The 70,551-nt window shown below is 47.9% G+C and overlaps 2 protein-coding genes across 3 annotated transcripts; one reads left to right on the top strand and one right to left on the bottom strand.

Moving 5' to 3' along the window:
• Positions 1-4,378: 4,378 nt before the first annotated feature.
• On the bottom strand, positions 4,379-24,978 carry ADAMTS8 (ADAM metallopeptidase with thrombospondin type 1 motif 8). The gene is made up of 9 exons (XM_019660810.1): positions 24,048-24,978; positions 15,552-15,791; positions 14,584-14,719; positions 13,760-13,927; positions 12,484-12,785; positions 10,255-10,438; positions 7,685-7,857; positions 7,382-7,557; positions 4,379-5,572 (listed from the first exon to the last, which is right to left on the bottom strand). Exons 1-9 carry the CDS (start codon positions 24,780-24,782, stop codon positions 5,002-5,004), a joined length of 2,685 nt encoding a protein of 894 aa, XP_019516355.1. The 5' UTR covers positions 24,783-24,978; the 3' UTR covers positions 4,379-5,001.
• Positions 24,979-41,553: 16,575 nt separating this feature from the next.
• Positions 41,554-69,154, top strand: ADAMTS15 (ADAM metallopeptidase with thrombospondin type 1 motif 15). Of its 2 annotated transcripts, none has more exons than XM_019660786.1 (8): positions 41,554-42,919; positions 54,323-54,455; positions 54,960-55,127; positions 55,353-55,636; positions 60,277-60,454; positions 63,323-63,504; positions 63,611-63,786; positions 65,645-69,154. In XM_019660786.1, the coding sequence occupies exons 1-8, from the start codon at positions 41,963-41,965 to the stop codon at positions 66,417-66,419; spliced, it is 2,853 nt and encodes a 950-aa protein (XP_019516331.1). In that variant the 5' UTR covers positions 41,554-41,962; the 3' UTR covers positions 66,420-69,154. The 2 variants fall into 2 exon arrangements, with proteins under 2 accessions (XP_019516331.1, XP_019516332.1); XM_019660787.1 differs by having other exon boundaries at positions 65,680-66,287.
• The last annotated feature ends 1,397 nt before the right edge of the window (positions 69,155-70,551 follow it).

Genomic DNA, 70,551 nt, shown 5'->3' with positions numbered 1-70,551 from the left:
AATGCTAGCAAGATTGAGATTGGGGTGCTGGAATATGGTCTGTAAGCAGCACAGGGAAAGAAGAAGTAGAGACAGAGGACAAATAAGGACAGAGAAATGTGTGTATATGGAGGTGGCTAAGGACCTGGGGTTCCCTAGAATATGCATAGTGGGAGCTAGTGAGAGATCTGAAAGGACAGGAAATTGTGGTCAGGGAGTAGGATATTTAGATTTATGACTTCAGAGGTGAAGAAGTTCTGAGTAATCAGCAAGCTCAGGATGTGGCCTTGGGAGGGCCCGCATTGACCCTTGTCATCACCAGGACCCTCTCTTTGATCCAACATTCACATGGCTTCTCTCTCTCCTTTTGGCGTCTGGTGCACTCCCATCCCAGCTACCCTTTTACCATTTTCTGGTCCAGCAAGAGGAATTCACAGCATCTTTTCTTACTTCCGGAGAAATGTATTCCACATGTGTCTGATTCATTTGGGTTTATAGAAACTCGAAATCTCCAGTGTCCAAAAACCCTTTCAACTATTTTTTTTTCTTCCCTTTCTTAGAAACAGGAAGTTGTGTTTGGCTGAGGACAGGTTCTTCAGTGCGCCTGGGATTTACAAGATGTTTTGAATGAGGAATGGTGAGGTCTGGTAAGGGCTTCTTTACTCTCTCTGTTCCTGGGCAATTGTGTGTCTGCCAGGGGCAGGATAGGCAACTCACAGGGATGGAAGAACTTTCTTGTCTCTTGTTGCTGAGTCCAAGCCCTGAGGGAAAGTATGTTCTCAAAGAGACAGGTGGCTTGAAGCCTCCTATATTTCTCTCTCCCTGCACTAGCATTTCTAGCATTACTATTCAGAATGTACTTGTCCGTTGGGTCTCATCCTTCTCTTCCCAATACTTGAGCCATGCCTGTGGGGTATGTTTCTGGGGGGTATGGATTGGCTGGCACTCAATTTTAAGCCAGGAGGGCCAACTTCCTCCCAAATGGAATATCAGAGAAGCTCCTCATCTGAACAGGTCTGAACCAAGCTGTAAAGGGGCTCACCTATTTTGTTAAGTCCAGCCAGGTTGTTGGAAAGTTTTAGCTTAGAAAGCAGACAGGTGCCTGGGAATGCCTGTCACAGTGCCAGTGAGTCAGCAGAAGCATGGGGGTCAGAGCCTAACCTCTCCACTCACTCAGCATTCCAACTTTCATCTCCTGTCAGTGCGTTGTTTTGTTTTGCGTAGAATTTTTTTTCAAATGTCAGATCAATACGACCACAATATGATGCTTTAGTGATTATGCCAGATTGAACTAGCAAAAATATCAGCTTAGGTGGATGACTTCTTTCTCTTTCACATCCCACATGCAGCATTCTTGAAGCTTCAGCCATGGGACCACAGGAAATGTGCTATGTTAGAAGAGGGCTTTCTCATAAAGACATACTGTCCTTCAGCCAAGGGCCGCCAAAGGTGAACAAACACCTGTTTATATTCCTCAAGGGAGGGGTACTCTCTTCCTCTGCCTTCCATCCTAGCACCCATGGGCAGTGCTTGCTCGGGACCTTCGGGTGGCTGATGGTCTAACCAATGGTGAAATTAGAGGTGGGGAATCCTGGTGGGAATATACTTCTCTTCACTTAGGGAATTCCTTCCTACCCTACACAGAGCAGAGCAAGGTTGGAGGACAGGTGTTCTAGACAGTCACTTAATCTTGCCTAAAATGCTGCCTTCACTATTTTCACCTATCTCGTTTTATTTTGGCCAAGTGTTCAGTAATTTAGTTTCAACTCCCCATAGAGGCAAAAGGAAGTGATAAGGCTGTGGCAGCAGAAATCTGGAAACTCAAGGATAATACTGCATCTGATTCTCTTCGGTAAATTCCAGATTCCTGTTCACTTTAATAGATAAACTATTCCTACTTTCCAAGCAGCAAAGGGGACATTGCTACTTCCTGGAAGGGCTGGTGATGTGAGGCAAAGCACAGGGAGCAGAGATGGCTGTGGGCTTCTGAGCCTCTCACGGGTGGAGGCTCGCACGCTGGGAGTCTGGGCTGTGTGGAAGCCTGGCACCTTGCAGCAACACCGCCTTCCCACTTTACAGACTCAAGAATGCAGACTCTCTCTTTATTTGCCCTGGACGAGTTGAAAATATCAAGACAAAGCAAAAGGCAACATATGCTTAAGAACTTTCCTATTGTTCTTGTCTCTTTTTTTTTGCAGAGCGGGGAGGCTTGTCTAAAGAGAAGAGGGCTCCAGAGGAAACAAGGAGCACTACCTGTTTGGATGCTAAAGGACGAACAGGCCTCATTAAGAGGGCCCATTTGGTTAAAAAAAGCCCAAACACTAAGGATCTAGAACCCAGTGGACACCATTAGAGAGCAAGATATGGAGATGGTGGGAAGACGGCCCCATTACCCCGGGAAAATGATCCTGGGGGAGAAAGGAGGTTTGCTAATGTGGTTCAGGGAACAGGCATGAGGCATACTTTTGTAAATTAACAAAACCCTTTGGTCGGCTACAGGAGAATAAAGGGTTTCCCTTATCTTGAGGACGAAAGGTTGGAAATGAACTTTGATGCTAATATACCACTTTTGAAATATTTCTGGCAGGTGCTTGCAGGATAGGATAATTGACCAAGTTACCTGCCGAGTCAGGGCCTCAGGGATTTCATTAGGAGGCACCAGTACCCATTTCCCTTAGGAGCACTAGCTGAAAAAAATGCAAATTCTCAGCAGAGGAAATGCAGTCTTCCTTTCTCTGGGCAAAAAGGGTGGTCGTGGTTGGCTGGGGAAAATAATGATGTGGTCTCTCTCTGCAGATCTGTTTCCTGAGTCCCTGAGCTGCAGCTGTTGAATTTCCAGACACAAACAAGTATGTATTCTGTGAGCCGTGCCGAGCCCACACAGCAAGGAAGAGCCAAGCTGGAATTCCATTCTGCTTCGCACATCAGCAGCTCTGCTGCCAGCTGAACTCCAGGGCAAAAGCTGTGCTGGTAATGATGCAGGCAGGAGCGATGGCACAGCTGGACTGGCGTGGGCAGTTAACAGGGGACACACTTGGCTTTGATAATTTCGGGGAGAATGAGAAATGAAAGGAGATGAAGAATTGCAGAAACATATATCAGCCTCAACAAAACTGGTGCACAGCAGTGAAAAATCTGGCTTTACTCGTTGTCCCCAACACGCCTGTGTATGTGTTTGTTTATGTTTAGGTAGGCCTGGCCTCCCACTCACTAAAGAGTCAGCACACAGGAAAGGCAGACGGGATAAGGGGTCCACTCTGTCAGCAGCCACCAGGCACCACACAAAGGTGACCAGCTAAGGGCATGGTAGGAGCTGAATTTCCGTTTACCTTCCTTGTGCCCATGGGCCTGAGTCCTCCCAGGGGGGCCCCTTTTCTCATTTACACGGGGCTCCATATAGCATCCTTTCTGTCCATGTCACCATGTATTTGAAGGGGTCTTGAGAGAAAGTTAAAGGAAAGGACAGAGGGGTCAAAGGTGACAAAAAAGAGAAGATGCAAATTTAGATATTTTCCCTTTTTTTCGCTAGAATGTCATTTCTTGATGTCGTCTTTTTCCTCATTCATTTATGACCAAGGTCTATGTTCCCTCTATACCAGGCTGTATGTAAGACTGAGCCAGAGACTTCCTCTGAGCCAGGAAGAGACGAGGAGCTATGGAGCGGGAGACAGGAGTTTGGAGGCTGTCAGGTAGGTGCCTGGGGGCCAGGAATGGTGAGGAATGCCATTCTGTGTAAAAGGACTGACTGGGACAGCTGCAGGTTGCTTGGGCCCGAAGAGCTGTGAGATGGGGATGGAATGTGGTATGGAGAGAAGGAGCTGAGGGCTCCGAATTCCTCAGATCCCAAGAGAATCTTGTTATCTCCAGCTGGTCAGTGGGTAAAAGCGAGGATGAGGATGCATCCAGAGGGGTAGGGGATATAGTCTTTTTCAAGAAAAATGAGCCCAGAGACATCGCATAACCACTCTTCCTCTGAGTTGGAGGTTTCCACTAGAGCAGTGGTTCTCAAAGTGTGGCCCCCAGGTCAGCAGCCTCCACGTCCCCTGGGAACTTGGAGATGCAGACTCTCGGGCCCTCCCTCGGACCCGCTGGATCAAAAACTATAGGGGTGGGGCCCAGCCGTCTGTGTTTTATGAAGCCCTCTCTAGATGATCCTAATGCCCACTAAAGTTTGAGAACCTCTCGTCTGCATAACCACTTCATTATGCAAGTGAAGAGTTGCCCAAATGAACTGGATTCAGCAAGCAACTGAGAACCCAGGAGGAAAGCCTGAAGGGACTCAGGCAAGGCGCGCCCACTTCTCTGTGTATTCAAGGTCAGCTGACCTAGTTTTAGCTTCTGTGGTTGGGCTCTGGGTCCCCTGCCCTTTCCAAAGAAATGCTGAACCAGACCAGACCACTACATTGGCACAAGATCACACTTTAGTTCAGAGACACATTTGCATAAATACTTGAAATGAATCCACCCCTGCAGGTGAAAGCCTGAGAACACGTGGCTGTCCACAGTCCTGCAGCCCTTTAGGCGATGGATTTTAATACTGAAGAGAGTCATGGTCACTTCTGAAGCCTGCTCAGGGGTGCAGATACAGAGCTTGCTTTGACGTTCACCATTGACCCCTGCCCCACACCTCTCTTGGGTGAATTTTTTCCCCTTTGAGGTAGATTATTTTTCGGGGAAACCAAATAGAAAACAATTTTTTTTTCATTTAACTTTGCTAGTCCTTTGCACACAGACTGACTGAGTTTCCTGTTTGGGTCAACAAGTGGACTTTTTACCTTTTAACCTGTGTCTTCTACTTGAACTCAAGCAAGGCCCCATCCACTAGAAAGTAGACATTAGGATCTGTTGTCCCATCCTCTCTTCTCCTCCCCTTATGAATTCATGCCATGCTGGAGGGGTTGTGGCAGTGAGAGTCCTGGATTGGCCTGCCACCTCTACACGTAGGGTTACCACAGTGGGGATACCAATCTGCACCCCAGCACTCTGAGTCCATGAGCACAAGACCGGCCGTCTTCCACTGGGTCACAGGGGGCAAGGCTGGCTTCCACAGGGCTTGGCATCCTCAGGTTTCAGAGCCTTGTTGCAGGTGGTAGAGGTCTGGCCGCTGGGATCCTGGCACTCCACAGTCCGCCGCTGCCAGCCAGCTCCGCAGCTGCTCGAACACTCAGACCAGTCCCCCAGGACCCATTGTGCGTTGAGCAAAGGCTGGATGACGTTGGTGGTGGCTCTTTCTTTGCCGTTCTGTATGCTGAAGTTCACGTCATTAGGAACAAAGAAGGTATATTTGACTTTGGGGGGAAAGATCTCACCAGGGACTGTCAGGAGCTGCACGATCAGAGGCTCAGGCAGGGGCCGGAAGCTCTGTAGCCGCTCCAGGGTGGCAATGGAACCACTGTACTTAAGGATGGTCCCCTTCACTAAGATGTCCTGCTCTATGGCAGAGATGGCCAGGTTCCCATTGAGCAGGTACTGCCCGTCAGCAGTCTTCAATGCCAGGTAGTTGCCATCATTCTGGACCCCTGGGTGGCTCCGTTGTTTCACATCAATGTTTGTAGCTCCAGCTGGGATGGTGACAATGTCATTGTAGCCATAACTAGGATAGGAACAGAAAGACACCCTTGGGACCAGTGGCTTCCCAGCCCAGAGCCTAAGGAAGGTAACCTGCTGGTGACTGGGGGGTGTCAGACAAAAACCACTAGCAAATTATTATGCAGTTGCCTTAAAGTTCTAAATAAATTAGCTGCCGAGGCTGACAGGCCTGTTTCATACATCAGGCTTTTCATGGGTGTTTGCTTTGCCTGGCAACTCTATTTCAAATATTGGGGCTGAGGAGTTTAGATGTGTGGGTCTTCACAATAGCAGAGGGAGGAAGGCAGCCCGGAGGGGTTTGAAAAGCTGCATCAAGGCTGCCAAGCCTGGCAGTTCTTGGCTCAAATGAGAGCTCAAACACATTTAGTTCTTTGCACTGGTATAAAATTTTGCTTGGCCACTTTCATACCCAGAGTTCAAACTGAGGTGGGAAAATCTGTTCTACACACGCCTTCTAAACTCTGATGCCTCACTCTACCTCTTAGATTCAATCAGTTCCTAGTATTTTGTTAATATGGCTCTAGGGCAGGAGCAAGGGCGATAAACCCTGCTTCTGAGAAGCCATCTTCTGGGCATGCCCAGACACCATGAGCTGTGCTTCTCGGGGGATGGGATGTTGTTTTGGAAAAATGTTTCATCTCTATTGTAGGTCCTAGGCTTTATGAGGGTAGAGAAATCTTAGTTCTTATTCTTGGCATCTAGGGTGAAAGCGTTTGGGTTTCACAGGCTGGGAAAAAAGTGAAGAGGACTGAGGAACACAGTCAGTCAGTCGGTTCTTCACTCCTGTCTTACACCCCTCTGGGGCCAGCTGCTTAGTCTAGGACAGCATGAAAGTGTCCACAGGCCCATTCGTCTAATGCCTAAGAGACCTTCAGCAAGGGGACCCAGTATCTGAACATCCCTTATGACAGGCTTTGTTTGCCCTATATTCTTTGAGTTTAAATTTGAAAAGACCTCCCTCCCCCAGTTGTCTGCTAGGGGCTGATTCTGTTCTCTGAGCCTGATGAGATGAGAGAGAGAGTTAGAGACAGAGGGGCCCAGTGTGGCTGCATAACACCTGCCCTTGACCTTCCTTTCTAGGAAGTGCCGGAAGGACAGGAAGAAGACTGTCTAGGAATGAAAAACCCTGGGTTCTTTTTCTGTCTGTCATTAACTATCATTGTGACCTTAGAGGAGTCATGTAATCTTTTTATGCCTTAGTTTCTTCATCTGTGCATGGGGAATAATAGTGTCAGCCTTGCCCACTTCAGAGTCTTATTTTAGGAATCGAACAAGGCCACAGAAGTGAAAGCACTCAAACAAATACTAGAGTTTTATGAATGTAGGGCATTAAGCGGTGAGAAAGCATCTAGAATTTTCAGACTTGTGAAGGCACTGAGGTGCCAAGGGCCCCCTTCCCATGTAACCCCTTCTCTGAAGATCCACCGTAGGGAAGAGAGGCTCCCCAGGTGTAGGGTGAGAGGTCCTTCCCAAAACAGGCCTGGAAGAGCTGCTTTCTGGCAAAGGTCTCATTTACTCAGTGTAGTTCTATTGCCGATTGACTCAGAGATGACTCCCCCCGGTCCATGTGGCCTCTGGCTGCCCTGAGCACAGTTCTTTCTATGGTATGGGCCAGACCCTGTGCCCTGTGCTCTGCATGTCCCATCTCATGACTCCTTACAATGACTCTGAGATTCAGAGGACTGACAACATTTTATCAAAAAACGAATGCTCAGTACTCCATGGGTATTAGGTAGCAGCTACAATTCAAACCTAGACCGACGTGGTTCTAAAGCCTGTTCTGCTCTTGGTACCAAACCACTGGGAGTCTCACCTGGAGGGGTTGAGGGAACCGGAGACCTTCCTGCATGAATTGCCTTTGCCCCCACACACCCCACATTTGTCCAGCTTCCTAGGTGAGTCCACCACGTGGTCACAGCCAGCCTTGACACACTGGCCACGGACACAAATGGCCAGAGTCTCCGGCCCACAGAGGGTGCCATCGATCACCTGAAGCAGGGGAAGGGAAAAGGAAGGGAAGGTAAGAGAGGGCATGGCAGGCACAGAGGCAGCCCAAGGGGGGTGGCAGGTGAGCTTCCTCCCTCTCTGTGGATCTGAGTTCCAGGACAATGCTTACCTTGGCCTCAAACACTTTGAACTCACTCCTCCCGCGGGCTCGGCAGAACAACTTGCAACGATCCCGTGGGGACACGCCTGCGTACTTGGGGACCCACTGCAGGAGGTTCCCATCCATGTCAGTGTAATTGTAGGCATTATACTTCTCACACTGCTGCTCCCGGAAGCTTTTCCCTAAAAAGAGTAAGAAACAGTATGGAGTTAACATGCATGCTGAAACAGGGAGGATCCTGCTGGAAAAATGCTTGGATTCAGGGCACCTTTCTTCCTCCTGGCTTTAACTCAACCCCAGGGCACAGGTCCCACGTCATCTGGGCCCAGCATTGCTAGACTCCCCTGACCTAGGTCCATGTGTGACCCTTACTCACAGGGGCAAGGAAAGGAACATCCAGCCTCAGTTGGGCTTTCTGGGATAAATATCCTTTCCATTTAAGGAAGATATGCATTCTGTTTTATAGACGAATAAACTTAGGTGGGAACAGGGGACAATTTAGCAAGCTTGGAAAGCACAGAATGACGCATGGAACTATAGGCCTCTGTTATTGTGTTGTAACTTGACTTCCTTGGTGACATTGGACACATGGCCATGGACTCCCAGATCTACAGCTCCAGCCCTAAATCTTGCCCCATACCTCACTTGCTGTGATTCTGGGTGTCTTTGGGGGACTCCATTTGCAGGTGCTATGATCACTTCCAGCTCAGCACAGCCCAACTCCATACAGTTCCTCCATTAACTGGCTTGATTTTCATGCAGTGATTCCATCGCGTTCCAGTCTGAGATTGAACATTTGAGCGTCTACATGCGCTATTTCTAACTTGTCATTTAGTCCTGCTGTATTCAGGACAATCTGTGATTTTAATGTCTCCATCCCACTCTCACCACCTCGGTCCCCCTCTCACAAGCTGAGGTATCCTGGCTTCATACAGGATCTAGTGCCCAGCTTCTACACAGAGCTGTCTCCTCTCCCATCCTACTGCATGCTGCTTCCAGAATAATCTATCTGAAATAAGACATGCTTGTTTGTTTTTTTCCACAATCCTGAAACTTAAGCTGCTCTTACTACAAAGGTTCTCCAGCTTAGCTGTACATCTGCATGGCCTGTGAAGACTTTTCGAAACACAGATGGCCATGTGTCACTCAAGACATTGATTCAGTACATTTGAGAAGTCTCGGCCGCTGTGTTTGAAAACACTTCCCAGGTGACTTGCCATTTTACCTTTCACGGACCTATGCGGTCTGGCCTTGAAATGCTGGTACATTCTGCTGGACTCCACCTGAATGAATCATAGCCCCTCTCAACCCCCACTCCTCCTCTCCTGGCATATCCTCCCACACCTCATCCCCATCTCAGTCCCCCAGGACTGAGCCCTCATTCCCTAGGAAGCTTCTGACTAGCCCAGGCTTTGCTCTGAATTCCTAGTAAGCCTGGGGTCTGTGCTTCACCGATCAAGTTTTACTTGCTTTGTAAGAGGAATTCGGATCTCTAACTAGACTGCGTGTTCCTTGAGGACAGAGACACGCTCTGTGCATTTTTATGTCAGTTATAACATTTATTGTAGCCATCCATGAGGCACTAAAAACACCTGTTAATTGAGATGGCTCAACCTCATGCATCTGAAATCACAGTATCACCTATTGTCCATGTCTACCAGGCAAACTGTCGCAGTTCTAGGATTGCTACACCTATATGCCAGGCAAATTCTCACAATTCTGGGGCAAAGTTTCTAGAGCCTTCTGCCACTGTCGATCCTTCCATCTTGCAAAACTGTAAAACCTGCAGATCCCATTAGACACCAAGCCAACGCCAGTGTGTCTTTGCATTTGGATAGATCTGTTTTAAAGCTCTGCTTATCTTTTGCCGCCTGCCAGTAATTCCTGGAGCTGCACAGAGGGGAGGTGAATGAGATGGTAGGGGAAAATCTCCTAACGACCCCCTCTCACCAGTTCGGCTGCTGCCCTTTCCTGCCTCTGAGGTAATACGTATGCTTTCTAGCTGGTACTCAGGGTCAGAATATGCCAAGGAAGGTAGAGGCAGTGTTGCTTCCTGGGAAGTTTCCATCAGGCAGTTACCATGGCCCCAAGGGAACGTGGGCAACTCTTCGAAGGAATGTGCACTAGAATCAGATTCAGAGATCCTCCCTCCACCCTGGGCTGAATGTTGGCTGGAAAGACATTGGAGGTTTGGCTCTGACACTGCTTTGGAAAATACTTCCATTCTACACACAGATGAGGGTTGAGATGCCTCCAGGAGGATTACTATCCTAGACACTAGCCCCCACTGCAAGCCCTCTCCCCTCCAAAATAAGTTTGTTTGGGAGTGACGTCCTCTGTCTCCACATCTTAGAAGACCAGGGCAATTCCTGTCCTTGACTTTGCCATGCTCTCCCAGCACAGTGAGAGCTGTCACGGGTCGCTAAGGGCTGCCCTAAAACTTGGTGACTTGCAGAGCACATTTATGTCTGGATCATAGGAAAACTCTGCATCCCGGGAGACCCACCCTACTCCTCTGGGGATCTGCAGCAGCAACAAAAGCAGTTTTTCTGGCAGGCGTGGCCCTAAATGGCGATTACCATCAGGGGGGCATTCCTCCGTGTGGCACGACTGGTACTTGGCTCTCCGACCCAAGCAGTATCTTCCTCCATTCTGAGGCTCAGGGTCTTTGCACTCACGGTATGAAAACTGTACTCCTCCTCCACAGGTCCGGGAACATTCTCCCCAGGGTCCCCAGGGAGACCAGCCTCCATCCACCACTGCCTGCAACACACAAAGCCACAGTCAGGAGCTGAAGTGTGACAGGGGACCACGGCTCTGACTCCTTTACCTAGTTTTGCCCATCCTGGTGCATGGAGTTCAGTAAACTGCCCGCATCATTTGTTTCATGACTGTGTGGCCGGCTGGGCTATGGGCTTCATGAACACAGGGGCTGTGCTGGACTTGCTCATGGCTCACTACCCAGTCAGCATCTAAAACAGCACCTTGCCCTCAGTAAGGTGCTCAACGTTAGTTGTCGAATGAAACTCTTTTATGGAAATAAGATTGGGTCGAATGCAGCAGTTCTCCATCGGGGCCAGTTTTGTCCTTTGGGGGCATTTGAAAGTGTTTGGAGACATTTTTGTTGTCGCAACTGGAGAGGGCATGTGCTGCTGGCCTCTAGTGGGTAGAGGAGGGGGTGCTGCTAAACATCCAATAATGAACATCCCACAATGAATAAGACAGCCCCCTACGACCAAGACTTATGCCCTTAATGTCACTAGTGCCGAGGTTGAGAAGTAGGTCTTGGTCTAAAAAGAATAACCACTGAGAGGCATTGCTGCTAATCTACCAGCTACCAGCTACCAGCTACCAGTTCAGTGGTCAGATGATGCCTGGGAAATAAAGAGAGCTGCTTTCATCTTTACAACAAACCTGTGAGAACAAAGCTTTGCCCATGGTGGGTTCATAGAGTTTTCAAAATGACAATAATTTTAAAAGTTACAAAATAATATTTGCTCATGTAAAAAAAAGACAACTATAGAAAAGTATAAAAAAAGAAAGCAGCACTTAAAAAAATACCACTACCCAGATAAAACCATTGACATGATTTTCATCAATATCCTTTCATGCTCTTGCTTTGGATATATAATCATAAAGATTAGTGATTTTATTTTACACAGATATGATTCTGTCATAAAATATACAGTATTTTATAATATAAAATATATAGTGTTTTATGATCTGTCCTTTCCCTTTAAAAATAGATGATAAATAGCATCCCACGAACACCCTATGTCAACCTCTTCCTGCACTGAGTTTGACTCCGGTGCCGGGGAGCACTGAACGGACCCTCTGCCCTCAGTGATGTGTGAAACACATGCTACAGGAGAGAGTGACACCGAGAAGAGAAGCTGTGTCTGAATGGGAGGATGGAGGCGGCTGAGGATAAAGCCGTGACTCCTGCCCCGGCTCAGGCTTAGAGCGAATGTGGAGCTTACCTGGCCTAAGCAGGCTCCTGAGACTCAGGGCAAAGGAAACACCACTGAGGACAGCCCTCTGAAGAGCGAGTGATCAGGCCACCCTGGTGATTCAGGGTTGGGCTGGGACCAGGCCGTGCAATTCAGCGGATTCCGTTTCGTAGGGACGGCTCAGTGACTCCCAGCAAGATGAAATGTGATCAGCCCCACAGTTTGGAAGCATTAAGAGCAGGGCAAAGAAGCAAATCATTTAAAACTCTCAGTGGCATTGCCTTAGTTTTTGTTGCAAATTTACCCTGTCCTGGGCCAAGTTTTCTCTGCCTGTCAGAGGTGGTTCTGATTCCTCCCCGTGCCTCCTCTTTGAGTATGGAATTCCCACAAGTACTCTCATTCCCTTGACCTCTAATTATGAATTCAGCTCAGACATGGGTAGGATATGAATACGTTTCCCTTCTTTGATTGAATGTTCCTCTTCTGAGTTACTCTATCTGTTTATAATAGAATTCAGAATGGTTTCCGTGTATTGAGTGCCCATGTCCTGGTCTCTGTGCTGGAGTGTTTCACAATTATCACCAACCTTCACAAGCTTTCAAGTCAGCTCCAAAGCAATTCTCAAGGGGGAGTTCCCCAAACACCCGGAGCACCGATGGCGTCATCCATCCAATATGAATACAGCCTCAAAGGGCTCTTCTTGCATTTGGATAAATATGCTTTGCTTTGTTTGTTACTTAGAAGGCATAGTCGCAGACTGGCCCAGAATCTCTTAGCTCATAGTACTCAAGTGTGGTTTCCTCCTTGAAAATAGCCCTCCTCCCAGCCTTCCCTCCCCACCAAGTGGCCGTCTCTAACCTTGGGCCTCTCTACTTCCTCCTCAGGCAGGCAGTTGCCATCCCAGCAGAGGTGCCCAGGCCCACAGGGCGTCCCATCAGCCCAGGGCAGGCTGCCATTCTTTGTGTGGCAAAGGGGCTCGGCACCATCCATGTGGCACCAGAGCTGGGAGCAGATGTCCTGTGCAGAGGTGTTGGGGCAGTGGCGGAAACCCAGCCCAAAGATCTGCTTGCACTGCTGGTCCAGCTTATAGAGGGCCCTGCGGCCCGGGAGGTCTGTTGGGAGGGGCAGGGCCGAGGTGGGGGCGTCGAGGAGACAGTCTCCTGAGAAATGGAAAAGCAGAGGAACAAGAATAAGGGGCCAGAGTTTACCTCTCTCAGCTCTCCACTGTTCCCACATTACCCTTAAATTCCTGTCGATGGGATATAAGGTCTAGATATCATGAGTCCCTTGATCTCAGTCTAAAACCTGTCAACACACATCATCTATATAGAGCTTTTCCAATTTTTGACTATCAGTTGCCAATTTTTTTTTCTTTTTTTTTTTTTAGGATTGAACTTGTTTCTTTTGTTATCCAGAAAATCTTATATGTAGTCAGTGTTTACCTAGGGAATGGCAATGAATTGTAATATTAATCTACATAACATTAATCTACACAGTATTAATTGGGAGTGTAAATGAGCTCTTAAAAATCATGGCATGCAAAATAAAGCCAAAGTACTGATGTTTGGATAATCTATTATTTTTGTATCATATGTGTCCCTGCCTCCTTCAATGAGAAGAATCAAGAATAAATTGTGTTTTCTCTGCCTTACTCTACAAATCAAGCTGTTTTAACCACCCCACCCCCCACTCTGTGCTCTCACACAACTAGTTCCTAGCCTCTATGCCATTTCTAAGCTATCATATGATGTACCACTAAAGCTGGAACACTCTCTTCTCTCTTCTGTCCTACAGTTGTCCATTCCTTCAAGCTCTGTTCAAACCCACCTCGTCCAGACAAACCTTCTCAGACTAATTCCACTTGCTTTGTGACAATCTAAATTAGTCCAGATCTCAGGCTGCTAAAAGATGGGGCAAGGAAGAGCATGCTTTGAGGAAGTGGTAAGAAGCCATGGCATGGGAGGTTGGGTGAGGGACACATCTCTGAAGTCTCTTCTGACCCTAAATAGCTAACGATGCGTTGTGATGGAGCTCAGCCAGAAACAGCGCAGGTGCCTACAGTGATCTAAGGAGACTGGCCAGGCAGATCTCAGCCTCCAGCAGCTGGCCAGGGAGAAGCAGGAGGGATGCCTACCATGCCCACCATCCAGGAGTTCTGTGAGGTACATGGCACTACAGGGAGACCAGGGTAGAGTCTTGTTTAGGTGGACGAAGAGGGGTGCCATCATGTGGTGCTTGCCCATGGGCCCAAAGATCCGTGCACAGGGCTTGGAGTCATCATGGGGCATGCTGAGGACGTGCCCTGGGGATAGAGAGAGACCCACAGTCAACCCTACTGGCCTCCATTGCTCTGCAGCCCTCCCTATCCTGATCGGAGGGCTCCCAATGTGGCCCAGCATGCCTTTCCTCTCTCTTGCGAGAGAGAGCGGCTCTCTGCTGATGGAAGACCAGTCACTAGCTTCTCACGGGAATCACCCTCCCTTTATTCCTTAAAGATTTTTGTTTCAGGCTGCACTCTGGGCTTTTCCCTTCCAGGACACTTTCTTAGAATACCGAGGATCACTGATATCCCTTTGTTTTCTGCCTCAGTCTGTCCTAAATTCATTCACCCTGATTATTCGCTTGCTTACACAGCGCTCTCTTTACAATTAATCTTCCCAGAATTCTTACCACTTACAGCATCATAACTTTGCCTGAGCATTTGTTGCATGTTTTGGCATTTTCCTGGTGATCTCTGACGATGGTCCAGGTCACTATTTTTAATTGTTTGGCCTTATGCTCAGGGTGGGAGTGGAGAAAGCACAACACATATTTGCATGTAATTACTCTGTCAGAATTATGAGGGGAAATTGGCTAAATGTGAGGGCAGTATATCCCTTAGAACCTACGTGTGCCTGGATTTGGAAGAGGCACTTCCCTCTGACACAACAGAGTAGGCTTGGGCATGGCAGCTCTTACCTAGCTCATGGGCCAGGGTGTAGGCTGCCTGGAGCCCCTCGTCCTCGATCACAGAGCAGCTCTTGTTGGGGTCACATATTGTGCCAATGTCCGCCACGCCCAGGGTGTCACACATCCCCTCCTTCCCACAGAAGTTCTGCATGGCAGAGAGAGAGAGTGTGAGAACAGACACAAAACAGAACATCTTCCTATTCCTGCTCCTTCTGAGTTGAAGAAAAAATTTCAAGCCAAAAGCCCTATTTCTTCACAAAGGCCACTTGTGTGTGGAAGCGTGTTTCTCTTTCTACGTTGGCATGTCCTAGGGCTGGCTGGGACTTGGGCAGCTTGTTTTGGGAAGCAGGACAGCACAGTGGTTAAGGATACTGACTCTACAGCAAGACTGCCTGGGCTTGACTACAGGTGCTGCCACCGTGTGCCACTCCATGCCTCAGTTCCCTCAGCTGTAAACGGGGCTGACAACAGTACTTGCCTTGAGAGGTTGTTTTGAGGACTGAGGAGTAAAAAGAGTCTGGTGCACACTATTACACTCCCTAGCCTTCTGGAAGCTGCTGGTTTCAATCACATCCGATACGTGGTAGCCTCCTGATTTGGAGAAATCTTGAGGGTTAATCCCCTGGTTACCTGCTGAGATGTTTAACAACCATTGCAGATGGACCACTTCTCTTAATTCCAGTTCCACATCTCTCACTGGGCAGCGTGAGCCCATTTCCTCTTGTTATGACCTCAGCAGACAGCTGGTCACAAACGTTTGGAAAAGAGCCCTTACAAGATTCCTCTCCTTCCCTTGCAAATACCTCACACTTGTCCTCATAACCTCCTCCTCCTCATTCCACACACGAGCCTCGTGGCATCCAGCTGGGGCCAGCAGGGAGACATTTCCCATGTTTGGGCAGGCCTAGCGGTCCTCTTTTTGATCCACTCAACCCGCCTCCCTTCCTCCCTGGGGTTTCTGGAGTCATCCGACAGACCTGTCTGGTGAGCAGAATGGCCGTGTCGAAGTGTTCTGGGTGCCGGTCGCTGGGCTGGTTGAAAGGCCGTTGCCAGTTGCAGAAGTTGCGCAGTGTAAGCCCACCATTGTCAGACACTTCTGGGCCCCATTTCTCATCTTCCACTATCAGCACTTTCACCACCATCAGGTTGATGGAGTTCCTAATGCTGGGGTGCTTGTAGATGCGGGCCGCCACGGACATCAGTGTCAGCATATGGTTCTGTTGGGAAGGAGGCAATAGCAAGAGGGAAGGGTTCAATCTCCTGGCCCATTGGCCATCATCCCTTGCTATACAGCCCACGTGCCATGCTCTGTGCTGAGGGTCTGATAAATGGCATCTTGCTGAAAACTCACACCCCCAAGGCCCTAGCACTTCCCTTCATTTTACGTAAAGGACAATCGAGTCTCAGGAGCTATCCCAAGATCACAAATCGGATGAATGAACAGCCAGCATCTGAACTCAGACCACCTGGCTCCAAAGCTTCTGCGTTTAACATCTTGAGCAGTCACACATGGCTATGTAAATAAAAATTAATTAAAATTCAATAAAATTAAAATCACAGCTGCTCGGTCACACTGATGACATTTCAAATACCATCAATAGCCATCTATGGTTTGTGGCTACTGTATTGGACTGAGCAGACAGAATGTTCCATTATCACAGCAAGTTCTATTAGACAGCACTGCTTATTCTGCCTTGACCTTGACACTAACCATCTCCTGCCAGCCAACCCATTCCCTCTCCACTCTCAGCCCAGAAGCAATTATCTAAGCGTTCAAGGTTACTAGAATTTCCTTCTTAGAATCCACCAGAGCATTTTCCTGATGTCTGCTGGTGTAACCACTACTCTTTAGGATGGAAATGTTAACCCTGAAAACTGCTCTCATAATAATGACTAACGATAGCTACTTTGTACCAGGTGCAGGGCCTACACCTTACATTTGTTACCTCATTATATGCTCAAAATGACCCTGTGAAGTAGGTATTGTAATCTCCACTTTACAAATGAAGAGGTGGAGTCACACAAGTTAGATAACTTCTCTAAGGCCACACAGCTCTTCAAGCTAGGATGTAACCCAGGTGTGTCTGTCTGTCTCTGAGGTCCACACTCTTCTCATTAAGTTTCTTAGTGCTTGGCCTTCTGGTTTTTGCCTGGACAGCCCTGAAGTGTTTACTCCATTCTGCCTAGGGCTTGAGAGAATCCAGGGGGCCTAATGAGACCCAGGCGCTTAGGATCACACCTGCTTTCAGTCCCACCCAGGCCAGCTATAGTTGTCCACGTCATTGTTTGGCCTCTGTCCTGTCCCCGGGCTGCCAGCTGCTCCCAGGGCTTCGGAGGAGGCCAGACTGGAGCTCATTCTCCTACCTCAGGGACCTCTAAAAGTGAGTTCTCTTGGATTATTTTGCAGAAGAGGAGACAAAGGGACAGAGGCACTTGTGCTGTCAGCCAGGAGTATGGCCAGCTGAGCTGTCACTCACTTGCCCTGCTCCCTATCCCCTAGGATACCATTTCCTGTAAGCCTCTTTCTTCTCTCCAGTGGTCTGGAAGGTGAGAATGGAAAGAGGGCAAAGGCGGGTAAAAGGCTAGAGAGGGACATTCCATCGGTTGAGGCCATGTGTGGGAGTTCTAGACGAAGCCCATTATTTGTGAATGGGATCTGCCTGTTCACCTCGCAGGCAATAAGCCAGGTATTTTGTAAGCCCTACAAACAGGGATTGGCAGGTTACAGAGCATGTCAAGCACTCTAGCTATGTTTAGGCTGATGTAAACATCTTATCAGCAAAGCTAAAACTTGGCACTTGCTCCTATAGTTGGATTCCTTAGGGAAAAAAAGCAATCACATCATTATGCAACTGGGGGTGAGGGCTGAGGAATGGTAGCTTGCTGAGGCCACTTCCTGTCCAGGTCTTCACGGCTCCCAGTAGGCAGAAAGTCTCCTGGTCTCTTGCTCTAGGAAGGGCCAGAGTCTGATGGGCCAGGGACCAACGCCTGAGATTTCTTCCGAGGCAACCTGCAACTCTCCTCACAAGGTTACTTCCCTTTGAGTCTCAATTTTATAATCTCAAAACTGGGGAGATGATATTTTATAAAGAAGGTGTGAAGACAAGAGATGCCAGCTGCTCAGCATTGGTCCCAAAAGGCTCAGCAGAAAGAATCAAAGACTTGAGGTTTAAGCAGGGCCTGTGTGTTCTCAAGCTGACCAGATCAGCCTGAGGCTTTCAGGCAAGGCAGCTGGGTGGGGACCATGCAATGGCCACATCCCCAGTGAAAACAAAAGGCACACGTGGGTAAACAGCTACACTAAGGATAGGGTGAGGCATCAGGGGACGAGGCTCCCCAACACTAAGGTTTTTAGGACGTCTCCTCCTTTGCCATTAAGGGAGCTCGTAGCATTTCCAAACACCGAATAACTATTGTGCTGAGCCTGCTTGAAAACCATTTTCCTTCAAGGCAGGGGGTTAGCTCTGAGGACATTTGAAGGTCCTCTGGCTGTTATCTCAGAAGATAATTTCTATTGCAAGAGGGCTGCAAGGATGATGTGGCCCAGTGTTTCAATTAAAATCCCAAATCCTGGTACCACTTACTTCTCCTTCTCTGTCCCATTGAGCTTTTGGAGAGAGGAAGGGCCGCCATCCGCACAGTGAGCTCCTCTGAGAAACAGTGGCAGGAATGCCTGACATTTGAGCGCATCTCATAGCTCCCCCAGGGTAAGGATCACTGGGCCCTGGGTGGGGGTGGGTGGCCCCGAGTCTGTGAGCCTCTGGTTCTCAGCCAGTCCCCTGGGCCAAAAGGGCAGGCCTGATTTACAGTCCCACAGGGAGTGGGCCCAGGAGCCATCAAGGAGAAGGTCAGATGGCTCGCTCCACCACCTGGTGTCTATTTATACCTCTCTGTGCACCACATGAGTGCAGCCTGCTTGCTGAGGCATGTGAGGGAGATCGTGCCACCCCTGTGGGGTGGGGGGCCCAGCAGACAACCCCCCATCACTACACAGGTAGGTCAGGCAGAGCCCATGGCCAGCCAGGCCAGCAGTGGTCAAAGAACCCTGTTCTTCAATGACTTGGGCATCTGACTCCCTTTACTCTCATCAGGGAAGACGGGGAGTCTTTTAGGAAGCTTCCTTCTCCATTGGCATCCCAGGACCCGGAGAAGAGATAAATGCCCCAGCCAGCTTGGCTGGGACACAACCCTTTTTGATTCTTTGAGCTACAAATGAGGAGATCCCATCCCAGAGCTCTACTGTGGTCAAAGCCACAAGAGTGAGAGTCTAGGGGAGGCTGGGCCTGGGCCAAGCACATTTCCAGCAGCTTCTTCTGCTCACAGCGCCACCCGTTGTGCTTTGCTCATTTGCTCTTCACACTGTGGGTTCTCCTGTGTTTCCTTGAAGCATGCTTGGGAGAGGCAAGGAGAGGAAGTGTGGAAACACGGCAACCCTCTGACCTCAGCAACTAGTGCCATCCTTTCCCTTTTCTCCTTCTCAGCATCTCACTAGGGCCTGAGATTATGCTGAGGAGGAGGACAGCAGAAGTAAAGGAGGAGGAAAGGAGCAATAGGAGCACAGAGGGTCTTGCACAGAAGTTCTTCATCTGTCCTTGTTCTCAAAGCAACAAGGGCAATGCCACCTCTCCAAAGCACGCCCTTACCAGATCCACAAGAAGTCCAGCGTAACTCTGAGCCCAGCCAGCTGAAAAGGAACGCCTCTCAGCTGTGCGGGACAGCAGAGCTATCACAGCAGTGTTTGGCTATGATGGCATGCAACCACACTGCCCTCTCACTCTGACAAATAACCTCACCAAAGGCAACTCTAGTATCAGCTATGCTTTGTTGAGCACATACTGTGTGTCATATTTTATTGTATCCTCAGCATATTGACAGGACACTGGTATAACTTTCTACTTTGCTGGTGAAGAAATCGAGGTACAGAGAAATTGGTAACTTGTTCAAAGATACTCAGTTATTTCTATTACCCTTGAAAGTCTATCCTTTTAATAACTACACTGACTGCCACCCAAGGAAAGCTACAGCATAGATGAAGCAAACCCAAAGCATGCAAGCAAGCAAGGTTGCCCTGACATTGTCTATGCATAGCTCCCCAGCCCCCTTTGGCAAATCAAAGATCTTTGATTATTAAGGCATTTTCTTTGGGAAATACTTCAAATTGTTGATCATTCTGACTGCAGCAGACAAAAGAGATGGAAAAGACTCATTCTTTTGCCAGTAAAAAACCATAATTCACACATACATAATACTTGTCTTTCACATCTGAAGACTTGGGTAGCTACAGAGTGAGTGGGGGCATATACAGAAGTAGGTATATGCCCCCACTCACTCTGTAGCTACCCACTTTTGTGAGAGATGATACTATATTAATTATGCCAGAACAGGCCTAAACCGGGATTGTCTGGGCAAAGTGGAATACATAGTCACTTTAGTGTTAGAGCTTGTGTGGGATATTTTTCCCAGATGATATGGGTCATGGGAAGATGAAATGGCTGTGACTTAGCCCTTCCCTGAAATCACTTGCTAGCAGCCTGACATTTTGGGAAACCTCTGTTCTGCTCTGGGGATGATGAGTGCCACTCCTAGGATGCTCTCTTTTGAGAAGAGAATTCAGAAGTTCAGCTTGTAGTTGATCCACTGGCAGGACAGATTTCCCAGACGGAGCGTGGGTGCTGCACAGTCCCCACTCACTCCTCTTCTGCTCCAGTTTCATCCAGGGAGCAATTAAGCAGCAGCCGGATGCAGACAGAGTTAATGGCCTCTTCCGAGGTGGTCCCTCATTTCAGAAAGCCCCCTTTGTCTGGCCTCCTTCACTCTGAAACCAGATAAGTAGGTGGGAGGCAGGGGCCATTCTGTCAAGGGATTAAGTGAACTCAAGTGTGCAGAGTTCTGGAAAACTTCATTGTCACTCCACGGTGAGATCAGCCTCAAACATGGTTGGTTCTTTCTCTCAGCCTTGACGCTGGGTTCTTCTCAGGATAGGCCTCCCACTTGGCTGGGCATCTTTGGACTGCTGGAGTCAAGGACCCATCCCCACAATACAGACAAGTGTCAGTGGGTAAGCAGAGCCACAGAGTCACAGACCCTTCTTGAGCTAAAGACAGTTTGGCACAATAAAAAGAGCACTGCACTTAGGTTCATGAGACTTTGGTTGCAGACCCAGCCCTGCCGCTCACTTACTAGCTATGTGACCTGGAGAAAGTCACACATGCTTCGAGAGCTGCCTTCTTTCTCTGCCTCCCTCATAAGTATTTCCGTTGAGGTGATGCATGGAAGCGAGTCTGCAAACTGAATGCATCCAGAGTGGCTTCTCTATGTAGTGCTAAACTTTCCAGAAGACTCATCATGAAGCAGCCTCACAGATTAACTAATGTAGGTGTCTCTCTTCACAAATGAGGAATTCCAAGCCCTCAAGGGGGTAAAGTCTCTCCTCACCCTCATCACATGCCCCCAGTTGCTAAGACACCCCAAAGTGCCTCCATCTTTGTGAATAAAGTCTTTATAAAGAACCGAATTCTGAGCCAGCTGAGTGGCTCAGCTGGTTAAGAGCTCGCTTGGGAGCGCCAACTCTGAGCAGCAGGGTTGCGGTTCGGATCCCACATTAAGGACCAGTGATGCTGAGCCCTCTACAGCTAAGATGGTGAACAACAGCTCAACCTGGAGCTGGGCTGCTGTGAGTCGCCGGTGACGGCATAGGCTGCAGCTGGGCTGCAGTGGGCTGCCGTGAGCTACGTTAGTGGCCGGCAGCCAGCGTGAGTGGCTGGCAGCTGGTGTGAGCTGCTGGGAGCCACTGGGAGTGGCCGTCCAATGACCAGCGACCGATTGCCTCACCCAGGAAGAGCACAATGATCATACCAACATGGGCCAGTGAAACGACGTCCTCCACAACTAGACTGAAGAACAAAAACAGAAATTTGTCTACGTGTTTGTTTCCCTTCCCCGATTCCCCAATAAAATCTTTAAAAAAAGAACCGGATTCTACTTTGGGGAGATGGTTCTGGGTAGGCAAGGTCTAGGGGAACCAGAACTTGACATTCACTCTTGACTGAACTCATGGGCCCATTTAGGAAGCCCAGGAGATTGAACCGAGAAGTTCAAGTTATCCTGTGGCATCTCCAAAGCTGGTGAGCAGTCAGAGCAGAGGGGACAGTGGGCATAGAAACAGTTGTGCCTCAGTCCCTGCCCCACCCCAGCATGGACAGCAGGAGTACAGGTGAGCCATGAGGTAATGCGATCACGGGGGAATTGGCAGGTCTGGTCCAGCTGAGAGAAGACTTTTCTTTCAGGTGTAAGACCTAGCAGTAGATGCCATAGGGAGAGGAACTCAGCCTTCACAGTTGCCTGATACCCACTCTGATGCACTTTCCTGACCCAAGTAGGCTGGCTGGGTGCAGAGGTGCTTGTCTGTGAATATATGTGGAGGGGGAGGGGATGGGACAAGCATGAATGAGGTCATCTTGCCAGGCATCATATGAGGGTGGAAGAGCTCCTGGGTGGCTCTGTGAAGAGAAAGCATACTTGTCTGGTGCAGCAAACGTGGAGCAAAACCCAGCCCAGCCTCCCGCTTCAGTGGTCTGGGCATCCTGAGGCCTGCTTCTACAATAGATGGCTCTGGTGTCTGGAGAGGCCAATACTCAGTATCTTAAGTGTCTACATGAAGAGCTCAGAGAGTGAGATGACAGGAAGGACATTTTGGCTCCAGAGACAAACAAGCAATTACTTTGTCTGCTGCTTCTCCATGTTCTTGTTGTTTGTACCTCCTGGCTCTCAGGCAGATGTCAGATCCTGGTCCAAATGGGGGGAAGGGGCTAAGAATCTCAGTTCTTGGTTTGTAATGAATGTACTTCAGCCTCTTTCCGATGGAGCCCCCTAGTAGCCAGGCATGGCGGTCCGAACTGGAGATAGGAGAACTCTCTCCTGCTACCCTGTTGAGGACTTGTTTGGGGAAAGCAGCCGGAGAAGGCAGGTGGTGCCTCCCCTTGCTCTCAGGGTAGGCATGGAAACAGACATTAAGTCAGCATAGACCCGGAGCCTGTGGGGCAGACCAGCCTGAGGATTCACAGCTTCCTTGCTATACTCTGGGAAAAGTGAACACCGAGACAGGGCACAGGGGAGCCTGCCCGAGGTTTAACCGGCCCCTGCAGTGGGCAGGGGAGCAGCCACATGGACCTCTCACCCCGCAGTGCTTCCCATAGGTTCATCTAGAATGCATTTCTCAGTGATTGCAGAGAGAGAAAGATGGGGTGAGAAACAGAAGTGTCAACTGCACCTCACCTGGACTATTCTGCACAGGTGATGCTGAAATGCTCAGTGCCCCCCAACAATCAGGCACAGGCTGAGCCTAGAATAGGGTCTCTGGCCAAGATTGCCACCACTGGAAAAGCATTAACTGAGCTGCAGCAGCGGCCAGGATCCCTGTTTCAGGGTACTATGACCTTGAGGAAGGTCAGTTCTTTTCTACCTGGCACATCACTGAGTGTGGTTCTCAGGAGAAGAGAAAGTGCAGCCCCTACACTTCACTTGGTCCTCGGGGGAGGTGCGGGGACCAGGATGAGGCAGACACCTCCTGCTGAATCTGCACCATCTTTGAATCTAGTTAGAAACCATCTGGCTACAGGGGCTATTCCCTGCATGCAGTTTTCTTACCTCAGCTTAGAGAGCTGTGTCTAGGCTTAGAGAAGCTGGGGTGGACCAAGTATAGTTCTGGCTCCACTAGGAACGGTAACTGAAAGAGTTCATATCCTCACATATCTCTCCTCCCCTTTTCACTGAAGCTTCAGTTTCCTGGGCTGAGCCCCCAGGCAGAAATCTTGTTGCCCTCCCTTCTACGCTGATGCTGGCAGTTCCAAGTTCTGCAAGGCAGAGGGCCAGGTTGGCAAGGTAGTCCACACCCCCTGATCAGAACCAGCTGGGCACACAGAAGTGGGGCAGCCCCTTTCCAGGTTCAAATCCCTCCAAACAATGTTTTTTATTTATGGCAACCTCAGTTCTGTACGCAAAGGGAATGAAATAGCCATATCTTTCCATGGGAGCTTCTCAGGTCTGGAGACAGTAGAGGGCTGAGAAATGGGGAGTGAGGTGGATGTTCTTTCAAAATGTTCAGTTTTCATCTCTTTTGGGAGAGGCAAGTGCCTGGTGGGGGGAGGGGATGCTTTAAAAACCCCACTTTCAGTTCAGTTTGCCAAGTGCTGCAGGAGATCAGGATGGGAGGGATGGGGGTGAGCAGCAGAGAGGGGGAAACGCCCCTACCTCCACTCTAAATTGGAAGGGACATGGGGGGAGGGGCAGTAGGTAGCCCAGGTGTCAGAGGTTAAGAAAACTGTTCCTGCACTTTCTCAGAAAGGAAATAACCTTGTTTGGGGTCGGTCTTGGGAGGGCCAAGAACGTGAGAAGGGTTTTCTCCGAGGGACAGGGAAGGGAAGACTTTGGAGACTGGGAGGTGACGGCGGGATTCTGGGCAAAGCGACTCCTACCTGCAGGTCGGCTCCATAGAAGGCGGCCATGGACGCGTCGGCCACCAGCAGAGTTTCCACGAAGCGAGCCTCAGACACAAACCGCTTGGTCCTACTCGTGGCCCCTAGGGGTAGTTCGCTGTCGCCTGCCTCCTCATCTTCGCCCTCCTCCTCGTCTGCCTCCTCCTCCTCTTCCTTCTCTCGTTCGTGGTTTCTCTCCTGCCTCTGGCCGTTGCCATCCTGCACCCCCAAAAATTCGGGTCCTCGAGGGAGGGGGTGGGCTCGAGCGCGCCGGGCCGCGGGTCCCCAGCGCTGCAGGCGGTGCGGCCGGTGCAGGGAGCCCCCCGCGCCCTGCGGCCGGATGGTGAACTCCTCGCCGTCCAGGAGGAAGGAGCCGCTCAGCCCGCCGCACAGGCTGACTGCGGCCAGCGACTCCGGCTCCCCGTTCACTGTGCCGGAGAAGAAGCAGTCGCGCAGCTCGCGCTCTCCCTCGCTCGCTCCTCCAGAGCCCCCTAGGCGCTCGATCTTGAACTCGGGCGCCAGGAAGCTGGCGTCGGGCGCCAAGCGCAGCACGAAGCGCTGGCCGAAGGCGGACAGGTGGAGCGCCAGCTTGCCAGCGCCGTCCGCCCACCGCGTGGGCACCACGAGCTCCGAGGCCGGGCCGCTGGCGCCGGGCCGGGCCGGGGCGCTGCGGGCGAGCGGCGGCAGCAGCAGCAGCACCAGGAGCGGCGGCCACCGGGGAGCGGCGCGGGGCATGGGGGCTCCGTCTGCGGTGCGCGAGAGGGTAGGAAGCCGGCCCGGCGCGGGCAGGTGCTGGCGGCGCAACGCTGCCCGGCCGCTCTCTCCAAGAAAAAGGAAATCAATCGGGTCGCTGGGCGACTCAGCCTGTGGGGGCCTGGCGGCGGCGCGGTCCCCTGGCGGCCCCTGCGGTCGCGCAGCCCGCTCCTCCGCGCCCGCCCGCCGAGCCGAGCTCGAGCAACTGGGCCCTATGCCGCGCGCGCCCGCCCTCCACCCCTGCCTCCTCCCCACCCCGGGAAGCACCGAGTGGGCTGCCGAGCCCTTCGTATTTATACTTCCTTCCCGGCTTTGACACAAGAGGTTTATTTTTGATCTCTCACTATTCCCGTTTCCCCTCCCTTGGGATCGGAGAGAGAAACCGAAAAGAGGGGGCGAGAGGGGAGAGAGGAAAAAAAAATTGGGGGATGAAATGTAAAACTAATCAGGAGTCAGCGAGACTCGCTCCCCTCCCCACCTCACCTTAGGTATCAACTCCAACTTTTCCCCCTTCCTTTTATGCGTGGTCTCACATTAACTCCTACAGTGCTGGACTGGCCCTTCAGGCAGAGTCCTTGGAGAGGCCCCAGTCGCTTCCTCCTTTAAAGTCAAGTGCCCAGGACACATCCTCCGAAGTGGCTCTTGCCCTGGCCCCAGCGACAGTATTCAGATCCCAACAGACTCACTCTGGGCATCTGATTGTGTAGAAGAGAGGTCTCCTCCGGAGAAGGTTCCAGAGCTTTTAATTGTGAAGCAAAAGAGAGAGATGAGAAAGGTCAGACTAAAATCATGCACCCCACTAAAAACACATTTTCATCACAAGTTGGGGATGGGGGAAAAATACCACCTGGTTAACGCAACCAAGGACTCTGTTACTGCTCCTTTCGTGGGGGCTGGCGGGGGGGGGCTGGCGGGGCACAGCCCAACACAAGGGTAAATTACTAACAGTGAAGTTGGCAGCAAAGTGAGATCGCCCAGAAGGCAGGCAAGCCTTTCCTTAGGAGGGCGGCAGATTACTAGGACCTGCAACATCTGGCCCTGAAAACTCGATTGGAACACTGCCCAGTTGCCCCCCGGGAGACTTCATGAAAGGTGGCAAGCCTTCTTTTACTACAACTGTCCACAACTGTGGGTACAAATGTATATGAGAGTTTATTCATTCTATCCCACATTGCCACCTCTCCCTGGGATGAAGAGACTGAACCACAAAGAGAGGAATGGTATGGTCTACAGTACCCCCTTGAGACCACAAAACACAGAACCCCATTCTTTTTTTTGTTTTTTAAAGAAATTTTATTGGGAAACAGTTTGTTTTTCCAGGACCCACCAGCTCCAAGTCAAGTAGTTGTCTTCAATCTAGTTGTGGAGGGCGCAGCTCCTTGGCCCATGTGGGAATCAAACCGGCAACCTTGGTGTTATAAGCCTGAGCTCTAACCGAACCTGAGCTAAACGGCTGCCCCAGAACCCCATTCTTAATGGCACAGGTCTGGATTGGATTCAGGGTCCTGTTCATTAAGTGTAGGCTCCAGAGTCGCTCCTCCTTGCCCGTGCTTTGGGTTGGAATGGGAGGTTCAGTGGGATCAGCACCTTTTCATCCTCCGCCAGATCAATCCTGCCCTCCTTCCCCCCGTGCCTCACCAACTACCCAGTTCTCTGCTTGTGTTGTGGGGCACTGACAGTTGAGGTTGTCCCTGTTTCTTCTTAGCCCATCAAACTCCTTTCAGCAGCTATGGAAGTTCAGCATGCACGCGAGACTGTCAGGGCTTGTTACCTCGAAGGAGGAGGCTCTCACACCCACAAAAGTACTTTTGGGACTACAGAAGCCCTGCTCGACTTTCTCCAAGTGTCCCCTCTCTCTGCTTTCTCAGTAACATGGAAGGATGGCTTTGAATTAGACATTAAGAGTGGATGAGCTTCCCAACTTAGCATGCTGCACGATCGTCTTTCCTGAGTAATTTACAAGATAGGAATAACTGGAATCAGATGTTTGAGCAAACAGTTCTAGAGGCAGAAGAACGGAGAGAATGGCCTCTTCAATCCTTTTCCAAAAATGACAATTAACACTTCACCCCAGCACAATAGTATAATAGCCCCCTATTTGCCATTTCCCAGAGTAAAACTCCTGATTTTCAATAGCAATTAGGCCTTGCAGGTTTTCCTTCTTTCTCCTTTGCAAGCATCCGAGAGGCGTAGGATGGAAGGGTTGTGGCCAGTTCCCCTTCCTCTCCTCCTGAATGTGTTTTAATGGCTGCAAGTGAGAGACTTAAGTAAACCAAGGAAAGTCTTGAATGTCTTTGAAGGCCTCTGGTCTCAGTTGGGAAGGCTCTGGAGGTTTGTTGTTGTTTTTTAAAAAAATAGAATGAAGTGCCCATGAATGAAGACAGCCCTTTGGAAGTTCCTGTGGAGAGAGAAGGACTTTATCTTGCCCCATTTCAACAACAACAACCACCACCAACAACTGTTGGCGGGCTCCCTGCTGGGTTGCATGGCTGCCCCCTGCCTCCTCCCATCCAGCAGGATTCGTACTTCCCAGCCAGGATGGTGCCTGCCACTTGCAGTGTGACCGCAAGGTGTCAGGCTTGCCTTAGCTACGCTTCATTCAGCGTGTGTCCTTGTTGCTGGGACTGAGGAACGTTTGTGTGGTGAAAGCCCTTAGAACAGCCGATGAAAAGAGGACAGCAAAACAGACACCAACAAACCAGTGCAGATCCCAGGGGGTTAGCTGCCAATTCTGGATTTCCTACATTACCACATTCTTCCCCAAAATATATAATTACAGTAGGCATTGGCAAACTGCGACCCGGGGGCTAAATCTTGCACACTGCTTGTTTTTGTATAGTCTACAAACTAAGAATTTTTTTTAAAAAACATTTTTTTCAATGATTGAAAAGAATTGTACAATTTCATGATGCTTCAAAATGGTACGAAATTCAAATTTCAGTGTCCATGAATACAGTAGCGTTTTATTGGAATGCAGCCGCAGCCACTCATTTACACATTGGCTGTTCTTGTGCTAGAGGGGCAGGGGTAAGTGAGCCTAAAATATGTTTACTATTTGGCCCTTTGCTGGAAGTTCGCTGACTCCTGAATTACAATAAAGCAGTATTAATTTGGAATCCTCAGATTGGGAATGTGGGATTAGTTAGACTCAGTACATGTAATTTTTATGGAAAAAGAAGCTCAAAATAATTTCTTGCTCTGAATATGAAGGGGCAATTATATACAAAATGAAAATTGAAATATCTATGTCTTTAATTCTGTATCTAGCAATTATTCATTATTTAATTCGTCCTTAAATAATGAAAGGGCTTTCATGTTTATGGTACCTCATACTATATAGGTCTATGGTGAATTTTGAGTTTTTAATATACTATTAGTAACTAGTATTTCTTACTATTTAAATAGAGTTTTATAGAGTGTATATCATAAATTTATAGTGTCTACTAAGCTCTGATATTATCTAGAATCTCCTTCCCATTGGAGGAGACATTAGCAGCCATCTAATCCACTTCTACTTGCATTTTGCAAAGAAACAGAAATACAGAGGTTGTGGTGACTTGCCCAAAGACACATAATTGGTGGCAAATTTTTTCCTAAAATACCTGCCTGAAGATAGAGAAACGATATTGCTTTTAAATTTCATTTGCAATTCATACCTTCTTGTTAAAATTGAGCGCTTACTCTGGGCTAGGCATTGTCCTAATGGCTCATTTTAATTTAATTTTCATTTAACCTTTAGTAATAATAGCTGCTTTCTTTTGAGAGCTTGCTGTGGGCTAGGCACTGTGCTGAACAGCTCACAAACATTATTTCACTTTTTCATCATGAGAGTCCTCTGAAAAAGGCATCCTACAGATAAAGAAAGAAGTTTAGAAGGGCTATGTAACTTGCTTAGGGTTATTTACTTAATAAGTTGTGGAAGCAGTGTTGTTAACTAAGATCACACTCATGAGCTACCAATTAAATATAATATTTTTCTGGTGATGACGCCCTATGCTGAATTAGTTTTTCCTTGTTTAGAACCAGGGATTAAATCATGGTATTTCACAGCTGGAAGGGACTGTAGGACTTCATCTTTAAAGATCTCAAAGACAGCTTTTCTCAAAAGCTTGTTATAGCATTTAAATATAAACAGAGTTCTATCTTTGTAAGCAAAATAATACTATTTTGCCACAATTCATGTTCATTTTCTATAACGTTTGCTATTGTGTAATCTCTATGACCCTGCGTTGTCTATAACTGACAGAATTTCTTGATCCTTATCCACCATGCTAATGAGCACACATCTCAGACAGGCCACATTTGATTTTTGACATCACTTTTGTGCTGACACTCACCTTGTATCCCTTTGGCATGCAGGTTTTTGTGATTACCACTTGTATGTATACAAGCATTCCTATTTATTTTTACCTGTTTAATTCTTTCTTAATCCTAAATATTCTATCTTTTGGAACCTTTGGAACTTCACCCAGTATATAGAAAGCCACTAATTAATTAATATTAATTAGTATTCTTGAGGCTACTTTAAGTTCAGCTTCCTAACTCTTGTAAAGTGCTACTCTATTTTCCTACTTTCATCTGGCTGTTCTGCTGTTAACAGGCACTGTGAATGGGCATTCTCCCAATCCTGTTATCTAGGTCACTGAGAACTAGATCTGTACAAACTGTAGTGCGATATTGACATTAACTTGTTTGCTGAACAGACTTTAATTGGTTTTAATATACCAAGAAGCAAACAAACAAACCTTTTTGTACCTACCATTAGTATTTTTAAGTGACTAATTGCCACGTATTAGGCTCATTGTGGAGCACCCAAAATAAAGGTTGCCCGATATTCCATGTGGAATGCATCTGTGACTGCAATCTCTGATCACTAATGTAACTGGCCTCTAAGAGTTACTACTTGCATATTTTGAACCTTAAAAGCCAAAACAATGGCTATAATGATAGCAATCATGCTTGCTTCACCACATTATGGCCAGCAGATGGCACTGTTGGAACTCTTTTACAATTTCAGAGCAACATTTTCCAAAAGTTAGAAACCTCTTCTCACGTCATGCAAGTCTGAGACAGCAGTCCTTCAAAATTGCACAAATGAAAAAGCTGGATGTTCGTGAGATTTCTTACAACCAGTCACTGGAGAAGGTTGAAGGAGGTGGTGTGTGGTTGTCATGCTTAAAATAACATGTGCTTCTCTCCTTCCTACCATTCTTTCTTCATCTTCCTTTCTGATCTTCATCAGACCAGTGTCCCTCTTAACTCAATTCATCACACAGTCTTAGAGAGCTGGCCAATCTGAGATGTCTCTAAGGCTTGGGACCATCTTAATTGTGAGGATGATTTGGTTTCTGTACACCTGGTTTATTTAATGCAAACAATACATTTTCCCCAAAATCTTCATTATTGATTCTAACCACCAGATGGGAGTCTCACCACATTTACCATTTATAGCTGAGTGAAGAAAGTCTCAAATCTCTCTAAACAATGGGTCTAGTTAACCACTTCTGATAACACACACACACAGATACACAGACACACACACATATAAATATATATTTTATTGTACTATCTTGCAAAGCTGTACCCATTTCTCCTTATTTTAAAAGGAAAGAAAACAGAGACAAAGGAAACAAGCCAGGATTTCAGGATGGAGGGTGATTTCTCATAACAGATGAGCTGCTTATTTAAGGTCATCAAGGGACTTGATATAAAAACTACCCAGTTTTTAAAAGAAATGTGTTTACAATGAGTTAAAATGTGAAGTGCTAAGAAGAGTACTTGGCCCCTTAGTAAGCATATATAAATGTTCATTGTTTTCTATCACCACTGTCATTGTCATCACAGTTAGATACTCCTACTTGGCCTAGCAGAATAGCTGTAGAGTATCTGGAGTTTATCTTGGCACTGTTGCCCCCATCCTCAGGGTCTCCCTTCTTTTAGAGTTGCCCAGGGTGCTCACCTGAACTTCTGCTATCATGGACAGAAGGGAATCCAAGCCAAAAGAAATAGGTAAGTAATGGTAGAATTTCATACACTGTGGCTGAGAATTCTGGGGCTCAGGGACACAAGTCAGGGCTCCTAAGTATTAGACAGGAGGCACCTGTAAGGGTGTTGAAAGAGGATTCTTGAATTGGGAGGGAGCTGAGATTATAAGAACTTTACAATCCCATTTATTATATTTTTCAAGTATTCTTGAGTAGTGGAGGAAATGAACATTCTTTGGACATTTAGGCCTAGTGGCCATTGTGTAGCTGTCCGCCAATCCCACTTCCTGAGATTGCAAGGGTTATTTCTTTTCAGAACGTTCTTCTTTGCAGTCCACTTGGCACCGTGTGACATCTCATCAGGCTCATTGGCATTAGAGAATTTTAAAAAGGGACATAGACATTAGAGGTGGATGGGAGAATCATTTTTCTAACCTGTTACTTTATAGATGGTAAGTTGAGACCTAAGAGGATGTCATTTTCGCAGTCACACAGCTGGTTGACAGGAGATTCAGGGCTAGCACATGAATTCTCAGTCCTGTGTTCTCGCCACTTCACATCTAATTTCACTCTCCTGAAGACCAGAACCTGAGTTCCCAGGGTTTATATGACACTACGCAAGTCAAAGAGCTGCCCGGAGGTGGGACTGGCAGTAGATTTTGGATCCATGGGGTACAGTGGGACATGTTGTTTCATCATTCATCATCATCCAACTGACCATATTGTCTTCTCCAGAATTTCCTCCTTTGGTGTGTTTGTTTTTTCTTTAGAAAAAGAACCTTCCGTTATGGAAGAATTCAAAGTACCTAGAATTTAGCTATATCTAGTGACTTAGGCAGAAGTGTTTCATCCATGTGAAACTATCAGACAACGTGGCAGTATCTCCTGAATGTCTCAAAAAGGCAATGGAGAAATAGGAGAGGCCTGAGGATTTAGGAAGAGCCTGGAATTTAGAGCAGCCATGGGGCAGGGCAGGAAGGGGAAGGAGATAAGGATAGAGATAGCCTCAACATTGAAGGCTTCTCTCATATCTTGATGTGTGTGTGTGTGTGTGTGTGTGTGTGTGTGTGTGTGTGTGTGTGTACTGACAATTAAGTTTGCCAACTTGTTGCAATGGTATTGCTAACCTTTTTTGATATCGAGGGATTATTCATTATGAATTTGTACCAACTGAACAAACAGTTAACCAAGTTTATTTACTATTTGGAAATGCTGAAAAGGCCGCATGAAAATGTTAGACGACCTGAACTTTTCACCAACAATTCACGGCTCTTGCATCACGACAGTGCACCAGCTCACATGGCACTGTCTGTGAGGGAGTTTTTAGCCAGTAAACAAATAACTGTATTGGAACACCCTCCCTACTCACCTGGTCTGGCCCCCAATGACTTCTTTCTTTATCCAAAGATAAAGGAAATATTGAAAGGCAGACTTTTGATGACATTCAGGATAGCAAGGGGTAATACGAGGACAGCTCTGATGGCCATTCCAGAAAAAGAGTTCCAAAATTACTTTGAAGGGTGGTCTAGGCACTGGTATTGGTGCATAGCTTCCGAAGGGGAGTACTTCAAAGGTGACCATAGTGATATTCGCCAATGAGGTATGTAGCACTTTTTTTTAATATGAATTCGCGAGCTTAACTGTCTGATCTCATATGCATACCCAACCATACCCATACTCTCTCTTTCTCTCCCTGACACATCCCCTCCATACACACACTGGTGGTGGTGATGAGAGAAGTGGTGCCTTTCTATTTCTCTTCTTTTTCACTCTTCTCTGTAGCTTCTGACCCAGCCTTCTCTCTTCTCCTTGGACTTTACTCAATTTTCTCCTCTTTCTGAATTTTCTTCTTTCCTCTTTTCCTTTCTCAGCTCTCCATTCCCGGTATTTTCTCTTTTAATAAATAATTTCACAGACCTGATAGAAATGGTCCTAGGCAACAGGGGCAAAGAAATGCAAAAGATAGTTACTGTGTTATGATCATCTATGATATTTTATTAAGTTGGCCTGGTGAAAAAGAAAATTAAATAGCCAAATAATGATAATATAATGTTGCAAGCACAATAATAAAGCCATATGCAAAAAGCCTGGCATACAGAGTAGGAACTCAGGAAACATTTCTTGAATGAATTGATTAATAAGTTATGAGAGTCCAGGGAGCATAGTGATAGCTGTGCAGAGATCTGGTTGAAAAGATTCCATTTGAATGCTATTGTTATTGGACTTTAATGAATGAGTAAGAGTTCATCAGGCACTAGAGGGGGAAAAACTATTTCAGAGAGGTGGAGATACACGTGTACACACAAAGACATTAGAGAACCTTTTGCATTTGGGAAAAGAATAGAGTTCAGTGAGTCTTGCATGTCTAGAGTGTCAGGTGCTGCCAAGGAGTGGCAGGCAATGAAGCCACAACAATCCGTTGGGGCCGGTGTGTGAGGGGGTGTATTTGTTACCTGGGTACTGTGAGCTTTCTTCCAGAGGGTGGTGCAAACTCATTAATGGCTCTTAAGCAGGGAAGTGACATGACTGCTTTTGTCTTTTAGAAAGACAACTCTAACAATTATGCAGAATAAGGGTTGCATTAAGGGAGAGACTAGGGTAATGGAGGCTTGTTAGGACAAGCTTTCCAGAGATGGTGTGGCCTGAGCTAAGGCCTGAGGTGGAGATGGAGAGGAATATACTGGAGCCTCTTTGAGTTAGCGCATTGGGACTGGTAGTGGGTACACAGGGTCAAAGCAAGGAGGACATGAGGCTGCCTAGGTGAGTGATGAGGTAAATTACAATGTCATTGGCTGAACTGAGGGAAACAGGAAGAAGGAGGTATATATGTACATGTGCAAGGTCTGACAATTAAGTTCATGAACTTGTTGCACCGATATTGTAGCCTTTTTTTTTTTGTTTTTTTTTTAGGGGATGGGAACAGTGCTAGGGAATTGGGGGAAGGGGAACAGACAAGTTGCTGTCCTTCTTATGTTCTTCAATCTAGTTGTGGAGGACGTTGCTTCACTGGCCCATGTTGGTATCATCATTGCGCTCTTCCCGGGCAAGGCAGATGAGTCACTGGCTTCTGGACGGCCGCTCACGCTGGCTGCTGGCTACACACGGTAGCCCATGGCAACCCACTGCAGCAGGAGCTGCAGCCTATGCCATCGCCAGCGACTCACAGCAGCCCAGCTCCAGGTTTAGCTGTTCATCATCTTAGCTGTAGAGGGAAGTGTCACTGGCCCTCATATGTGGGATCCGAACCAGGGATCCCTGGCGTCCCAAGCCAGCTCTTAACCAACGCGCCACTCATCCGGCCCAACTAGCCTTTTTTTTTTTTAATATATATCAGAGGGATTATTCATTATGAATTTGTACCAACTGAACAAACAGTTAACCAAGTTTATTTACTATTTGTAAGTGCTGAAAAGGCCGCATGAAAATGTTAGACGACCTGAACTTTTCACCAACAATTCATGGCTCTTGCATCATGACAATGCACCAGCTCACACAGCACTGTCTGTAAGGGAGTTTTAGCCAGTAAACAAATAACTGCATTGGAATACCCTCCCTACTCACCTGATCTGGCCCCCAATGACTTCTTTCTTTATCCAAAGATAAAGGAAATATTGAAAGGCAGACTTTTGATGACATTCAGGATAGCAAGGGGTAATACGAGGACAGCTCTGATGGCCATTCCAGAAAGAGTTCCAAAATTGCTTTGAAGGGTGGACTAGATGCTGGCATTGGTGCAAAGCTTCCCAAGAGGAGTACTTGGAAGGTGACTATAGTGATATTCAGCAATAAGATATGTAGCACTTTCTCTAGGATGAGTTCACGAACTTAATTGTTTCACCTCATATGCTGTTTTGGGGATGTGCACAGGAGGGAGTTTGTTTTTAGATCTGTTAAGGACCCTCTGGGGCAGCTAAACAGAGATGGATACATATCAATGAAGCTCAGGCAATGATGGGGACTAGGAATGTGGATTTGGGAGCCAGACACAGAGATGGGGTCATTGAAGTTGAGAGTGAGAGTGCATTCTGCTCTATGAATATATGTGAAATTAGGGATTCTCTTTGTTTCCTTTTAAATTTCTACTCCTCATCCTTTCAGCTTACCCTATTCCTCCACTGTTCTTTCTTTTCACACTCTCAGGAGCAGAAGTGAAATCTGCCTGTCCAATCACCATTCTTGCTGTTTCCTCTACTTCACATCTGAGGCCATCCAGAAGCAGTAACCACCTTGTTTTTCTCTTTATGAAATGTAGTGATTTTCACCCAGTTGGGCTCTGTGGTCTCCCAGTTGGTCTGTTGGCTGATTCAAAATGTCAGGGTGGGATGTCCTGATGTAAAAGAGGAGAGTCCTGGCTAGCTTGGAGAGAAAAAGGGGGGGGGGGAAGGGAGGGAGAAATCTTTACTTGGAGTGACTTGATGTTTGGAATCTCACCAGCCACAGCTTGAAAGTATTGGACATCTTGCCGGGCTGCTCCTGCCAGGTTGGCTAAGAAGTGACATTGCTGGATCCCATCACCTCTTGGCTCTCAACGGTGATAAGGGAGGCTGCACAGAGGCGCAGGGAGGAGGAAGCGAGGGCAGGCAAAGCATGGACAGCCTTTTCTTAAAGGAGATAACATCTGGCCTCTCAACAAGTCATTGGGGAACCCAAGGTAGGAGGAGAGTGAGCTCTACTGGACACCTCGGGCTCTGCTCTGGGACTCACACTCAGGTGGGAGGTGGGCCTGAGCCAGGAAAGCCATAAGCAGCCTTTCTCCTACCACCAGCCTGGGTCAAGGGCTAGTCTGATGCTCTTCTTCAGTTAAATAGCAGAGTTTTCTGCTCTTTAATTTCTAATGTTCTTGAGGGTCAGTGAAAACTCACACCTATAAGCCTCATGCATATTGAGTTGTAGACACTCAGTTGGACATTTTCTCTGCCACTTTGGGCTCTCTGCTCTCCTGTAGACTGTCCATGATACTTATTCCCATTGCCCACTCACCTCTCCTCTTTCAGAGTGAAATGGAGAGGCGTGAACCCTGGAGTGAGGCGATATGCACTGATGAGGTTAGTAAAAGGTATGGACAGAAGAGGCAGCCATTGCACAAAGCATTTCTAAATGAGATGCCATAAGAAAAAAATGAGGGCAATAGCCTACTATACTAGAACCCTCCATCTTGGGAGATTCAGTAAGAGCTCTTCCAACTGGTTGGGCTCAGTGAGAAGTGTGATGGGTGACAGCAGGGTGGATAGATGGAATCAGTCATTGCACAGGTTGTTTGCTTCTCGTTTTTAAGAATTGTGCCCCCTGATTCTGGGTGGTGCACAACCCCAATGGTGACCCTCCCTGGGGAGGTCTTTTGGTCACCCCTTTCTCCCGCCTCTCCTCTTAAAGAACTGCCCTTCTGGCCACTGTCTGAAACTTTACTATCAGAACGTTGTTTTGAAAAATGCTTTAATACTTTTAAGGTGTAAATATATGTGAATGGGAAATATTATAAAGCTCTTATCAGCTATTTTCACCCTAGTGTAAATGGAGATGCTGACAGCAGCAAATTTTGAGAAGCAAAGTGCGGGTGCCTGAGAAAAATTAGAGCGAGTGACAGAAAGCATGGTGGTGGGGGCACAAGATGGGAATGTAGAAGTGGAGGGGAGAGAGGCATGTTAGCAGGAGGTGAGAATGGAGGAGTCCAGCGCTTACACCCTAATTTTACCTATGAGAAGACAGCAAGAGCCTGGAGCTCACCTCAGTTTTTCTTGGCAGAATGAATCAAATATATTGCAAACTCCTGAAGTGAGAACTGTATCATACTTTCTAATTACAAGAGTCCCAAATCATGCTCTTCACGCTGCAGGCTTATAAGAATATTCTTCCACTTTCATGAATAAGGAGTTCAAAGCTCCAGGAGACTAGGTCGTTTAATTAGCACCCCAAATAATCCAACACCGGACAGAGGTGAGGCTCTGCATTGGAGGGCCTGAGATATGAGGGTGGTAGCTATTACTGAAGACTGTAAACAGGGGATTCAGGGTGCGAGGAGGCAGTCTGGAACTATTATTTGATGAATTTCCCCAAGTCCAGGGCCCTTTGTTGGAGCCTCATAGCTCCAAGAGAACAAATACAGGACAAAAGTACCAGAGGGACTTCTATTAAATACTTAGCCCCAGAGAAAAAACAGAGTGGGTGGCTGAGAAGGAAAAAATAGAGTTAAGTATTTCCTCTGAGCAAAGAACAATGGCCCCAAGCCCAGAGCTATAATTCATGGGGCCTTAGATGAATCTCCAGCTGCTTCAGCTGTCTCCACATCTGGGAGAGGATTGGCCAAGGGGACCAGCACTTGTGGAAGCCAATGGATGATGCAGCTCACTCCCTGAGCCTTCCAAGAAGCTTCCCAAAGTCTGTGCCTTTCTAGATGTCATTTGCTTTGCCCATCTCTATGGCACAATTTCCATGAAGAGCAGATTAAATACATCTGGGATTTTTAGGGATCTTTGACAAAGAACGGTGGAGACATAAAGCGCAAAAAAATGGTAAGTTCTTACATTTATTTTCTGTGTAAAACCTGATCTAAACCCTCACATAGCAAACGACGACTTAATAATAACTGATCTGAAGAATTGGGAGATTTCTTGTCAGCCACTTCCCTCCTCATTCAAACCTTGCTGATTCCTGATTTCTTACCCCCACTGTCTTTTCTCCTTAATTCTTTTCTCCCATTTGGGGAAGATACAGGTAGGCAGAAGCCATCCTTGTTCCTGATGTTGGTGAATCATGAGGACCTGAGAGATGTGAACGCTAGTCTCCAGGCTGAATTCTTGTGGCTGCCTCCTCCGGCCTCAGTGCATCATTCTTTTGGGCTCATCATCTACCTAGAAGCTCCTGCACTCACCTGGCTCAGCCAGGCAGTCTTCACCTGCTCTAGGGACTGTCACGGAGACTGATGATTAAGACAAAGAAGCCCTGGTTTTGATGAGTTTGTGGTTCAGGGTGGCTGTAGCCCAGTCTGAGGAAAAGGGTTTAACATTTAATTAGCAAAGGGCAAGCAAGTTCAAATGGAATGTTTCTATGCTAGAAATGGATTATACATACGCTGAAGGAAAAGAGAGGGAAAAAAAGGAGCAGTCAAAGCTCTGTGAGATCAATTAAGTAGCTTCCTATAGGAGGTGTGAGTTATATAGGCAGGCAGAGATGAGGTTGAGAGGGTATCCTCTACGGGAGAAATGGCTTACACAAAGCTCTGTATACTGAAATAATAGCTTCTGAGCAGAAGAAGCCAAGCAAATTAATTTAGCTCGAGCCAGGTTGTCCTGTAAAGGGTAAAGAGAAACGAGTTTATGAGATGAGCAAAGCAGCTGGCTGGGTTGCCTTAGAACAAGTCATTTTATCTCTCTGGACCTCAGCTTCCTCAACTATGGGATGAGGGTACTGGGCTAAGGTTTCTATCACAGAAGTGCAAGAAGTTAATAATTATGGGAACAGTGTGTTAGGCACTCCAAACTCTCCTAGGAGATAGCCTTACCCCCATTTTAGAGATGAATGACTTTTTTCCCAAAGTTTCACAGACTGGGAGTGACGAAGCTGAGATTCAAATCCAGTCGATTTGTTCATTTGGTATTAATGAAGAGCTCCTATTTGCCAAGTACTGGACCAGGCCCTGAAGGGTATAATAGTGAATGAGACACGTAAGGTCCTCCTCTCATTCCAGCTGGGGCAGAGGGGAAAGACAGTCAATAAAAAAGTAAAGATCCAACTGAACAAAATAGGTTTAACTAGAAGTAAATGGTAAAGAGAAAATAAAACACGGCGTCATGATCATGATTTGGGGTTTCGGTTGGTGGCCAAGGAAGGCTCTGAAGCAGTGGCACTTGGGCTGAGACCTGAAGGACAGGAGGAGGTCAGCCTAACTGTCAAAGGGCATAAAGGGCCAAGCTGAGGTATTTAGATTTGACAGCAGGGGCTCGGCCCCCAATCTTTCTTTTGGGGAAGGAGTTGCTTTCTATTTCTCAAAGATCGCTGGGGGACAGGGGGCAACAAGAGAATGGCAATTACAGAGTCCTATTATGAAAGCAGGGCTGCTGAAGTGACATTGGAAGTCCCTGAACAGAGCTGGGAGAGGGTGTTCCCATTACCTTTCCTCCCTCCCCTGTTAGGAATACCAGAAAACTTCAGAAGGTGATGATGGCAGTCATCTTGAAAGGCCAAGTAGGGCTTGGCGGTAACAACAACAACAACAACAATAATAATAACAACAGTATTGTTACATAACATTTAAGAAATTTTTTTTTATGTACTAAGCACTTCTGATCACTTTTTAAGTATTAACTTATTTAATCCTGATAACTACAGAGATGGGTAGTATTACTATGTTAATTTTAATAACAAAGAAGCTGAGGCTTAGAGGGTAGAGTAACGTATCCATGTTTGCACAACTAAGATCGGTGGAGGCAGGAGGCCCATCTGGGTCCCCTGAGCCTGGGCTTTTAATCATCATGCTATGTTATAGTCTTCCACAGGCCTGAAATCGTCATGTAATATTTGATATGAAAGTGATCTTGGTTTTATCTAGACCAGAGATTTCTAATGCAGTCTTGTGACTAAAGACCAGGGACCTAGGATAACCCTCCTCTTTTGACAGGTGAGAAAGAGTCAGAGAATCAGATCGGTGATGCAAATGGAGTATCAATGCTTTCTCCTGGCTTCTACTCCAGTGCTCTACGTAGTCTACTTCAGTAGATCCCTAAATCCTCAATTCCTGGTTAGGAACACCTGGCAAAGTGACTGGACAGAACTGCAACTTCCCAAGAGGGGAGAGACAAGCAGTGCTAAGCACAGAGCAAGCGCTCAAGGTATGCTAGCGTCTTTGAGCAAGTCCACGTGGCTTCGGTTTCTGTGTTCAGGGGGGAGACAGTTGGGCTATGACTGGGGAAAGGGGGAAGCTTGATTGACATGCCACAGCCCTTGCCAAACCCCATCGATCATAGTGAAAGTAAAATGTCTTTGGAAACTTGTAATCCACCATTAAAACTGCTGGGTGTAGGAAAAACAATTGCTTGCCCCATTTAAGTGGCTTATGATTGCTCTTGGTTGTCTGAATTTCCTTTTAATTATAGGCCCTCTTTAAACACTCAAACACACAAGGCCTTTGTAAACTTGAACTCCCTCTGTCTCACACACAATCCTTCCATATGCACACTCTCCCTTTCATTTACAGAGCATAAACACCCATGTCTTACTCATTCACATAATGAATTTCAGCCCTATGCATCTCAGCTGAAGAGGGGGCCCAGGAGAACTACGGGCATCTGGGCAGTATTCCTGTTCCAAGGCCCCAGGGGGCTCTTCGAAGAGTGGATCCTTTATGGGGAGAAGATAATGGGCAAAAAGTGCTCTTCACTGATGGACCAGTCCCAGGGTTCTCTTCCTTTTAGCAATAGAGTTGTTTACTTGAGCAGCCACTTCCCTAAGAAAATTTCAAAAATTTTCCACACCACCTCCTTTTTATGCTTCCAGTCACTCTATACACCCTTTCCTGTCCTGTCCTCTTCTAAGCTCAACTCAAATGGTTCTGGGAAGATTTCCCAGGGATCAGGACAGATGAGGAAAGACTTCCTTACTCTACTTGCCTTTCTTCCTTGCCAGAGGAAAGAAGTTGATTTTAGCAAGAGAGAAGGATGTTCTTGAGGGACCAGAGCTTGAAACAGGGGTCCTTAGACTCCCCTTCAAACTAGAAGGGAACTCTTGGCTTGATGATCTGCCCCTACCACCCGTGCTCAGCCTCTCACTCCAGGGCCCTGCATGATACTTGGCCAAGGATCGAATGAGATAAACTCATGGAGGAAGTACCTTCTGATTTTTCTACTGTCTCCCAGTCCCTCAGCCCCTCCCTGGCAGGAAGATAACTTCTTTTTCCACATCCCCTCCAGGCACTGGTGTGCTGGTCAGTGTTGAACAAGGGCTCCCTCTCTCCTCCCCAAGCACTGAATGGTAACATTTGTTTATTTTGGTGGTATAAATACTCCCACCAGGACCTGTTCTAAGCTCCTACGGTGATGTCCCTGAGTGGAGAGGTGGAGAGTAGCATACCAGTTAGCATTTCCATCCTACTTCCACCTCCCTCTGCTCTCTTCTGGGAGCTGGGAGCTGTCCTGGAGGTTTGATGATTTGGAGGCTCAGAAGCATGCTTAATAGTCATTTAGGGTTTTTTTGGTAAACATAATTCATAATTGTAAGTTTATGTAGTTTAACTCTTAATAACGGCTGTGTGTAACAGCTGACTGGCAAAATTCCTGAAAATTTAATCGTCTGCACCAGTCCATCTAGCACACCATGGTCCCCTGGGCAGACTGTGGGCCTAGGTGGCCCTGGGTTCTAGTAGAGCTCTCTATGTTCCTGGAAAGTTGCTTTTCTGGCAATATGACATTCACAGGGATAATTCTTGGTTTGGGGTCTTTTAGGGGATATTGTGATGAAGAAACAGCAGGAATGTTGCAACAGAAGGGGCTGGGAAAGAGGGTCAGTGATGGGTCTTCATGCCCAACTCGTCACCAGAACTGCCCTGAGACAAAGACTAAGACCCAGGCAACAGACAGATGTACGCGGGGACAGAAGTAACGGATGTGTCGGGCACTGGGGCATAACGTGAGGGCAAAACGCGAACCTAGATTCCAGCGTCGGTTTCTCTGGCCAGCCCACGCCTCCTGCCTCAGCTCAACGCCACTCCCTCCCCGCCAAGTGGCTCTCGGCTCTGGAGGCGGGACCGAGTTCTTCGGTAGCCCCTGGAGGCTCGGGGCTGCAAGCTTTGGGAGGCTGGGAGGGGAGAGAGGGAGGGGCGCCGACTGGGCAGTCCAAAGAGGAGGGGGCCTTTAATAGGCTCGCCTAGCGCCCGGTTTCTGGCGCTACGAGTAGCTGCGGTTCGGAGAAGCGGCCCGGCACCTCCCTCTAGTTCTCGGCTGCAACTCTTCGTCCTGCACTTGACAGCGATTGCACTTAAGCTCCAGGGGCGCGCTTTGCTTGGGAAGGCACAGGTAGGAGGCGCGGGCTACCCCGCGCAAGCTCACCGCTCTGGGAGGAGTCGCCTTCCCTTTGCTCTCCTTTCGGGAGCTGCGGACTGCCCGGAGAGTTGGTGGTTCCCGTGCGCTGGCTGCACGGCGATCGTGCCGGCTGCCGCTCCAAGAGCGCAGCTGTGCGCTGCCCGGCGCCATGCTTCTGCTGGGCATCTTCACCCTGACTCTCGCCGGGGGACCCGCTGGCGGCTCAGAGCCAGAGCGGGAGGTAGTGGTGCCCATCCTACTGGACCCGGACATCAACGGCCGCCACTACTACCGGCGGGGTCCCGAGGACCCCGGGGATCAGGGGCTCATTTTTCAGATCACAGCGTTTCAGGAGGACTTTTACCTACACCTGACGCCGGATGCTCAGTTCCTGGCGTCCGCCTTCGCCACTGAGCATCTGGGCGTCCCCCTCCAGGGGCTCCCCGGGAGCGCTCCAGACCTGAGACGTTGCTTTTACTCTGGGGACGTGAACGCCGAGCCGGATTCGTTCGCCGCTTTGAGCCTGTGCGAGGGGCTACGCGGAGCTTTCGGATATCGAGGCGCCGAGTATGTCATTAGCCCATTGCCTAACGCCAGCATTCAGGCGGCGCAGCGCAACAGCCAGGGTGCACACCTCCTCCAGCGCCGGGGCACCCCCGGCGGGCCTCAGGGAGATCCCACCTCTCGCTGCGGGGTGGCCTCAGGCTGGAACCCCGCCATCCTGCGTGCCCTCGACCCTTACAAGCCTCGGCGGACCGGTTTAGGGGAGAGTCGCAGCCGGCGCAGGTCTGGGCGCGCCAAGCGCTTCGTGTCTATCCCGAGGTACGTGGAGACACTGGTAGTGGCGGACGAGTCAATGGTCAAGTTCCACGGTGCGGACTTGGAGCATTATCTCCTGACGCTGCTGGCCACGGCGGCGCAACTCTACCGCCATGCCAGCATCCTCAACCCCATCAGCATCGTCGTGGTCAAGGTGCTGCTTCTCGGAGACCGCGACGCAGGGCCCAAGGTCACCGGCAACGCGGCCTTGACGCTGCGCAACTTCTGTGCCTGGCAGAAGAAGCTGAATAAAGTGAGTGACAAGCACCCTGAGTACTGGGACACCGCCATCCTCTTCACCAGGCAGGTGAGTTGATCTGTCACCTCTCTGGACCCAGATAGTTTCATTTTCTTAGGGTCACCGCCCTTAGCTCTCCAAACGCCCTTTGGGCTGCGCAGTGCCCCCGAGTTTAAATTTTGTTGATGTCTTCCGACTCCCACTCAGGATATTCCAGGGAGAGCCGGCTTCTAGGCTCAGCAGAGCTCTAGCTCACGTGTGTCAGGATACACGTGGGCGGTGGGAGGAGAGCCTGCTTCTTTGGAAGGTGTTGGCCTGGTGTGACCAATCAGCGCCTCCTAGATCCGGCGCTGAGGGGCTGAAACCCAGGAAATTGCCGCCCAGGAGCCGCAGTTTGTCTCCAAGGCCGATAGGAGGCGCTCTGAGGATGGCGTTGGAAAGGGCGGGAAAGGTCCGCCCATTTCTATGGGGGCGTCTAAGTCCTCTCAGACACCTCCTCCCAGGTTTCCTCCCTTTGCTGTAGAACTGGAAGGTGATCCAAACGGCCCATTTCAGCGCCTGGCTACATTTCTCGTGGGTAACATGTGCAGTTATCCTTTCTCTGTTCTGGGCCTGGAAAACCTGGATTGGGATGGAGGGAATCATTTGGGATATTTTGTGGGTTGCAGTAAAAGGACAGATTCAAGTACCAGCACTGTTCCCCCTTCATTGTTGACTTCCTTATACCCTTCTGTGCTGGGCCTCTTGTCTGTTTGAGGGGCTTCCAGTCCATTCAGAGCAGGCAATCTAGTTAGGGCACCTGTTCGGAGCTTGGAGTTCCAGGTGGAGTTTCACTTGGAGCTGAATTGGAAAGATCGCTTTCAATTTTCCCATGTCATGTTGGTGAAGGGTGACCGTTTGTCCTGATGTATGCTATGGAGCAGAACAGGCAAGGTTGCTCATGTCTCTGATTCACTGAAACCTTCCTATGACCACCCTTGGCTGCACGGAGCCAGCTTCTGCTCCTGGTAGTGTGGAAGTGATGTGAGCTCGGTAAAGAGCAGTTAGAGACCCAAGCGGCAGGGTTGTAAGATACTGAATATTGAGATTAGAAAAACGGTCAGATCAGAAAAGCAGTTCTGCTTTTTGCTATGGATCTGTGAAAATTTAGATTTGTAGATATTGGGGTGATTGGGTACTGTGAAGTTTTTGGATTCTTGAAATTACTCAGATGCAGGACACTGGAAGGAAAAGGGGCATCCACATGACCTGCTTCCTTTGATTTTTGGGGGCTGCAACTTGAATGTGTGCCCTGCTCTTGTTTTGTTATTCTAACCACAGCGTTCTGGGATGACACAGAATCCATGGTTACCTGTGGGGCTCTGCATCTCCACCGCTTCCAAACGGCCCCTCGACGCTGGACTGGCGCACATGGGGCTGGAGCTGGAGTCTTCCACACTAACCCATTTGGCACAGCTAAGCCCTTCCTGGAGTTGAACTTCCTCTTTTCTCAGCCTTCTCCTCCCACCACCTGGTTTCTCTAGGGAGGTCTTTGGCCTGAATCTGTTTCCTTGTGCTTATTCTTCCAATTGAATTCCGTAGAGCTGCCATTGCCCAGCCTCTACATGCGCTGCCTGAGTCATGGGGAAACTGCAAAAGAGGTAGCTTCGATCTCTGCACGCAGACCAACTCGGCAGTCAGATCGCTGGGGGGAAAAAGCAAAGGCCGAGAACAGGATATCTTAATGGGCAAAGCAGCTGTTATCCATCTGCTACCTGGGATGCCCCTGTGGAGGTCACTCGCTGACTCTAAAGTACCAGACCTCAGTCTCTGCTGCCTAGTGGCTAGGCTGACTTTTGGAACCAGCCCTAGGAAGAGGACTCCTGCTGGGAATATGACTCCTGCTGGGAATATGGGCCATGCCATCAGAAGAATCCGCCTTTTGAAGAAGAAGCCATTAAACAATGTGACAGCTTCTGTTTGTCAGTGGTGTGTGCTAGACTCCCAGGGGGCTATGTTGACCATGCATAATGGGTACAAGATGCATGACCACTTGGGTCAGAAGCAGTGATGTGCAAGATGGGACTTTATGAAGCTGTCTTTCTCTTAGGCTTCTAGAGGGCAAAGCCAGAAAGTGGGGAGGCTGTTTGGCAGGCATCCTCCACGTATGTGCTTTACGCTTTAGCGTAAACATCGTTTCCTCACCTCCTTGCCAGCACTGATTTCAGGGCCTGCTGCATTCTTAGAGTCTTAGGAACTACTCATTCCTGAACTCCCCCGGGAAGGTACAGTATGCGATGGGAAAATGTGCGCACAGTTGCGCTTTCTAGGCTAGCTTAGATGTGGTTGTCCAGGAACCTGGAGGAGTCTCCTGCTACACGCCAACATAAGAGGCACCTTTTTTTTTTTTTTTACTTTATGAAGGTCAGTAGTAATTCTTTAAGTCAGAGGTATGAGCTACTTGGCTTAAATCCTGTTTATTATAATGTTGGTATAATCAAAGCATTGCAAACTAAAATTTGAATATATATTATATATTATACACACATATATAATATATACATAGTTTGTTTGGGTAAAAGTTGTTAGAAATGCGCTTGTTTTATAAATTGCCTTTCATCTATGAGGGATGTGGAACTGATAGACACCTTTAGAATCACCTATTTCTTGGTTCCCCCAGAGAAATCTGAAAAATGGCTAGTGAGTCTTTCCAACTGATCACACTCTATTTGTGGTTTCCACAGGGAGGAAAAGGTTAGGAAAGGGTCAGGCTTGTTACTTTAGAGCTCCAGGTGCTAGGGGTGCCTGAGAGGAGAGCAGCGAGAACAACATGACTGGCAGGCACTGGAGCCCCCTCTTCGACCCACAGTTGGAATTGCTATGCATGAAAACAAGTCTGGGCCAGGCTATGGGGAGTTGCTGATGTCCTCTCTTGGCAGGCAGAGGGAGGGGTGTGGGGTGTTGAAATCAAAACATTGGGAAGGCAAGACCCAGGGAGTATCCTTTACTGTGCACAAAGGAGAAAAAAATTGATCCTATGACAAGTATTTTGACAATTTGAGCAGTTGACTTAAAGATTCAGAAAAAGTTCATGTTCCTGGAGAAAGAGTGCACATCTGATTTTGCAAAGCAATCAGCTTCCAGCCTCATAACAGCAGGGTGAGGTCAGCACAGGATTGGAACCAGGATTGCGCAGAAGTAGAGCCAGTCTTTCGGGGTGGACATTTATTTCTGCGAGGAGAAACATTTCTGTGGCCTCTTACTGCATTGGGCTGCCGAGGCTAGATATTTCACGCTGAGACTCAGTAGGACTGCGTTTCCCCATCTTCTTCCTTCAGGTCCAATGCCTCTGCTGTTTGAATAACTTTGTGATAGACTGGCTTTCATTCATTTATTCATACATTCCTTCAATACTTAGTGAGCATTTATTATTTCCAGGAACTGTCCTGGGCTGTGGAGATACTGATATTAGTAAGATGTGGCCTTTGGCTCCCAGGAATTCACTGCTTGTCAGGGAGTCTGACAAAGAAATAGCTCATTAAAATATGGTGTGTTAAGTGCCCTGCGGGGAGGCTTGGACCCTCATTCTTCTTCAGCTGAAACCTGGGGAGCCCTCAGAAGGACAGGCATCAAGAAAGGGGTTGGGAGGTGGTGGTGATGGGGAAGGAAGATTGTCTATCTTGTAGGAGCCCTTTCCTCCATTCGACCATCTGCTGGGTATGCCCAAAAAATGTACATAAGTGGACACTTTGGTCAACGTTGCTCAAGCAATAGTTCGCCATGATCAGAAGTGTCTGGACGCTGGTGGTAACCACTTGGGGCATCTTTTGTAACTGCAGAAGTGAAACTTGACTTGTATTCACCTTTTGTTGTCGATATATATTGAGTATTACAATTTTATTACAGTTTTCCTTTCTTAAAATATGTATACATTTTTTTGGCACCCTCTGTATTTTGCTATTGTGGCATTTCTTCCTTTGGACTGATTTTTTTTTTTTTTTTAGGATTTGTCATCTGTTGTTTTTCTGCCTCCTATTCCTTCATTTACTTTATTTTTTCTGTTGTGCTTAGTACCATTTTATGCCATTCCCTCGTCCTCTTCTCTCCATGCTTTCTTCCATGTTCTCCTCTTCCTCTTTTGAGATTACAGAGATAGGTTCTTTGTCATATTTCTCTTCTATTTTTTTCATCATACTCTCACCTTTCTGCCTCTCGTGAGCCCAAGCTTAGTGCTTCTTGTGTGAACCTTGAGTATTTCTGTGTCTTGGGGTGGGTGGGGGGGAATGTATACATCTTCTATACTATGCAGAGTGGAACAGCATTCTGGAACCTTATTTAAAATAGAAGCTGGTTCTTTCTATAATAAACTAGTTGCAATATGGCAGTGAAATTTAGTGTTCAGATAAAAAAATTGTTAAAAAATAAAATGAGAACATGTATTTTACACATACATGTTTCAGTACAAATATAAAGAATCATACTTTTGTCAAGGATCTTTCGGAAGTCAGATCTTGGGAGATGTTAACAGAGAAGGGAATCTGTAGATTTGGTGTTTAATAGTTTATAAATATTCACTAAATGGAAACATCATATCACTTCTCCTGGGAAGGAAGAGGGTGAGGTGGGGGGAGAAGAAGGCGTGGAATGGGGCTGTTCCCTGAGTTGTAGGGTGATTCCTCTTCTCTCTCTTTTTCTTACTTACACCTAGTAAATCAGCCAATGGCAATGTGCACTGGCATCTTTTTCTTTCTTTTCTTTAAATACTGGTTTATTCAGGAGGGCAAATGAAGTTTTCTCCCTCCTTAGGTCTTGTTTTTCTTCCTTTGAACCTCTCTGTAGTTGTATCACTCACGGCATTTACTCACATCTCGCCTTGACACTTGGCCTTGGTCACTTGGCACAATGGGAGGAACACAGGCTTGGAGTCAGGCAGACTCAAATCTGAATCCGGACACTTGCACTTTTACCAACAGACATTGAATCAACTATTTGAGCCATAGAATGAGGATAATGACAACGAAGGTACCTAACTTACAAAGCCGACCATTGGGAGGATAAGTTATCAAGTGTTTCAGAATAGGCACCAAATTAACGGCAGCGATTATCATCACTACCTTAGTAGTTGCTCAGTACAGTAGTCCCCCCTTACCCGCGGTTTCAGTCATCCAAGGTCAGCCGGGTCTGGAAATATTAAATGGAAACTTCCAGACATAAATAATTCATAAGTTTTAAATTGTGCGTTATTCTGAGTAGTGTGATAAAATCTCCTGAGTCTCGCTCTGTCTGCCCAGGATGTGAATCATCCCTTTGTCCAGTCTCCACACTGTAGACACGCCCAGCCCCGTTAGTCACTTAGTGGCCCTCTGGTTTATCAGATTGACTGTCGCAGTATCCCAGTGCTGGTGTTCAAGTAACCCTTGATTTACTTAACAGTGGCCCCAAACCTCAGGAGTAGTGATGTTGGCAATTCAGGCATGCCAGTGAGAAGCTGTAGAGTGCTTTATTTTAAGTGAAAAGGTGAGACTAGAACAATAAGATATTTTGAGAGAGAGAGAGACCATATTCACATAACTTTTATTACAGTCAATTCTTATAGTTGTTCTATTTTGCTATTAGTTATTGTTAATCTCTTACTCTAATTTATAAATTAAACTTTCTATAGGTACGTATGGAAAGGAAAATACATAGTATATATATAAGGTTTGGTACTATCCTCCATTTCAGACATCCACTGGGGATCTTGGAACGTATGCCCTGTGGATAAGGGGGGACTACTGTATATTTTGTTGTTGTTGAATGATTACCTATAGGTCCTTTGCCAGAATTTACATTTGAGATAGCCCTGTCCCATTGCCCTTGCAAGTTTACTTAACACTTGTCTGATGACATTTTCCTGTTTTTGTGGGGAAGCTGTGGACTCTAGCATTTGCCAATCCCACTGATCTGTAAACTCCTTCAAGGCAGGACCTCTTTACATTTTCGTGCCTTCTGATGGGCCTCTGCATACTGCCCTTGTTCAGTATGCGTTCATGGAAGGAAGGTACTGCTATAGTGAAAGGACTGCATGTAGCTATGGGTGCTGAGGTAGTTTACGTCCCCTGTGGGAATCATTAATCCAATGTTGTTTTAGGCTGTCAGACAGCAGGGCTGGGAGAGGGAGTCTTAGGTTCTTGTCATTTCATCTTGGCTCTTTGCCATCAGGTTTTTCCCTGGAGGAAGGAGGGGCCCCACTGAGGAGCCAGTAGGCAGGGCACACAGCAGGGATCGGGTCAGTGTGTCAATGCAGGTGTGGGGAACGGAGCCAGGGGCTTGCTCATCCAGGGAGGCAGTGCAGACACTGCTCTAAGAGCACTCTGAGCACTTAATCCTGCCATTCCCCTCTCCCCCGACTTCTCCCCACTCAGAGTCCAGCCTGTGCTCTGGGGGCTGAGCATATGGGGTAGACAATCTTTCTGTCTTGAAACTCTCCAACTCGTTCATTCCTGGAGTGCATGTGCACTGGAAACGGTGGACTTGTGGGAAGAGCTCAGCTCTGAGGCTGTGATGCCTGGATTTCAATCCTCCCTCTGCCCCTCCCTCCCTTCTTAACCTTGGGCTCACTGTTTGATCCTGGCCTAGTTGCTTATCTTTTCTGAGTCTCATCTATAAAATGGGGACTTATAACGGCATCTCCCTCCTAAAGCTGTTGTGAGGATTCCATGAACTAATAACAGGTAAAGCTCTTAGAACAGTGTCTAGCACATAGTAGCAACTCAATAAATGTTAGCTACTATCATTATATTGGTAGGTACCCCCTTTTGAACTGATGATTTCTAGAGAAAGTTTGTTCTTCCTGCAAGCTTTGGGTTCCTCTTCTTCCTCACTGAGGTAATTCTTGTTGTTTTGGTTACTTCAATCTCTTGCTATAATACCATTTGTACACCTTGAAGGGTTTATATTCCAATGAAACTGAATCTGCTGATAGACGATATAGGGCATGTTATTTTCTTCACCAGGCATCCTTAGTCATGTTGCCCTGGCACTGAATTGCTAATTTTTTTTTCCTTCTACCAAAGCAGAGTCCTCGTATCCTTGGGGATTATAGGTAAGTGGATTTTGGGTTGCAGGAGAAAGTACAGTGATGCAAGACAAGAGGTACAGGTGGAAAACAAGTTAAAGGGGCAGTATTACTACTAGTGCAGGTGGTTCTCACCAGTATTTATGGCAGTCTAACTAATGTGGTGCAATTCAAACCAAGAACCACTATTGGCCTTGATGTCAAAAGGCATGGATTCAGGACTCCATTCTTTACTTAGTAGCTGTGTGGTCTTGGGTGAGTATTTGACTTCACTGAGCCTCGGTTTCCTCACCTGTAGAAAGACAGGATGGCTCTGAAGCTCTGTGAGTATAATATTGGATGTTCTGATGTGGCCATGAACATGGGCACTGGCTCACACGCCAGGAGTTCAATGTGAGTGGGAAGTTGGTTACCTGAGAATACAGGTATCTTCTGCCACATTAAAAAAATTAATGTGCTTGATTTTTGTTGGAAAATATTGAGCATCTCTGTACATGGCAGGAGAAATGAAAGGAGGTAGGAAGGAGGTCTGTAGGGAAGACAGCTGGTGGGAGTTGTGGTGGGCGCATAAGGGGCAGCCTTGGTAAAATGGATCAGGCTACTGTGAGGGGTTATCCTTACTTATGTATTTTCAAATCGTGGATCCAAGCCTAAATTATATTATAAAAAGGGACAGCTTTTTTAAAAGAATCATCTAGGAGGATTAGGTTCTTGTCCAGGATGATTCTTGGGTCATCTGGAAAAACAGCTGCAGCTACACGGAAAAATGACAAATGATCAGAAACAGGGAGGCAGGTAGGGGCTGGGCTGGGGAATGCCTACATCCTCAAGGCGCGAAGAACCAGAACAGTTTCTATTTCTGGAGACAAGAGCCTGAGCTGAAGAGGTTAAAGCAGTCTGAGTGCATCTGAGTTCATTCCAGAAGGGTGGAGACATTCAGTGCCACAGATGAGGCACCAACGGGCTCTGCACATTGCTTGCAGGCGTCCACAGCACTAAGGCCCAGCCAGGCTGACTGGGGGAAGAGGGACAGGCAGAGCCTCTGACCCCAAACAGCTGCATCTTCCCACAATGAAGACACTGGTTAGTGTTGGAGAGTTGCTTTCAGCTACACCCTGACCCTCAGGAAATTTGCCGGCTCTTTCCTTGTTCCTCTTGTTTGATCCAAAGAAACTCGGATTTCTTGATGGAAAGAACAGGTTGCTCCTGGCTAGGAAGGGCCTGCAGCTGCTTGTCTTTGCTCCAGCGAGAGTCCACCCTCTCTAGGAGGAAGGAGGCTTTTGGCTTTGAGGACCTCCCAGCCACTGAGGCGGCTGGGCAGCCGAGTTTCAGTGGCAGCCTAGACCAAGGTCTGAGCTCCCCATCTGCTCTAGTCATTTCTGATGAGCAGAGGGGAATAGGATTCTGAACTTCCACATGGGTGACCTTCACTTTCTGGGAGTTAGTTTTATCCTAATCAACATGTGTCAGTAGACAAGATCATCCTCAGGGGTTTTCCATTCTAAAAGTAGATCAGTCTCTGTGTTCCTTTTATAACCCAGAGGGCCAGAAGGGACTGAGCACCCTGGGATTGGGGAAGGAGCAGAGGCTTAAGGCACTGGTACAGCCTGAGTTCTAGGTGAGAATTGGCCCTTCCCCAGAGGAGGAAACTGAGGCCCTGAGGAAAGAAGTGATTTGCCCAAAGTCACACATCTATCTACTTAGTGATGGGACCAGGACCAGAATCCAGGCTTTTTGGTTCTTTTTTTTTTTTTTAAAGATTTTTTTATTGGGGAATTGGGGGGATGGGAACAGTGCTGGGGAGTTGGGGAAAGGGGAACAGACAAGTTGCTGTCGTTTTTGTTCTTCAGTCTAGTTGTGGAGGACGTTGCTTCACTGGCCCAAGTTGGCACCATCATTGCGCTCTTCTCTGGCGAGGCAGATCAGTTGCCGGCTTCTGGACGGCCGCTCACTGCGGCTGCTGGCCGCTCACGCTGGCTGCTGGCCACACACGGTAGCCCATGGCAATCCACTGCCACAGGGACTGCAGCCCACGCCGTCGCCGGCGACTCATGGCAGCCCAGCTCCAGGTTGAGCTGTTGTTCAGCATCTTAGCTGTAGAGGGCAGTGTCACTGGCCCTCATATGTGGGATCCGAACCGGGGCCCTCTGGCATCCCAAGCGAGTTCTTAACCGTCGCGCCACTCGGCCGGCCCCAGGCTTTTTGGTTCTTATTCCTGTGCCCTCTCTCTTATGTAGAGCAGCAGTGAGTGTACATGGTGGCCCCGAGGCAGTGTAATATGCTTGTTCTATAGGCTGTGACCACCAGGCTAGAGTTTCCAGAGGCTACCACCTTAGTGGGGATCCTGTACTGTAGCATCCAGGGACATGTGGGCCACATTGCCCATCCCCCCTTAATTATGCCCCTGCATGAGCTTTCATTCCTGTCTTCCTCATCTTGGGCCCCTTTCTGCTGTATTCACAAGCTGGTCCATATCACTCAATTCTGCTCCTCAGCAGTCATGAGCTTCCCCTCCCAAGCTTTGACAGCAGTTGTCTTTAGATTTCAGAATTCTGGGGAAGGAGAGGAGAGTGAGCCTTTGGAGAAGAAAGGGTAGTTAAGAAGGGAAGGGAATTTGAGTTTCTCCCCACGGGGCTCCCAGAAGTGGAAGAAGTGCCCTGAGCGAGCACAGGATAGCAGATCCAGGCTGGGCACGCGTTGTGCCTGTGGGTTGACTTGGTTCAATCTGATCATCCTGGCTGTTTTCTGGCCAGAATAACTGTTAACTCGTTAGGAGGTGTAACTATCACCTGACCGTGGGAAGCCAAGTTTGACTGCTCAGGTGGTAAACTTCTGAGTGCTTTGGATTAAATTTTGCTGACTTTCTGTACTATGACCACTTTTCCTAAGCCCCCTGGCCCCACTAACTCTGCTGCCCACCTTTTCCCCATGTCAGCATGTACCTGCACACACACACACACACACACACACACACACACACACACACACAGCTCTGAAGAGAATGAAATTGAGAACAGCTCTGTGTGTGTGTGTGTGTGTGTGTGTGTGTGTGTGTGTGTGTGTGTGCTTATGTAAATACCTCGGCTCCCAGGGGAGAACATGCACAGCTCTTTCTCCAGAGAGTTAGCTCAAGAGTTGCTGGGCAGTCAGCTGTGACATGGTGGAAAGGGCACAGAGTGTCTCATCATACAGACCTTGAGGCCAAATTTCTGCCAGAGACTTGAACCTCTCAGAGTTTCAGCTTCCTTGTCTGTGGAAGGTGATAATAGTCATTATACCAGTGGGATGCTGTGACCATTCAGTAGGGTCATGCATGTGAAATGCATGCACAGTGTCAGCAGTTCATACATCATCGCCGTCATTAAGTATGATCATGAGTCTCAGTTTCTGTTTTTGACAAGCAAGTATAATAATATATCTGCCTCCTAAGACTGTTGTGGGGATTAAATGAGGTGATACATGTAATAGTTTCCTGTCAATTGTAAAATTCCCCGCACATTAAAGGCAAGGATATAATGAAGAAAATGCCAGCATCACCAATTTAACAGGGTCTTCTCAAGAGGAACAGAATTGGTGTGCAAGTATCTTATTCTATTTCTAATTCCTGGGCTCTTGAGGTATCTCGATGTGTTGCTGGTCCATAAGGCTCAGTAAGTTCTTGTGATATCCATCCCAGGAACCTCATTTTGCCTTCCACACTCCCTGGAAGTGCATCCTGTCAGGGTTGCTACTGGAAGCCCTACCTCCTGATGCAAATTACGTTTCAGTACAAGAGAGAGCTTCCTGCTTAGGCCACAATCCATTTAATTTGTTTTTTTCTTGGCAGCCGTTGAGCTCATGGTCCCCTTGAGCTTCTATAGCAATTGAGCTGTGTCTGGATGGGGCTTGTGTCTACCTTTCTCTGCCTCCTCCTAACCCAAAGAAGCCAGATCTCAGGCATATGTGGGCCCTTGGTCACTGACCTTTTGGTTGAGAGCCTGAGCTTAATTCATGGTTGTCCGAAGATAGTCACTCAGCCACGACCGAGGCTGCACAGAACTTACTGAATGGAGAGGGTGCTTGCCTTCCACCCACACCTGCCACAGTTAGGCATGACCAGAGCCTCACCCAGCGGTGGGAGTTGCCTGGAAGGCCAACTCTATATAAAGCAGTGGGCCTTGTAGTTTAATTTTGTACCTCCTAATTTCCTCCCACAGGACCTACCTGGATAGGATTTGTGAACCACAGAGCTTTCTTCCTGAGGCCTCCTCCCTCAGCGTGGGTTGATTCCATGAATAGCCCCAGAGCCTCCTGGGAAAAAGAGCCTGGCTGAAAAGGTGCTGCGCCTGGTTAGGCTTGGAATGAGGATGAGCTAGAATGCTGTTTCTTCTTCTCAGGTCTTTTCTGTTACCATCTCTAACTTCTGGCTGGCTTCTGCTTCTCCTTTGTCCTGGCAGGACCTGTGTGGAGCCACCACCTGTGACACGCTGGGCATGGCTGATGTGGGCACCATGTGCGACCCGAAGAGAAGTTGTTCTGTGATTGAGGATGATGGGCTGCCATCAGCCTTCACCACTGCTCATGAGCTGGGTAAGCCTGGAGGTGTCTCTTGGATGGGGTAGGAGAGTTCCCCTGTGGGATCTTTTTGGGATTCCCTGGGTACATGGGTGGATGGTAGACACATGGACATGTTTTTATTCCCTCATGTCCTGAAGCCTTAGGGATCATTTCTCAGGGTCAGAGTCTTCTCGAGCAATGACTTTGTTTAATTTTCTCCGATTGCTCCAGTCCAGTTGGTCAGTGGTATTGTCTGAGAACGTTAGCAGTCAGAGTATCTCATCAATTGAACACTGACGGGAAAGTATGTTAAATACATTGCTGTCCTCATTGAGGCCACAGCCTGATGGATGGGATAGAGAACACAAGCACATGACCTCGGGGACATTTGCAAAGTAACCTATCAATAGTTAGAAACGATCAGCCTGAAAACCATTGACACGAGCTCTGTAGCTTTCCCAGCGGATCGTCCCTGCACTCACCCCCCATGCCTTCTAAACTGCATAGCCCACTGAGTCTTCTTGTCTCGCCCCACAGGCCATGTGTTCAACATGCCCCATGACAATGTGAAAGTGTGTGAGGAGGTGTTTGGGAAACTCCAAGCCAACCACATGATGTCCCCAACACTCATCCAGATTGACCGTGCCAATCCCTGGTCAGCCTGCAGTGCTGCCATCATCACTGACTTCCTGGACAGTGGGCATGGTAAGCCAGGGTGACAGAGGACGAGCATCAGTGCTGTCATGTTGGCAGTGCTCAGCACCTCTTTGGACCTGTCCTCTGTTACCTAAGGTGTGCATGACCCCAGAGAGTTGGGCTTCATTGTGGGTCCATTGCATTACCCCTTGCTTCATTCTCTCCTTACCATTTAGATAACCAAGCCTCCCCATTTCCAGCTCATCCCTAATGAATACCCTTGGCTCTCTGCAGGCGACTGTCTCCTGGACCAACCCAGCAAGCCCATCGCCCTGCCTGAGGATCTGCCAGGTGCCAGCTACACCCTGAGCCAGCAGTGTGAGCTGGCCTTTGGTGTAGGCTCTAAGCCCTGTCCCTACATGCAGTACTGCACCAAACTTTGGTGCACCGGCAAGGCAAAGGGGCAGATGGTTTGCCAGACCCGCCACTTCCCCTGGGCAGATGGCACCAGCTGCGGCGATGTCAAGTTCTGCCTCAAGGGGGCATGTGTGGAGAGACACAATCTCAATAAGTACAGGGTGAGTGTGCTGGAGGGGAGTAGACTCTGGAGGCTTCTACAGGGAACCTGTCCCACCCCAGATTTGCTATGTGACCATAACTGTATCACATTGCTGCTCTCTGTTGCTCTATCCCCTTCTTGACTCTAAGACTGGAGAGAAAATATATGGTAGGTCAGAGAACTTGGTGAAGCCTTAGGCAAGTGGGGAAAGCCCTTCAACCAGAGTGAGGACCCCAGAGCTGAGCTCCGTGCCTCGGCCTACCTGGGGAGGAGGTCTGGACCAAAGCTGAACATTTGATATAGTCAGAGTTGATCACTTGTTTTTTCCTTTTTGTTCTTCCCTCATCACATCTTTCTGAGTGTGTTCCATTTCCAGGGACCTGTGGGCCAGAGATGAACAAAGTTCAGAACTGAAAGGAAGCAGACCCTTGAGCAAGCTTTAGTAATATGCTGCACCCTGAACCAAGCTTCAGCTTCTGTTTTGTGAAGCTGAAACATAATTGAACAAAAGTTACTTTTCCTAATAAGTAGCAATAGCAGTCACACCAGAACAAACTCAAAACCTCAAATATTCTCTGAATATAATAACAACTTTCTATTCTTTAGGTCCTGGCTTGGGGTAGTAAAGAAATTTGTACTTTTCCAGGCAGGAATAAGAAGTCTCTCCTCTCCCTTGATGCTAGTGAGGCTCATCCCTTCTCCACCCCGGCCCGGCTGTAAGAAGGCTTGGCTTTGGGTTTTATGTGCACAGAGGCAGTATAATAAAAAGCATTCTCCAAACACTTTAGCAGTTGTCCTGAGATGGGTGTGGCACAGAATTATGTAAAATATTTTTCTGTGTTCTGGGAATATATATTTAATTAAACCTTCAGCCATTTATTAGGCAACAACCTACTGTGTTCAGGGAATTGTATAAGATACAGTGGTGGTCAGAAAAATAAATGAAACATGGGCCATGTCTCTGAGGGCTCACAGGCTAGTGCGGAAGCTAGAAATGAAACTGGAATGCAAGACACAGAGAGGTGCGTGTTATGTGTTAAGACAAAAGTATGCAAATGTATCATTGGAGACTAGGGGCTAAGAGATCAATGAACATTAAAGGCCAGAAAAACCTTTGATGAGGGGGTCAGGTTTGAAGAGAGCCTCGAGGGATGAGTAGGAAAGGATGAAGTAGAAATGGAGCAAAGTCAGGGAGGTGGGGCAAGCTAGAGGGGGTGAGGGGTGGATGAGAATCATCTTTGGGAAGATGCTTTGGGGCTGGATTGCAGTTGCCTTGATCACCAGGGTGGTGTATTTATACCGGAAGGTCCTGAGAGCAGGCTAGTCACGACCAGCTCCTGCTCTTGAGAAGATGAGCCAAGAGGATAAGGAGACAGTCAAGAGGATGTTGGATACAGGAAAATGTGATCTGAGAAGCACAACCTTTCCACATGCTTTCTGGAATTCTCAGTCCATCAGCAGCAAAATCCACTATATCCTCAACTTCTTTTCTGAACAGTCCCTTTACTACCCAGTTTTAACTGAAACCTAGCCCTTCCCATAGCACACTGTCCTAGTCAGCCAAGGTCAAACACAAAGCTTATCTTGCTAATCACCACAGCCCCCCAGTGATCTCAGTTGCAAGAATGCCACTGTGACCACCAAGGCCCGGTTTTCCCAGTTCACTCCCTCTAGTGTTTGGGCTCCAACAATTTTTCAAACCTATCTAGACATACAGTCAATTGATCCAATCATTGTTCCATTATCCCTCACTTGGCTCACCAATATCTTTATTGAGCTGGAATTTCATGGTCCATTGTTAAAATCACTCCTTCACATATACTTTTGCCTTCCATGCCCCTGTCTTTATCATACTCTTGTGGATAAGCCACCACCCTGGTGGAGTCTGACTCTCTCATCTACTCATTTGTGCCAGTATAGGTGTATATGGCTGAAGAAAGACATGCAATCATGCTCACTGGTCTCAATTTAAATTCATGACCTGGAAAGGTGGGCCCATAATGCTGCCCAGGAGTCATATCATATTTTATTTCACTCGCCTAACCTCCTAAACTATTATTTCACATCTTCACCATCTTTCTCCTCCCCTCCTTTCACCAACCCTTTCTTTCTCGTTTTCACTTTGACAGTGACCTTTTTTCCTATTTCATTAAGAAAAAAGAAGCAATAAAGTAATCAGAAAAGAATTTCTACCAACTTTTCCACTACATCCACTGACCTGCTTCTGTGCCCATATATTGTACCTTCTTCCCTCTTTGACAACGGATGAGCTGTCCGTGCTCTTATCCGAGGCCAGTCTTTGTGCTTTGCACTGGAACACTTTCTCTTCTCGTCTATATGAGGCAAGTGCTCTAACAATTTTCCCCTCTCTCCCCCGTCGTATCAGACTTTGCTCTCTCTTGAGTTGAATCATTCCTATCAGGATACAAACTTGCTGTAATTTTTCCTGTCTAAAACAAAACTTCTCATGATCCTACTTCTCCATGCATCCCAGTCTAATCTTTCTGACTCCGTTTACAGCAAAGATTCTTGAAAGAGTTGTATAAACTTGCTCTGCCCAAGTCCTGTCTTGACATTTTTCTCTGGAGCTCGTTCCAATTCAGGCTTTCCCTTACACCATTTCTTCAAAATGACTCTTATTAAGGCGACTAATTGGCCTCTACAGTGCTAAAATCAATGATTGGTTATCATGCCTCGTATTACCTAACCTGTTAACAGCATTTGTACGTTGACCACTGTCTCCCCTGGGAACACAGTTGTCACTGTCCTTTGGTTCCCTCCTCCCTTCCAGGCTGCTCCTTCTCAGCCTCCTTTACCAGCTTTCCTTCACACTCTTGTTTTCCCAATGTCAGAGAGCTCCAGGGCTTAGTCCCTACTTTTACTCACTATTCACACTAATTTCTTAGGTGATTCATCTAGACAGCTGGCTTTAAATACTATTTCTATTTCTACGTTGAAGACCCCCACGTTTGTACCTTCACCCCAGACCTCTCTCCTGAACTACAGACCTGAATGTCCCACTGAATCGTGATCTCTCCATTTGGATAACTGATAAGCATCATAAACTTAACATCTGGGAGACTGTGCTCCTGATCATCTCCCCTCAACCTGCTTCGGTGACTCCATCTTCCAGTTGCTCATACCAATACCCTTTTTCTCTCACATAATTCACATCCAATATCTCAGCGATTCCTGTGGACTGTATCTTCAAAACAGATCCAGGATCTAACCGTTTCTCACCACCTCATCTGCTGTCAGCTGGTCCAAACCACCATCACCTCCCCCTTGGGTTATTGCTCTCTGACTGGTAAAAAAAAACATAGCGTTGTCTCAGAAGCCACAGAAACAATGTTAAGTACTGCAGAAAAACTGGAGACGACAAGGCCTAGGCACAGACTCTTTCAGTTTTTAGGTCATTGCTGACTGAGAGCAGCTTCCATGGGGATGAAACCCATATCGCAAGGCACTGAGTGGGGAGGAGGTAGAGAGAGCAAATGTAGACGTCTCTTAGAAGTGAAAGGATGGAATGAGGTGGAGCACCAGTGTGAGGAGGAAGCAGTGCTAAGGGAATTTTTTTCTTTTACAGGATGAAAGAAACATGTTGACACAATGAAATAAGAACTATCTGACAGGAGGACAGATAGAAAAAATATGTTGAATATATACATAAGTTAAAGTATTTATGTTGCATGAAGCCAGTTTCTAATTAGCTCCATCTGGGTTAGTGGCCTTGGATGATCTGTGACAGCGTTTTAATCCCAGGCTTGTACAGTGGGGCTGCTTCCTCTATTGCCCAACTGATGTGTGTTTAGGGGGATAGAAACTCACTTTACTGTCATCATAAGGCAAACATAATGAAGACTATAAGTTTTCTATCCCCTCTTCACCCTCTTAAAAAATAAGGCAACACTGCATAATTCATCCCAAAGCCAAATAGAGTTTTAAGATTGCTTAATAGTCTCATATGTCTATCTCTTCTTAGCACAAACATTAGGACTGCTTGTAGTGCAACTTTCAAATTCAGCCCCTGATTAAGGTTCAGTCTGGTTTGGTGAAAAGTCTGAATTATAGAGCATTTACAGACAAAAATATTCTGATATCTGTGGTGACAAGGTTTACTGGCAAGGCTGGGGGCTGGCCATGCCTCAGATTTGGAGACTCTTATAAATATACTAACAATAAATAAGGAGAAATTTTGCACTCCTGCACAGTGGCGAGCACGGTGCTAAGAATTTTCATGCACATTGCATCATTTAAATCTTCTGTCTGACCACACACCTGAGTATTATGGACCCCATTTTTGCAGATGAAGGACCTGAAACTTGAGGTTTTCTTACTTGCTCAAGACCACTCATGTGGTGAGGGCAGAGGAGGTTGTAGAACTTGGCTGCCTGACTCCACAGCCCAAGGTGCCTCTCTTCCGAGTGGCTTCATTTATACCTGTGAGCAGTTGGCATTTGCTAATTAATAGGCTGAAGTGTTGTATGGGCCCTGTGCACACTGATATTTGCTTGTCACGTTTTCCTCGGTGATACAAAGTGGATTTCATTCTGGTGGGATGGGACCGTGGAGGTTGTACCAGTGTTGCTCTTTTGTAGGCTCAGGGTGTGGGTGTGGCACCCCAACATCTGCAAGAGTATAACAGACTCTTTCTCACAGGTGGATGGCTCCTGGGCTAGGTGGGAGCCCTACGGCCCCTGCTCTCGCACCTGTGGCGGGGGAGTGCAGCTGGCCCGGAGGCAGTGCAGCAACCCCACCCCTACCAATGGGGGCAAGTACTGCGAGGGAGTGAGGGTGAAATACCGATCTTGCAACCTGGAGCCCTGCCCCAGCTCAGGTGAGAACAGTGGTGGCCTGGGCCTGGGGAAGGACAGGCTGGAGGTTACAGCCCCCACTCTGGGTAATTTACGGCCCCAGAGTTACTGCAATCAAGATTCTATGCCTTAGGACAGAGCCCAGAAGTGCACAGGTGCACATTCCTCTTAGGATCATTTCCTGTCTACTCCCTTGGCAAGGGTGCTTTCTTCAGGATGCTTAGATTGGGAGGCTAAACGGCCCAGGGAAATGACACACTAGAAGTCCCCTTTGTAAGCCCATCTTCATAAACAAGAATTCTTTATCCAGGGCCCAAGACCTTGGCTGGGAAGAAAATTATATCTCTATTTTTACTAACCTTTTTTTATTTAAAATTTAGAATTTTCTTCAGTTAGAAATTTAGTATTGTTTTTTACTAGCCTTTCTATCTAAAATTTAGCAGTTCTTTTTTCTTTTTTTTAAATTGTGGAATTGGGGGAGGGGAACAGTATTGGAGAATTGGAGGAGGACCAGCCAAGTGCCAAGTTGTTGTTCTTCAATCCTAGTTGTGGAGGGCGCCGTTCATCTGGCTTCCCGTTGGCAGCTCATGGCCTCTAAGCTCAACGTGCTGTGTTACAATAATAGTTGGGGATGGGCATAGCCACCATCCCATGCGGGAGTCGAACTGGCAGCCTTGTTGTTAAGAGCACATGCTCTATCCACCGAGCCATTGGGGCGGCAGCTCAGCTCAAGGTGCCAAATTCAGTCTTAGTTGCGGGCGGGCGTAGCCCACCATCGAACAGGCAGTCTTGTTGTTAAGAGCACGTGCTCCCACCAGCTGAGCCGTCCTGCCATGTGTTGGTAGCTCAGTGGCAGCTCAGCTCGGGCTCAGTGTCACTGGCCCATGTGGGAATTGAACCGGCGGCCCTGTTGCTCAGAGCTCGTGCTCTTAAGCTAATTCTTAACCAACTGAGCCACTTGGCCAGCCCAGTACTTATTTTAATTAGGCAACAAATTACAATATTAGTAGTAGCAGTACCCGTGACCTTGTCACCAGAAAAATCATGGACATTTCATAGGACATTTTAGTTGTCGCAGATTACTCAAAATTCCATTTATGCTTGTCACTACTTCAAAAATGCAGTGGTTATAGACTCATTATTGTCTTGTTATTTAATGTGTTAACAAGGAAACATATCACAAATATGTTTCAGAATATATTGATAGTTATATTGTGTTGTTGGAAAAGTCATGATGCATATTTGCGACAGATGGCACTAGTTCATTTTTGGAAATACTAGAGTCATTCGCATCTATGTTATTGCTATGTCATTTGACAGCTGACAGTTCTAGCTTCATTTAAAAAAATTGGTTGAGTTTTGAAATTTTACAACAAATTGAAGATGGAAGACCACAAACTGCATTTTTGCCATATTTTACTGTTTTACTTCCATAAAGGGAAGAACGCGGGTCAAGCTTGTGAAAAGTTGCATAAAGTTTACGGTCACAATGCTCTCTACAAGAACATCAGTGCCAACAATGGTTCACGAAATTCCGTGCTGGTGATTTTGATCTCAACGATGCTCCTTGGTCAGGGAGGCCCACTGAGGCTGATGACGACAAAATAAAGGCATTGATTGAGTCAAACCCACGTTACACTACACAAGAGATTGCAGAAACATTGAGCATCCATCATTCAAGCATTCATGACCACCCGAAGAAGCTGGGATACATAAGCAAGCTTGATATTTGGTTTCTGCATGAACTCAAAGAAATTCATTTGTCGGCACGTACAAACATCTGCAATATACTCATTAAACATGAGGAAGATGATCCTTTTTTGAAGCGACTGATAACTGGTGATGAGAAGTGGATTGTTTACAACAATGTGGTGCGCAAACGGTCTTGGTCCTGACATGATGATTTGCCTCAAACGACATTGAAAGCAGACATTCATCAGAGGAAAGTCATACTCTCAGTGTGGTGGGATTTTAAAAGTGTGTTTTTCAAACTCCTACCAAGGAACCAAACAATCAAGTTGAATGTGTACTGTTGGCAATTGGACAGGTTGAATGAATTTATCATCCAGAAATGTCCAGAGCTTGTTAATTGTAAAAGAGTTGTGTTCCATCATGACAACGTGAGACCACACACAAAGTTTGATCACCTGTCAAAAATTATTGGAGCTTGGATGGGATGTGTTGCCACACCCACCATATTCGCCTGACCTTGCGCCATCAGACTTCCACTTGTTTTGCTGTCTTCAAAACTCCTTGCATGTCATAACGTTCAGTTCAGATGAGGCTGTAAATCAGCACCTTGTTCAGTTTTTCGCCAATAAAGACAGGTCCTCCTATGAACGAGGAATTATGAAGCTCACTGAAAGATGGCAAAAGGTTATCAAACAAAATGGGCAATATATCATTGATTGATCTTTGTTCTTTATATAAATCAGTGACCTTTGAAAAACATAGACAAAATACATCATGACTTTTCCGACAACCCAATATATCGATATAATTGGTATTCTTTGTAATGTACATAATTTATTTTATACATTTAATAACATTCTGAAAATAGTTTCAGTAGACTACTGAAGGGTATAGCACAGAGGATTAGGATACCTGTTACAACGGGGGTTTAAGGCCAGACTCCTGGAGAAGGTGGCACGGTACCTGGGTGATAACGTTATCATCTGCGCCCTTCATCCTGTGCTTCCAACCTGCTTTAGTTCTTTAAGGTGGGGTGGCTTCAGTGCTGAAGAAATCACAAGAGCTGAGGATCACTCAGCTGAGGGTGAGGAAGACCTGTTTAGAGCCTCAGGAGGCTGAGCACCCCCAGGAGGGGTCTCTCCTTTGCCCCCACCTGAGCCCCTCCTTTAATTTTTTACACATACTCTCTCCCTCCCCAGCCTCTGGCAAGAGCTTCCGGGAAGAACAGTGTGAAGCCTTCAATGGCTACAACCACAGCACCAACCGGGTCACCCTTGCCGTGGCGTGGGTGCCCAAGTACTCAGGTGTGTCTCCTCAGGACAAGTGCAAGCTCATCTGCCGAGCCAACGGCACTGGCTACTTCTACGTGCTGGCACCCAAGGTGAGTGATCCTGGGGCAGGAGTTCAGAGCAGGTTCAACATCTTTTGGCGAGCATCCAGTTGAGCTGCCTTTCTCTCTTTTTCTCCCCTTCCTGGGAATGCTGCAGGTGGTGGACGGCACGTTGTGTACCCCTGACTCAACCTCAGTCTGCGTCCAGGGCAAGTGCATCAAGGCTGGCTGTGACGGGAACCTGGGCTCCAAGAAGAAGTTCGACAAATGTGGGGTGTGTGGGGGAGACAATAAGAGCTGTAAGAAGGTGACAGGACTCTTCACCAAGCCCATGTGAGTTATAGGCCTTGGAGGGTATGGTCAGGGTGCAGTGGGGAGGAGGAGTGAGTGGCATTGCGTCCAAGCATGGGAAGCTTGGGTAAAATTGGGGTAAACATGAGTACCCTTGCTGTGGAGGCCACTCACACTCTTCTATGATCTTCATTCATTCATTCATTCATTCATTCATTCAGCAAAGATGAATGGAAAAATGAATGCTCGAGGCAGACATTATTTAACAGGAGATGGTATTCAGGGAGCTGGCAGAGAGTTGTTAGGGTCTATCTAGAGTCCTACAGTAAGAATGACCCGGGTTCAAATCTCAGTTCCCCATTTTCTGGATGATTTTGGGCAAGTGACGCAGTCTCTACAATAATAGATTTCTTCGTTTATAAAATGGGGATGTCACTAATATATTTCATGTAGTGATATTGTGAGGATTAAGGGGGTTAATTCAAGTAAAATGCTTAGCATAGTACCTGGTACATAATAAATGTTTACTAAATGTTCACAATGATGGTAACAAAATGTAACTATACTGGAGGCAAAATGTGACAGCCTCCCCATCTCTCTGAGCCTGAGTCCTGGCCTTGGAGACCAGATTGAGGTGAGAATGGCGCTAAACTATAGAAAGAGGGAGAGTGAGAGGCTGGGACTGAAGGAATCCCCCCTTCTGAGACCTGTGCAGGGATCAGCTGAAGAAATGTCTCTGGGTCTCTTCTATTCCCAACTCCAGAGCCTGGGTCTCCCCAGCTTGAGCTTTCTGAGGTCCAGCACATTCCTTTTTATTTTCCAGAGAAATGCAGTCCTTTGAAAGCCTTGACCCCTGTTCTGGGAGCAGCTGGGGCAGGCAGAGTCCCTGGGATCTCATTTCAGGGGCAGGTATGGTTGGCTCTAAAAACTTGGGAGTCCAGGTGCTGATGATGGCTAGCCAGGAGCCTTGGCTGCCCCTACCCTGGACATAGGACCCTCTGCTGAGCCCCTAGGTGAACAACTTCTCTGGTAGCCTGGGCACTGCAGGCAGGTTGTGTCCTAGGCTATCCTTCCTATGGATCTGCAGTGGGGAGGCCAAGTGAGGAACTAAAGGTCAATACCTCCCGACTTGCTTCACTGGTTAAATGGCAGGTGTTCCTTTCATAGACGATTGGAGCTGAAGGAACTTTTGAAATCATCTCATTTAACCCACTCATTGTATAGATGAGGACACCAGAACCCAGATAGACCGGCTTTCTTACAGCCACCAGGGAATTGGCGTTTCTGCCAAGTCTTGATCTGGGTCCCTGATTCTAGGGCCAGTGTGTCTGTCTGCATTGAGGCCCCAGCCTTGGACTCAGGGACTACAGACACATCTCCTCTTCTTCCCCCTTTTTCGCCTCATCTTCCTCCTCCTCATCTTAGATAATATCTATTGAGTGCATACTGTGTGCCAGGCGTTGTAGCTTATTTAATCCTAATTACAATTCAACGAGTTATGTGTTGTGATGATCTCTATTTATAGATGGGGAGACTGAGAAGCCAGGTAACTTATCTAAGGCGAACAGCTAGGTGTGTGGTAGGGATCCCTTTGACTCCAATACTTCTGCTTCTACTCCCATACTAGAATTCACCAAAATATAAATGTATTGAAGAGAAAAGATCATGAGGCAGTATAACCAGCATATTTAGTTCCAGATGACCTGATGACCATCTCCTTCTGCCGTTTTTAGCTTGTGTGCCTCCATGGGCCCCTGAGGCAGCATGGTTAGTCTTGGTTCTCTGCCCTGTTCAGGACTTCCCCCAGGCCTTGTGAAAGGGCAATCATTTGTGACTGTAGAGGGAACAAGGTCCTTACGTGCAGGCACCTGTCTAATGCACAACTGCCTTCCCACCACAGGCATGGCTACAACTTCGTGGTGGCCATCCCTGCAGGTGCCTCCAGCATAGACATCCGTCAGCGTGGCTACAAGGGGCTGATTGGAGACGACAACTACCTGGCCTTGAAGAACAGCCAAGGCAAGTACCTGCTCAATGGGCACTTCGTAGTGTCACCTATGGAGCGGGACCTGATGGTAAAGGGCAGCCTGCTGCGCTACAGTGGCACAGGGACGGCGGTGGAGAGCCTGCAGGCCTCCCGGCCCATCCTGGAGCCGCTGACTGTGGAGGTCCTCTCGGTGGGGAAGATGACGCCACCGCGGGTCCGCTACTCCTTCTATCTGCCCAAAGAGCCTTGGGAGGACAAGTCCTCCCATCCCAAGGCCCCGCGGCCCCACTCTGTGCTTCACAACAGCGTCCTCAGCCTCTCCAATCAAGTGGAGCAGCCGGACGACAGGCCCCCTGCACGCTGGGTGGCAGGCAGCTGGGGGCCTTGCTCCACGAGCTGTGGCAGTGGGCTGCAGAAGCGGGCAGTGGTCTGCCGTGGCTCCCTGGGGCAGCGCACAGCATCTGCCTGTGACACAACCCATCGGCCAGTGGAGACAAGAGTCTGTGGCGACCCTTGCCCGACCTGGGAGCTGGGTGCCTGGTCACCCTGCTCCAAGAGCTGTGGCCGGGGCTTTAAGAGACGTCCACTGAAGTGTTTGGGCCATGGAGGGCGGCTGCTGGCCCGGGACCAGTGCAACCTACGCCGGAAACCCCAAGAGCTGGACTTCTGCATCTTGAGGCCGTGCTGAATAGGACCGTCCCTTTCTCCTCCTCACTGTCCACTCCATTGGTGCTGCCAGTGTTCTGGCCAGCTGGAGCCGTGGGCCAGGGGCGGTGTCCGGGGGGCCCATGCCATGATGTCACCACATCCAGGGACAAGGATCATGGGTGGGGGTGAGCGGTCCCCTCCTTCTCTCTGGCCTGGGCAGGGAGCTAAGTAACTAATGCACAGTCTACCTCACGCCCAGCTCCTCTGGAGCCCAGTCTCGGGGAGAGGCTGAGAGGTGCGGGTGCTGGGCAAGAAGGCGCTGGGGCCCAGTTTCCAAGGGACATGGAGGATGGGCACCTCCCAGGCGGAACTTCAGGGACCTTGGCTCCCGTAAGGGAGGCCGCAGGCTGCTGGAAGAGCCATGGCCCAGCAGCTTGGCACCCTCAGGTGGCCCCAGGGGCTCTGAGCCATCTCTGAATAAGGTGCTTTCAGCCTGCTTCCCTTTTCTGACTGACATGGATTGAATATTAAAAATGGGCTGGGGGTGAGCAGGAGCTGAGAGGAGAGTGAGAAGAGGTATACCTGCAGCCTGGGCCACTCCTTTAGGGAAGAGGTGGATATAGAAGGGAGTCCTGATGTTCCTCATCTTTTATTCTTGGCTCTGCCTTAAAGAGCCACCTCTTCTCCCTGTGTCATCCAGGATGCCAGACTTGTGAGAGGGTTTTCACATAGGTGTCCCCTGAGGCTTTGCAGGTAGAGTTGGAAGTCAAGAGGGAGAGTACTGTCTTCTTAAAGAGGGATCCGACCATTAAAAAAGATGCTGAAACTTAGAAGAGGAGATGGATTCTGTGGCTGAAGCAGGGAGTTTGAAGAGAGATCTAGAGGGTTCTGTTGTCACTGGGGCTGGGGCTGAGCTTTGGGGGAATGGCACCCTGGAATGGGGAGAAGGAGGCCCCAGTTCTGATGGCTTCTTCCTCCAGAGAGGCAGGTATAAATTAGGCTGATGCCTTAGGCTCTGCATTGCCTCAGAGAACCTTCAAAGTGGCCTTGGTCCTGTGCCCACTCAGAGGGCCTGGGATATGCCCAGGAGGGCTGGGTGGTGAACATCCACATGCCTTCAGGTTGGTCTTCATTCGGACAGCTCCATGCGGTCTGGCCTTGGGCCTGTCACGTTGTATCCCAGGCTGTGGTTTCTGCAGTTGCAAACGGGGTTCACTATTTGCTACCTCAGGCTGTGCTCTCTGGAAACCTACCCTTGTCCCTCTTCTGGGGCAGTGGTGACCTGGTGCTTCCAGAAGACCCGGCTGTCATCCTCTGTAGACTGAGCTGCCCAGATGTCAACATGAGCTTGGGTGCATGGTTTTCTGCTCTCCACAGTCTGGCCACTCACTATGGGTCCAAATACAAAGACGGGGTCTCTTTTATCAGGTGTCCTGGGGACAGGTTTCAGGAGACACCAAGAGTCAATTACCTGACCCAGGGGCCCTTGGCAGTCACCAGTAGGAACTACTGGAGACCTGTCTATCTCGGAGACCTGTTGGGGGAATTGAAACCAGGGCATTGCTTATAGCTCCAAGTGGGAAGATATTTTGGGGGCTAGAGCTTCTTTGGCCAAGCAGGGTTTCTTGAGGGTGCAGCTGCCCCAGGGTATATGTGGGAGATTCTGCTTCTGAGTATAGGTAATTAGTCCTGGACTTTGGTGAGGTGACATCAGGACAAGTGTCTTTTGTTTGGTTTCCCCTAATAGTCAGAATCCACAAACCAGCCAGACAGCCAGCCATGCAGGCCTCTGAGATGGTGCTCTAATCCAAGTCTAATCTAACTCTAACCCTGGGCTGGGCCCTTGAGCAGGGCTCCCGGCAGTGGGGCAGCGGGCATGCAGATCTTAGAGATAGGGCTGCAGTCTCCCTGGGAGAATGGAGTGAGGAGGACTCCTCCTCCATGTAGGAGTGAATACTGTGGGGCTGCAGAGCCAAAAGGAACCCAGGGTGCCAGGCCAGATGCAGATCCAGCTAGCTGACGACAGCACTGTGCCCTGTGTTTGGGGAACCCTTCCTTGGCGAGGAGAGGGTGGCACAGGGGCTGTGCAGAATGGGCAGGGGAATGGGGTGGGTGGGTAGGGAAATGCCATCAGTGGGGGTGCCTGGCCCCCTAGCAGAGCAGCTTTACAAATCATTTCAAGGAGGGACAACCAATCTTGTTCCTGACACAAGCTGGGTCTCAATGTTCTTTTCTGTTGTGCTGTTTTTCTTTTTCCTTTTTTACCTTTTTAAAAGAAATCTGACCAAGACAACTTGGGAGGTTTGTCCTGTCTTTGACCATTTCACTAATCCAACCATGCTCTCCAAGGCTGAGCAGAGACAAGCCTCAAGGCACAGGTTTCTGGTGATAGAATAAAAAATTAAGGTTGTATCTCATGTCTATGGAAGAAGAGGAACATCCTGGGTGCTCTAGCAACTTCTTCTGTGGGGTGTCTCCTGTGCCCATCATGTGCACTGATTGGAGAAGTCTAACCTATGGGCCTTGCCGTACTGGAGTGGGGGGGGGGGATGGAAGGAACTGAAGACAGGTGGAGGGACTTGAGTGTTCCCAGCCTGGGAGCTGGCTCTGGAAGGCACCAGACACTGTCGTTTATAGAGCCTTCCTCCACTTTTGTGTTTGGTTCTTTTGCAGTCCATGTACTGCAGAAGGATGAAAGGACCTGGATAGTGGCTGGGCTGTGTATACTGTGTATACATGGGGGCTGGCTGCTGCGGGGACAATAGCCTACTCCTAATAAAGTTGTAAGTATTTAAAATCCGTGTCCTGTCTCTGTGACTTTATCTCATCTGCAAATACTTTCCCCATATCTACTGAACACCCACCATGTGCCAGCCACAGTGTTAAGCGCTGTAATACAGCAGTGACTGGAACAGGGATAGTCCTGTCCCATGCAGCTCGCTCAGGAGGCAGAGCAACCAGTCAATGGGCAAAGAGACAGGATAGTGGCAGATGTGGTAAGTGCCGAGAAGAGACGAGCTGACAAGAAGAAGAAGAACTGGGGTCTATGTGTGTGGGGTGTATGAGATATAGTGACCAGGGAAAGCTGGCAGAGGATGGGACACAGCCCTGTGGAAGGGGTTCAGGAGGCTTTTAGCCGAGGAGCAGCGGGCTGGGGCTTGGGGGCCAAATGGAATGGGACAGTGGTGAGGGGTCTAGGCATAGGAGAGGCCAGAGGGTTCATCATACAGGGGCTACCAGGCACCTGCTTTAGGAGGAAACCTCAAGTTTCCTGAGGGAAAGTTGCATTCTATTTGGAGAATGTTTTTCTCTTCCTAGTTCTGTTTTGGTCTCACAAAAGTAAACAGTTAGAGGAGGGGCGGGACATGGTTTAAATAACATCCAACTGGGAGTCCAGAAACTTGTGTTGGTCTCAGATCTGAGATCGTCTCTTGGAATCCCACTGTCTGCCTGCGAAGTGAGAAAGATAGATTTAATGTTTAATGTTCCTTTAGGGTGCTTCTAGCTTTAACAGTCTGGGTTTCTAGGCATAGTTATGGTTTAAACTTTGGTAGATGATTATTTGGTGTTAGTTTTGGTTCAGAGATGAAGGGGCTTCTCCTCATGCCTTTTCTGCAGGTAGAGGCAATGGGGAGAATGACTTCTTCAGGAGCCGATTATAGATTGACAGGGGTCCAGGGTGAAGGGTCCAGAGTGGGGGCGTGGACACAACTTCAGCACTTGATAGGACGTTCTGGTGGGAGGAGCTAGTCAGAAGAGCCCACTTAACATGATGAGCTAGATGGAGGTCTGGAAGGGATCGGGAAGGGTTCAGGTTGATGTCTAAGCTAGAAGTCAGCAACTGTAAGATCTTTGTAAAATTACACAAATTGCTGTCACATTCCTGGACTTGTCATTTTGGTTATTCATTCTGTTTTCCATTATAGCAATTGCCAGTGAAACCTTTCTAAGGAAAAGTTCCCATGGGTTGGTTTAGTGGTAAAGGACAACTTTCTCTACTTACAATACTCTTGACATCAGATGTGTAGGGTTTTTTCCCCCACGCCAACCAAATTTTCAGCTTTCTGGATACCAACTGGATGTCCTATAATTTAATTCCTTTCTGACGCTAAGTAGCTGGAATTAGCATCAGACTCCACAGGTTTAAGGGCTCAGTCCCACAAGGCTGCCCT

The sequence above is a fragment of the Hipposideros armiger genome, unplaced genomic scaffold (assembly GCF_001890085.2).
Source record: "Hipposideros armiger isolate ML-2016 unplaced genomic scaffold, ASM189008v1 scaffold_330, whole genome shotgun sequence".
In the NCBI taxonomy this organism is placed as follows: Eukaryota; Metazoa; Chordata; class Mammalia; order Chiroptera; family Hipposideridae; genus Hipposideros; species Hipposideros armiger.
This window is presented reverse-complemented; position numbering and strand designations above follow the sequence as displayed.

Coding starts and splice junctions, on each gene's coding strand:
- ADAMTS8 (XM_019660810.1), bottom strand. CDS start 24,782: ATGCCCCGCGCCGCTCCCCGGTGGCCGCCGCTCCTGGTGCTGCTGCTG. Junction 14,720..15,551: donor CCATTCTGCTCACCAGACAG/GTCTGTCGGATG, acceptor TCTGCCATGCAG/AACTTCTGTGGGAAGGAGGG. Junction 12,786..13,759: donor ACTCCTGGATGGTGGGCATG/GTAGGCATCCCT, acceptor TCCATTTCTCAG/GAGACTGTCTCCTCGACGCC.
- ADAMTS15 (XM_019660786.1), top strand. CDS start 41,963: ATGCTTCTGCTGGGCATCTTCACCCTGACTCTCGCCGGGGGACCCGCT. Junction 55,128..55,352: donor CTTCCTGGACAGTGGGCATG/GTAAGCCAGGGT, acceptor GGCTCTCTGCAG/GCGACTGTCTCCTGGACCAA. Junction 55,637..60,276: donor ACAATCTCAATAAGTACAGG/GTGAGTGTGCTG, acceptor TCTTTCTCACAG/GTGGATGGCTCCTGGGCTAG.